Genomic DNA, 72,089 nt, shown 5'->3' with positions numbered 1-72,089 from the left:
GCATCTCACATTGAGTTTTTTTCGATTTTCCTCGCATGTCATGTAGAAAACTCGATTTTGAAGAGGGTTTCTTCTTTGTTTTTTTGCAAAAAAATTCATCTAGGCCTCTAAATTCAGCCTCTGATCTGGATTTTTCTGGAAAATAACCCCATAGCAGCTTTTGGGCTGTTGCTGCCAGCCATGGTGCACTCAGCACGCGCGCGGTGTGCTTGGGCGCGCGCATGGGCGTGTACATGGGGCTATCATGGCCCCTCGTCGGGCCGCCGCGACGTCAATTCTTCTTTTGGGCTTTTCTCCTTCGTCCAGACTCCGATTCAAGTGAATTTTTTTTTGAACTTAACTAATTTTTCGCTGTCTTTCCAACAATGTGCTCGGTTGTGCCCGGTTCTTCCTGGATAATTACCAGTTTACCCTTTTTGCCTTATGTGCTCGTTTTTCTTCGTCATGCCGTTTCTCCTTCGTCCGGACTCCGAATCATGCGATTCTTGAGTCTATCTTGATTAGTTTTTTGTTCTCCGTCCAGCGGTGTGCTCGGTGGCACCCGAATCTATAGTTTTTGAAAATGACTATTTTGCCCCTAGGGGCTTATTTGTCATATTTTCGATCTTTTGCTTCCGCATCAGTTCTTATTGAGTTGCACGACCTCATGGAAGGTCACTTCAACTTCTTAGAGTCTTATTTTCTGTTTTCGCTTCCGCATTCGGATTCGTTATCAGATCATCCTTATGGTTCATCACAGGACACACTGGCCTAAAAACCAGGGTCGTCACATTAATACACTCTTCAACATATGTGAATTTGAAAGTAATCGGAGATGTTTTGAAATATAGTAATTATTAATTAATTTGAGTAATTAATTTGCTCCAAGTGCACTATTCATTTATTTGAAATTCTGACTTGATATTCTTGATGTGCATGCCATATACTTTCACATATATTAAATCTAGAATATTTAATTAGGTTTTGAAACCTTTCATTTAATTAATTTCTTTGTTTGAGATTTAATCCTCATGATGATATACAACTTGGAATTAAAGTATGGCATGCTAGTAATTTAGGCCTTGGTATACTTGTTAACATATATTAAATTGGAATCATTTGAATGAGAATTGCAACTTTTATTTAATATTTATCTTTGGTGAAAGTTAAATTTACATAGATGTAACTTGCATGAAATAAACTTGTAATGTGATATTACAATAGGCCTTGGCATGTTCCCTAATATATCTTAATTTGAGAACATTTAGATGAGTTTAAAAATCTAGAGATTTTAATTAAATGAATTAATTAAAATCTATTTAATGGCTCCATTGGCCTAATTAAGTTTTTAACTTGATATTTGTAATAACTAGGACTTGTATACTAGCATATATTAAATTGGGACCATTTGACGTTGTTTTGGAATTTAGGGAATTGATTATTTAGATTTAATCAAATTCCATTTTTATGATTCTAATGGCCTAAATTAGTTTTTGAATTAAGATGTGTAATGATCAAGTTATATTGTATAATATGTGTTAATTATGGATTATTTGGTTGAAAATTAAAACCTAGGAAAATTAATTAGTTTGTTTAATTAATTTTCATTTCTTTTGTATTAAAGATTTAATCATGTATTTGACGTTGGTTGTATGTTTAAATCATGATTTTGGATTTGTATTAAATTCATGAGTATCTGTTTTCAATATTGAATGATATTGCCATAGCGTGTAACGAATTGCACACTGAAGATTCGATATTTTTCATACTATAGTAGTTGTAGACTTAGAGCATGCATTGTATGCGATTCCAAATTTGGTTGTGCATGGTAGATAGTTGATTATCTTATATATACATGCTGATATATACGTTGTTGCACAACTTGTTGATTTTGGAAACTTGAGGATGTCGTTGTTTAGCTACGGCTATGACATGGTTTTAGTACGGGGGATTGTCTCTCTACAGTCTAGTGTGCACATAGGGAGGATTACCATGGGCTAGTAACCTTAAAGTAACCAAGGTGTCGGCCTGATCCGACTGATGTCCAAGTATCCACCTTATTTGATTTCGCTTTTCATTTCAAGTTGATAACTAGATGATGTGGTAACTTGTTGTTTCTTTGTTGATTTCCCATTTTAAGTTCCAAGATGTTAACTTAGAGAAATCATGTTTTACACGTTGTATTAGAAGTTCCAATGTTGGTTAGATTGCATTGAAATTGTAATTTGTGTTTTGATTATTCAACATGGCCTAGGATGATTCCTTAGACTTATTTAGAACATAGACGTTAGGTGGCATGATCACTTTAGTTGTTTCAGTATTCTAGATTGCTAGTTGATACCTTTAAGAACCTATATCTTGTTGCTTTGTATAACGTGCTTCCATATTGTTAAAATTGCATGGATGATGTGATTTATGCTAGAAATGATCTAAGATAGCTTAGGATGCTCCCTGAGTCTCATCTTGACATAGACGTTAGGTGGCATGAGCCCTTTCAACATGTTTCACCTTAAGGTGATAAAATTGTAAAATGCTAGGTCAAAACATGCTCATCTCCTACGAGTAGCTTTATGTTACTCACCCATGTAGTGGGACATTTTTTAGGTACAGGAATCAATGTTGAGATTTTCATTATGCTTGGATGATTTGTGGACTTGAAAATTTCCATTCTTGTGAAGGTTGACTTGAAATACCATTTGTAACCATTTTGTCAAATGTGTATATTTGATTCCAAACTTGTATTATATGGTTAAGCACACTTTTTGGTATTCATTCTATGTATATGATACGTGGCCTAGGGCCAAACTTCATTTGTAATCCATGTATATTGAAAAATGTAGAATTTTGCCTTTAATGAGAAAAACATGAAAACTTGGGTTTCAATATGTCATTTTTGCACCGGTGTGTGCATTGTGTATGTAATTCATTCTTTAGCATTCATTTTCTATATGTGAGGTGTGACCAAGGGCTAAACACCATTTAGTTTTCATTTTTGCATCTTAGTCCACATATTGCATTTTTGGGCTAAAATAGTAGAAATCGAGCCTTTAAGGATTCATTTTCAAATTGGGTAGTACAAAGTGTGTTCCGGCACATCCACTAGGTCTCATTAATCATGTAAGAAGTGTGACCACGGGCCAAATGGTAATTTGAAATCATTTGTCAATTTTAAATTTCAAATTTTCCATTTCATGTGCATTTTCGCCATTTTGGCCTTTGGGGGGGTCAAATTTTGCATCGGTGGTATTTTTAAGCCGTGGACCATTGTAGCACATCCAATTAGGTAAGTTACGTCTGCATGCAAGATCGTTTCTGGGAAAAACCCTTTCCTTTGTGAATTGAGCCTCCTAGGGATTCATTTTGACATTTTATTGCATAATCTGGTTTATGGGCACTTTAGGGTTTTCCTTTGGGAAATAATTTCCGGTCTTTATATGGTCACTTAGAAAACATGATTTTAGGGGGGGTTTCTTTTTCGTATTTTTCCAGAAAATGTCTTCTTGGTGCCAGAAATCCATCGCAAAATTCAGCTTTATGTTTTTCATTTAGCAACTTTTTGGACCCTCATGATCAGATTTCATGGAGGGGCATTTTGTGTATTTTACAGTAAGTTTTTTTGAATTCTCATATGAATCAAGTAGAAAACTCGATTTGGGGAGGGGTATATTTTTCGTGTTTTTCTAGAAAAATTCATCTTCTAGCCCGTTCCCGCTCTCAGATCAGGACAATCACTGTAGCAACTTTTGCCCTCTTGTCCAGTTCTGATTTAGGGGCATTTCGGGAATTTATTTTGAAAAATAAATTCCAGTCTTGATATGATCACATAGAAAACATGATTTTAGGGGGAGTTTCTTCACAACATTTTTCTAGAAAATGTCATCTCGGACTCGAAAACCCCGCGTCAAATCTGATTTCCTGTGCGCATTTGCACTATTTGAAAAAGTCTGTTGTAAGGGCATTTTGGGGATTTTGCGTCAAAAATAAAATTTTCTTTTGAAATGGTCAGCTTGGAAAAATTATTTTAAGGGGGTTTCTTCTTCGTGTTTTTCCAGAAAACGTTGTTTAGTACCTCAAAACGGCACACGAACTTCAGAATTTTTGCCCAGGTTACTATTCACGGCCTCGGCGACGTTAAAACTTTGTTTTGACTTTTCTCTTCCGTCCGGACTCTGAATCATGCGATTTTTGAGTCCATCTGAATTAGTTTTCCAGCGGTGTGCTCGGTGGCATCCGAATCCATATTTTTGAAATGACCATTTTGCCCTTGAGGCTATTTTTGTCCGGTTTTCTTGTAATTCGCTTCCGCTACTTTCTTTTGAGTTCCGTGACTTCCCATGAAGTCACGGATGTGTTTTGGGAATGATATACATTCTAGGGACGTCATTTTCACGTAAAAAGACCATTTTGCCCCTGGGGGCTTATTCGTCATATTTTCGATCTGATGCTTCCGCATCAATTCTCATTGAGTTCCACGACCTCATGGAAGGTCACTTTGACTTCTTAGAGTCTTGTTTTCTGTTTTTGCTTCCTCATTCGGATCCGTTATCGGATCAATTTTCGGTTCATCACAGGACGCGCTGGCCTAAAAACTAGGATCGTCACAGGTAGTGTGCAAAAAAATGATGACTAAGAATAATATTAGACAAGTGATGAGGAAAAAGGAAAGAAAAATTACATATGTATGATGACTTAAATTGTCACTAAACTACCATAAATGGGGAGTTTAATGTTGACAATTTGGTACTTAAATTGAAAGGAAATGGATGTCAATTCACAGTCACTCCAAAATGTCTACCATTAAACCTGTCATAATTGTAGTCCCTCTCATTAAGCCATAAATATGAAGGCATATATATGCTTGGGGGCGCAGGCAGGGGCAGAGCCAGAATTTTATTTCAGAGGGGGCACAATGCACTTGTTGAAAAAAAAAAAAAAAAAAAAAAAGTAATAAATATGACAAATAGGAAGTATAATTTTTTTAAATCAAAAAGGCAAATAAGAAAAATAGTTGTAAAATAATATGCTAAATAAATACTGTAAAAAAAAATATAGCTACAAATATAAGAATCAAAATATTAATTAATAATATTTTAATTAAATACAATGACAAATGTCATTGATAAAAAGAAATGAGTTAAAAAAAATAGAAAAATACCTAATTATACATAAGTGAAAAAAGAAATTTTTTGAAAAAGGAAACAAAAATTAGAAAAGGAAAAATATATTGTATACTTGAAGAAGGATATATGTAACTTTTTTTTTTTTTTCCAAAAGGAAATTAGAAGAATTTGAAAATTTGAGGGGCGGCACTATTTAAAATTACCATATAAGTATATGTATATACCAAAAATATATATATCTATGTATAGTAGCTTGGAGCAAAGTGAGGGGGGGCACTTGCCCCCTCTGGGCCTTTATTGGCTCCGCCCCTGGGCGTAGGGTGAACATGATGAGTAGTTAAGCCATAAATATGAAGGCAGATATATGATCGGCCAAATTTAAACATTCACCTTTGCAGAAGAGTCTGCATGGTACTTAAATGATAAAAAATGTACCAATTGAACACTAAGAGCAAGAATGGACTGTTGGTTTAGGTGTTGCCAAATATTGACCCTTTGTCCTAGGTTCGACGCAGAGTATCATCGGCTGGCAAGTAGGGAAAGTGAAACCATTTAATATATCTCCTTTTTGTTTTTATTGTTTTTCTTCTTTTTTTTTTGTACAAAACATGAAAAGGTAGGACTAGGGATGGCAACGGGGGTGGGTTTAGGCGGGTGTACCCTCCCTCACCCCCGCAACCGATTAAAAACCCCGCCCCTCTCCCCGCCCAAAACCGCAAAAAACGGGAGAATTTTCCACCCCATCCCCGTAATTCTTTAACATTTTTATCCCCGCGAGTACCCGCCCCAACCCGTTTAAGACCACAATTTATTTATTATTAAAATATATTGCATTACTGTTTTTTCTTTTTTTCTTCAATTCTTCAGCATTGCAACTTTCCTTTCAATCAAATTAGTTTGTTACTTTAATAATGTTATATAGGGTACTTAATGTATAGTGCTAAATATATATACTATTGAAATAAAAGTAGTTAAGTAATTTGCCTATGGTTTTGTTTACTTGAAACCATCCCCGCCCATTTTTGTTGACTTTTTTTGGTAAATGAAATGTAAGGAAATAAGTTCATAGATATAAGTTCATAAACCAATATAACTCATATCAATTAAAAAAAAAATATGTCAGAAATTAATTTCTTCAAATTTACATATAAAAGTTATGAAATCATAATTTGAGTGTATATATTTAGGAAAAATTAACTAACAAGGCAACTACTTCATATGTATTGTAAACAACATCCCAATAAGTACGTAACAAAATAGAAGAAGTACGTAGATAAAATCTCAACTACTACAAACGTAAAATCAATTTAATTTGTACATTCAATCCCAAGAACTGGGGTAGTTGAATATTTATTCATGGATTGGCTTATAAACATAAATCGGTTCAACCAACAATCCCATGCACAGTGCCATGACTTGTTCTATAAATATATGTGGTGAGTAGTCTTCCAAGCACCTATGAACATCATGTCTTCCTCTAGGCTAAGCAGCAATGGTGCACTACCAAACCATAGACCAAGTAGACCTAACCCCAATTACCCCACTTTCACTCATTTCTCTGTTCGTTAAGCACCCACTGGTCCAGATCCTCCCCCTACACTGCAATACCTGATCATATGAATTGACAATGATGGGACTAACCTCACTCGACTTTGGAGGTTGGTGACAAGGGTGAAACGGTGCCCAAGGAGGCTTGAAGTGCTGTGGAACTCCAACTCTGATGACGACATAGTCGTCGAAGTTCTCAACTCTTCTGACGCCACAAATGATAATGGAACTTGAGGAACGAGGCAGGATTTCGCAGCACCCTTTCTGCCTGGTTGTGAAGGAATGTTTTAGAGGGGGGTGGGTGTCCTTTTGTATGTGCGGAAGTTAGGTGTGACGCTTTTTTTGGAAGGTTTGCAACCTGTGTTGCTGGGTTGGGTTTGGACCTTGTATGTCTGTTTCTATTATGGTGTTTTGTTTTATGTGTAAGAAATATGTGTGTATGATGTGTGATGTTTAATGAAATATGAAGCCATATATATTTCAAACTTGACGTAAAAATAGATATATATGCATAGGGGCAGTGTAATGCACAATGAAGGCAAATAAGCATATTCTGTCGTCGAAGAGGAAAAAGGAAAGAAATATGACACATACCATATGATAACTATGATAAGCAATATATATGATTCATAAACAATATATCTAAGTCGGTTATTTTTATTGTGTTTGTTAAATTAAAGGCAATAATATAAGTTTATTGTCCAACCTGTATAAGTTTCTGCGAAAATTATGTATTTCAAATATAGATTGAAATTATTATATTATATATAATTAAGACTATATATGTATGATATATGACACCAACAAGGCAACTATATAAATCTAGCTCAGACATATATATTGTGCATTATATCCCAATAAATATATACATTAATTAACATAATACGTAGTAAGTATCCCAACATAATCCAGGCCAAATCCCTTCAAGGTAACCAACATAAATTTGCAATATACATACATCCGTCTGAAAGGAAAACTTCAGACATATAGTAGTCTGTTTAATACATCATAATTCCCAACAACTCCAACAATATTTCACTTTTTTTTGGAAGCACCACTCCTTGGCGGTGGAATTTTAAAGTCATCATCTCCGGAGTCAGAAAAATCTGACAAATAGGAATCCGATTTTAGCTCCAGGTCAATCATAATTTGTTCATGTAACAACTCGGTCATTTGCCTTCCTTTCCTTTTTCCTGAAATTTTACGAATGAATTTTTTTCGTTTAATTTTCTTTTCTGAGCTCTATTTCGTGTCGCTTAGTATCATCTCGAGTGCTCGGAATTGGTTCCTGAGACTCTTTCATGTGAATTAACAACTTCCTTTGAGGACCGAGTCATTTTCTCATTTTCACTTTTCGGACACTATGCGTCTTTCGTCCTTTTCCCTGTTTCGTCTTTTTCCCTATTCTGTCTTTTCCCCATTTGTCACATTGTTGGCACAACCTCACTTCTCATGCTCAGAGTTGGTTTATGACTTCACGTGCCTTCATCTTGAGTGGTTTTCTCAAAATACATATCTTTACTTTTGCAAAAAAGTACTCTGGTTACTCTCGGTGTCCATAGGGGCATAGATGCACAATTCTTCAGAATCTTTTTCATTTCTTGAGATGTTTTTCATAAATATCTTTTCAAGATATTTTATTTCAGGGGTATCTAAGAAAATATCTTTTGGAAGATATTTTCATTCTGGGCAGTTTCGCAGTTAACCCTTTTTGTAGGGGCCATTGTGTAATTAACTAAAGTTATTGCAACAATGTCTCGTCTGGAGCCTGGATTCTCGTATGGGATTCATTTTCACATTTCGTCGAGTCATAGACTCTTAGAATTCCGTTCTGGTCGTTTTCTCCAGTTTCAGAGTTTCTGGACCCGGTTGCCGCCGAACTTGTTCGGGGCATAACTTTCTGCTCGAGACTCGATTTTTGACTCCATTTCTTCTGTTGTTCATATTTTATTATTTTGAATCTTTTTTGTTCATGGAGTTTCACCATTTGAGCGCGTTTACTCAAAATCCACTTTTCTGGACCCGACGGGACCCTTTCGGGGCACTTTTTGAGACTTACTATAAATAGAAAGTCTTAAAGTGAAAAATCACTTTTTCACACATCTTCTCCACCTCTTGGCCAGCAGCCATGGGAACTCCTTAGCTGCCACCCTTTCTCCTTCTCTTCCACTTGATTTCCTTGGTAGAAATCATTCGGCCTTTACATTTATTGTTCCCCTCAACGTGTTCTACCATTCCCCCTTATTAGAATTCATTTCTGGCCATTTCTTGAGTTTGGGTTTGAAGTCAAGATGTGATTTTCATTGCTATGATGCATGCTAGCTGTTTACTTTTATGTCTGGTTTTGACATTGTCTCGCAGGATCTGTTGTATCCCTTAGATGCATTCTTGTTTGACGAGTTTCTTCCTTGGATAGGAGAAATTCATTCTGTAAGGACCTATGTTGGGAACTTTTTTTGTTTGTCTTCTTGTCTATTTTGTCGATTGATGCGAGTAAAGCTCATATGAGCATTGAGGACTGCGATTCATTTCTTTTTCTTGTCTGGTGGAGTGAGACGTGGGCCAGGGAGGCACCGTTTCATTTCCTTTTCCTTCATGGCTTCTAGATCTAAGGCCTTAAGCGTATGGTGCCAGTGTCATTGTTGTCAGAGTTTTGGGATTAGCTACCCCAACTCTCGTAGATGCCTAGTTCCCGCAGAGCTTTTGGTAATAATCATTTCTGACATTGATGTCATTTGTATCAAAAAGTTCCCTTCTGGGGCACGTTATGAACTAGTGCCTTATACTGTTATGCTACCTTACTGATGAGTAAGTGTGGGCAGGTTCTGGTTGCTATTCGTACTGCCTTGTCACTCTCTTCTTTCACCGCGTTGGACGTTTCATTGTCTTGGGATTCTCTCAGTGGTTGACGTTGAGTTAACGTGCCGATTCGTATGAGGTGTTGCCTCAGTTCTTGGTTTCGCATTCCTTCAATTGATCTTTAGACTTCAGGATTTGTCCTCTAGTGCGTTGTGAGCTGTCCTTTGATTTGACCTTTTGTTCGGTCATTATTATGTTCTCTCTGGTATGTTCCTAATTTCGGGGATGAAATTCCTTTAAGGAGGGTTGGTTGTAACGACCCGGTCATTTGCCTTCCTTTATTTTTTCCTGAAATTTTACGAATGAATTTTTTTCGTTTAATTTTTTTTTTTTCTGAGCTCTGTTTCGTGTCGCTTTATGTCATCTCGAGTGCTTGGAATTGGTTTCTAAGACTCTTTCATGTGAATTGACAACTTCCTTTGAAGACTGAGTCATTTTCGCATTTTCACTTTTCGGACACTATGCGCCTTTCGTCCTTTTACCTGTTTCGTCTTTTTCCCTATTCTGTCTTTTCCCCATTTGTCACATTATTGGCACAACCTCACTTCTCATACTCGGAGTTGGTTTTTCACTTCACGTGCCTTCATCTTGAGTGGTTTTTTCGAAATACGTATCTTTACTTTTGCAAGAAAGTACTCTGGCTGCTCCCGGTGTCCATAGGGGCATGGATGCACAATTCTTCAGAATCTTTTTCATTTCTTGGGGTGTTTTTCATAAATATATTTTGAAGATATTTTATTTTAGGGGTATCTAAGAAAATAAAATTTAGAAGATATTTTCATTCTGGGGCAGTTTCGCAGTTAACCCTTTTTGTAGGGGCCATTGTGTAATTAACGAAAGTTATTGCAAAAATGTCTCGTCTGGAGCCTGGATCCTCATACGGGATTCATTTTTCGATGCTGTTTTTTCTGTTGTTCATATTTTCTTATTTTGAATCTTTTTTGTTCAAGGAGTTTTGCTGTTTGAGCACGTTTGCCCAAAATCCACTTTTACAGACCCGACGGGGCCCTTTCGGGGCATTTTTTGAGACTTACTATAATTAGAAAATCTTAAAGTGAAAAATTACTTTTTCACTCATCTTTTCCACCTCTTGGCCAACAGCCATGGGAGCTCTTTGGCTGCCACCCTTTCTCCTTCTCCTCCACTTGATTTCCTTGGTAGAAATCCTTCGGCCTTCACATTTATTGTTCCCGTCGACGTGTTCTACCATTCCCCCTTATTAGAATTCATTTTTGACCATTTCTTGAGTTTGGGTTTGAAGTCCAGATGTGATTTTCATGGGGCTTCCTTCGGATTCATGTAGATCGTGTTGTCCCTGACAAAACCCTTCGGTTTCGGCGAATTCGGAACACCTTTTTTTTTTTTCTTTTCAGTGGGGATTTGAGGTTTTCATCTCAAATTGAGGTAGGGGGTGTCATAATTTAAATTCTTGCTATATTACCTTCTTGTGATGCTTATACAACTTGATTACATGCTTGGATGTAAAATCTAGAGATTTTATTATTTATTTTTCTTATAAAGGATTTAATTTTCCCGGTTGTCTATAGCTTTGTTTAATCATGTGGCATGATAGAATATTACCCCTTGATATGTAGATTGACATATATTAAATCTAGATTATTTGGACAAGTAATGAAGATTTTATTTAATATTTATCTCGAATAAAATATTAAATCATGTGGCCTTATCTAGCTTTAAATCAACATATGATAGCACATTATAATAGGCCTTAGCATGCTCTTCAACATAGATTAATTTGAGAGTAATCGGAGAAGTTTTGAAATCTAGTAATATTTAATTAATTAGATTAATTAAATTGCTCTGAGTATATTATTCACTCCATTGGAATTCCGACTTGAAAATCTTGATGTGCATAGCATATAGTTTCACAAATATTAAATCTAGAATATTTGATTAGGTTTTGAAACCCTTCATTTATTATTTTTCTTGTATTAAAGTTTAATACTCAAGGCCGTAACTTGCATGAAATGTACTTGTATTGTGTTCTTAAATCAAGTTATGACATGTTGTATAACATATGTTAAATTGAGGTCATTTAGAGGACTTTCAAAATCTAGAGATTTTAATTAAATGAAATAATTAAAATCCATTTAATGGTTCTATGCACTTGATTAAGTTTCTAACCTTGTATTCATGATTTCTTTGATAAGTTCCTTCACGTGTATTACATTGAGCATAATCGGATAAGTTTTGAAACTTATATTTATTCATTTCCTTTGTATAGAACTTAACTCACATGGTTGTGTTGTGTATGAAATGAACTTGAAACTTGACATTGAACTTGGCCTTGACATGATCCTTGACATAATTTGTTCGTAAAACATTTGGACTTGCCATGTAACATTGATAATTTAATCCCTTAAGTAAATTAAATTTCCTTTTATGTCTCCCTCGAGTTAATCATGCCTTGATATCATGTATCTAGACTTCTTGTATCTTGGTTTCATTAATATACTTAATGAACATGCTCATTTGTTTCGGAATGGTTTATTCACACATGTGTTGTTTAGTATACAATTGAATCATGTATCTTATACTTATGGTATATTTGCTTCGATGGATTCCATGTGTTATTTATCTTGGTTGTGGTCTATATAAATGCACACATTGATTTCTTGACATTTCACATGCCAACATAGTTGAGAACTTAGGACATGGCTAGGACTCGGTTCTAGTATGAGGAAGTGTCCCTCTACACTATAATGCGCACTAGGGGAAAGGTACCCATGGGTTAGTAGCCCTAAAGTGATCTCAAGAGTACGGTTTTAATCCAGGCGATATCCAAGTTTCCCCATTGGTTGATTTCACTCTTTAAATTTTAAGTTGCTATTCCTTGAAGATTTAAACTTGTCGTGTATGTGAAATGCACCAATCTTGCCTCATTGCATTGATTTTATGCTTCATTCGTGATTTAACTCCTTAAATTTCAAGTGTTGTATTCCTTAAAGATTTAAGACTCTTTTCGTGTTGTATGGAAGATTCTATCCTTGTTTAAATGCATAGATATTATGCCTTGCTTTTGATATAACTCTTTTCGTGTTTCATGGAATGTTCCATCCTTGTTTAGTTGCATAGACACTATGCCTTGTCATTGATTTCTTGTATTACTTTTATCGTGTTAATTGGAATGCTTTAATCTTGTTAATTGCATAGATATTATGCCTTGTTCTTGATTTCATGTATCACTCCCAATCATGTTAATTGCATTTGATAATGTGATCATTGTATTCTAGCATCCTTCTTATCGTGTTCTTGGATTATCCCATCTCTGAATTGTTTTATATATGTATATATATCATGATTCTTGTTGCTTATACTCCATGGTAGCTTAGGATGATCCCTGAGTCTAATCTTTGACATAGACGTTAGGTGGCATGATCCCTTTTGAACTATATCATGTTAGTCCTAAAAATCTCTAAAGAAATCGATTCGATGCATGCTCATCCCCTACGAATAAACTTGTTAGTCTTGTTTATTCACCCCAAAGTTACTGGGTGTTTTGTAGGTAAAGAAGCTTTGTTGTGGGATACACAATACTCTTAGACATGCTAGAAGTCTTGAAGTATTTTTGATAACATTGAATATGCACATGTTAGCATATCATGTTTACTTTTGTTTATTTTGACAAAGCTTATATCTTTTGATTCCATGTATGTAATGTGTACCTAAGTACACTCTTTACAATATATTTGATATGTATGAGATGAGGCCGGAGACCATTGACATGCATATTGAATTCTATGTATGTTTTAACTTTATGAAATATTATGAAAATATTAAAAAATGCCAAGTCATTGTCTCACCATGGTTGCATCGGGTGTGGGAATTCCATTTTCATTCTTTCATAGGGTCTCATAAATCTTGTATGAAGTGTGGCCAAGGGCCAAATGGTCATTTGAAATCATTTGTCAATTTTGGTTTTCATGTTTTCCATTTCAAGTCCACTTTTGCCTTTTCGACCGTTGGGGGGTCGGATTTTGCATCGGTGGTATTTTTAAGTCGTGGACCATTGTAGCACATCTAATTAGGTAAGTTACGTTTGCGTGTAAGATCGTTTCTGGGAAAAATCCTTTCCCTTGTGAATTGAGCCTCCTAGGGATTCACTTTGACATTTTGTTGCATAATCTGGTTTAGGGGTACTTTGGGGTTTTCCTTCGGGAAATAATTTACGATCTTCATATGGTCGCTTAGAAAACGTGATTTTAGGGGGTGTTTCTTTTTCGTATTTTTCCAGAAAATATCGTCTTGGTGCCAGAAATCCCGTGCAAAGTTCACTTTTCTTCTATGCTTGTAGCAGCTTTTTAACCCTTTTGCCCCTTTCTGATCTAGGGGCATTCTGGCTATTCCACAGTGTAATTTTTTCATTTTTTTTCGCATGTTGAGTAGAAAACAAGATTTTAGGGGAGGTTTCTTCTTTGTGTTTTTGCAAAACAAATCGTTTTGATGCCGTAAACAACTAGCAGATCTGGGAACCTGGTGCGTTACAGGTTTTTCCGGAAAATGTTCTGATCTTAAGGGCATTTCGGGTATTTCACTTGGAGAATAAAATCTTCTCTTGACATGGTCATGTAGAAAACATGATTTTGGGGGGAGGGGGGGTTTTGTTCACAACTTTTCCAAAAAATGTAGTTTAAGCCCTCAAAACCACATTTGAAGTCCGAAAATCTGTGTAGACCCTGCACATGCTTGAAACCCAGAAAGTTGTTTTTTTTGAAACTTTGAGGCTTCATATCTTCTTCGTCTCAACTCCAAATCAAATGATTTTTGAGTCTAAGTTTATTAGTTTTTGCTTTTCTATCCAAAGGTATGCACGGTTGCATCCAATTCTATCTGAAAAGACTATTTTACCCCTTGTAAAGTACCCTTGCTGCACTGATTTTAAACTCAAAAGTTAGTTTTTTTGAAACTTTGACATTTCATATCTTCTTCATCCGGACTCCAAATGAAGTGATTCTTGAGTCTAGATTCATTAATTTTTCCTAGTCTATCTATTGATATGCTCAGTTGCATCCAGTTTTATCTAAAAGACCATTTTACCCCTTATCAATTACCCTTGCTGCACTGTTTTGAAACCCGAAAGTTGGTTTTTATGAAACTTTGGAGTTTCATATCTTCTTCATCCGGACTCTGAATCAGGTGACTCTTGAGTCTAAATTTGTTAATTTTTCTCTGTCTTTCCAGTGGTGTACTTGGTAGCACCCGATTTTATATTTTTAGAAATGACTATTTTGCCCTTGGGGGCTTATTTGTCATATTTTTGACCTTTTGCTTCCGCATCAGTTCTCATTGAGTTCCACGACCTCACGGAAGGTCACTTTGACTTCTTAGAGTCTTGTTTTTTATTTTCGCTTCCGCATATCCGATCCGTTATCGGGTCAATCTTCGATTCATCACAAGACACGCTGGCCTAAAAACCAGGGTCGTCACAGTTCAACCCCTCCATCCGGATCCTCGTATGTGTTCGTTGCCTTTATCAGTTCCTTCATCCTGTGCCATCTTACATTTAATTGACAGATCTCACGTATAAGTTGGACAATGACAGATTCCATATTTGCGGCATTCGACTCTTGCATTTCAAGATGCCTTGCTCTAGGAATGGTGACCCCGAGTCGTCTGCACTCTGCCACAATCACAGTCCTTGCACCCACCAACTCCTTTTACCTGATACGTTGTTGAGGTTGAACTGGTTGATTGACGTCTACTGCTTCGACTTGAGAGTTTAACGTGGACCTAAGCTCTTGCATGTGTCATCGATGAACTGCTTCAATGGCCTCTGCATGGCTATGGTAAGGATAATATTTGCCATTAGGAAACCCTTGCGTCTGTGTTATGGCTTTGGCCCGGTTCGTGTATATCCCTACTTTACGACCTACAAAAACAGCGTAATATCGACGTCCAGCCATTGATGTGGACAAACTTGGTGTATGGGTTTCGTTGGATTGGCCCTAGGGTACTATATATATAGCACCCACTTACAATGACAATATATATAGCAGTTGAGAAACCATTTACTTCTTTACCGCGTCCATTGATTAAGCCTGGATGACGTTGGGTTTATTGAACTATTATTTCCAAGATATACTTTAACTTATTTAGTACATATAGCAATATATATAACACTGAATTATGGATATGCCGAGTTTGGTAGGTTTGGAACTTTATGTTTAGGTGTGGGTCATTCAAAACTTATTCAACTCTTAATTCCTTTCAACTACATTTACTTCTTTAGTATATATCGCAATATATATTGTAACAGTTAATTATGGACATGCCCAGTTTTGTACGTTTCGATTGGTTCGTGGGTCATTCAGAATTTATTAAAGTCTTAATCCCTTGCAACTACTTTCACTTCTTTCATACACTTACAATAATAAATAGCAGTTAATATTGCATATGCACCTTTCAGTATTATGAAGTACTTTGACTTCTTTCTTTATTAGAATAATAAACGATATATATATAGCATTGTATAGAAAAAATATATATATATTATATGAAACGCTGTTTAAAAACCTATTTCAATAGGTGTCCTATTAATAAAGAACCACCGACTAGTTTGACTTCTTCAGAAGCCATGCAGTAGCAGTTAATTTTGTATATGCCGATTCATGAAGGTATGAAACGTTGTTTAAAAATGTATTTAAATAGAGATACATATTCATAACAACCTACCCACAATTAAAAAAAAAAAAAATTGTAAACTTTTTCTCTTATAGAGCAGTGATCCAATGGATAAAGAAACGCAATATTGGATTGAATATGTCATTCGCAGAGTTGATGCTTTATGCTGCAACCATTTGAAGGACAAGCATGAGTGGTTAGTTCTTATTTTTTAGTACCTATACATGATAGAATACGTATTTCAATAAAGGTTTGGATTGAAATTTACATATCATGTTGAAGGGAAATGGAACAACTTGCAAATGCACTGTTGACACTGACATGGGAAGGTTACGGTGTAGTTAGCATGTACTTGGAAGTGATGGGCCAGAATATGTAATCGGAGATAAATGTACATACATACAACATAGCTTTCAGTTTTATGATGCAAGGTTTATAAGAGGAGTGGTACGTGTCATGACATTCTATGATTCATATATTTATAAATCAAAGTTCTGTACAATAATATCGTGCGAACTTGAATTAAGACTATATCACAGGTGGATTGGATTGTGTTCAACAAACGTAAAGGCTTGGCATTCCTGCCTCGACATGGGTTTGAGTCGTTACATACCATGTGCATTGCATTACTCTTTTGTGATGATGATGACAAGGAGGCCGGAATTCAGTTATTAACTTTGTTATGGAGATAGGTGCATCTGCGAACAGCATTGAAGACAACCCGGAAAAAAATACTGACATTAATTCAGAAACAAGACTGTGGGAATGCTAGATTCTTTGAATATGTTCCTCAATGTTGTCCCCAATGGAACCACATTAACTGGCGATGCTAGATTTTGACGAGGATGTCATAAGTTGCCATCGTTGTTGGTGTGATTTAAATGTCATGTTGTTGCAAGGAAAACTTTCAACAAATTACATTGCAGGCTTATTTTAAATGTAATGTTATGTACGTACAGGTTGGGATTTTTTTTATGTAAACATTATACTTTTATATAATTAAGTATTGGGGTTTAATGTACGAATATTATGGGATTTAATCAAGGTAAATGTTGTGATAATATCTACGAATTATGTTGATAATTATTCCTTCGTATTTGTTTACTACATATTTTATTGGACAATATTAGAGTAAAATTTTTGAAATTCAAAATTTGAAAAACTTATCATTTTTGTACTTTGCTTGCCATTACTATTTATAGAGTCTTATAAATCATGACTTTCCATATTTACTTTATATAAATTACGGTTCTATTCTTCTCCTTTTTGGAGATGGACTCCTATGTTTCGTAAACCAGCAGGTGTTCTTTAAATTCCCATAACTAAAGTTCGTCAATGGCCACTTACACCAACAGTTGTGGAAATCTCACTCCGGCCATCTAATGTTCAGAACACAGTAAGGGATTCCCTCTCTTCATTTATGAAATATATTTCCTTAATTCAAAAAAATTTTACTTCCTCCATGATAAAATTGGATTATTGCAAGTATTTTTTGGAAGAAGGTTTGGTGAAGCCGTATTTAATGTGTTCATTTCCCTTTATTTAGCCTACATCTGCATCAGGCACAGGCCCAATCGACCTACCTGATATAAGGTATATGAATACACTTTATTGGTGTCAAGAGACGGCAGATGTCAAAATTACAGGAAAACAAAACGCTAACAAAGGAAAGTCATATTATGTATGTACAAAACCACAACATGAACGTTGTAGATTCTGGGAATAGTGCCATCCTATTTCTTTTACCAGATTTGGTTAATCTTCAACTTTATTGCAAGTGAACCACAACACTTACCATCCGACCAGTCCTTGGGAGATTGCATTAATTTGGTGGATGAAGTTGAGGAACTTAAAGCTGAAACTGGCAACCTTGCTTCAACTATGAGAATCATCCAAGCAAGTAATGCATTGGTTAAGCCGCTGGCAATGTCAACCCTAGTTATGACTATCTTATGTTTCATGTTAACTATATCTGTTTTACTTCGTACATAAGGTTTCAGTTGTAAGGTGTCATCCGTCTTTGTGGTTATGAACCAACTTTTGTCTTATGTTTGTTAAAACAGTACAAATTTCACATCTGCATGGTCTGGTGTTTGTGTAGTGATGATAATGTTCGGATTTACACTACCAAATGTTTGGATTCATGTTACGCAATTATTGCAATATTATTAGGAAAATATTAAGATTTTGTAACGACCCTAGATTTTCCAACCCAGTGTATACTGTGATGACCCAAACTGGATCTAAGATGCAGAAGTTAGAAACAAGACAATGGTCTCCCAAGGCACAAAACACCTCTAAGACCCTAAGATGACCTTCCATGAGGTCATGGAACTCAATAAGAACTGATGTGGAAGCAAAACAAAGACAAGTCCTTAGAGATGTACCTCATCCCTAAGACACAAGAATGGCCCTTCGAGGAGTTTCGAGGCTCAACGGTAGCAAAACAGAGACAAGGGTGTCAAAACACTACCGAAAGAAGGACCAAGGGTAAAAATGGTCATTTTACCCAAGGAGGAAGGAATTTAACTTTCAACAAGTCAAATTAGATTAAAAACATCTAAAACCATCCTTTGGTAACTTCACATGAAGTCCCAAGGCCAAAGGAAGAGAAATCCCAGATGAACCCTATCCCGGTTCGAACTAAAACTGACACCCTCTCACTAAAATGAGGATATCTTGAGATAGGAAAGGAATCTAAAGCTAAAAGTACTACCATTGGAAAGCCAACTTCGACACGGTTAGTTTAGACTCAAGAACGGACCAATTCGGAGTTAAAACGAAGAAGTTACATCAGTTTGAAGTTTGAAGTCCAAAACTAAAAACTCTGGAAGACTTGAACCGGTTCAGCATTCTTGAACCGGTTCAACATTGGCAGTATGCCCAAGCTGAACCAAAATTACACCTTGAACCGGTTCAACTATTCTTGAACCGGTTCAACTTGAACAGAATGCTAAAAATGTAGTCGAAACAGTGTTTTAGCAGAAAAATGAGTTTGGAGCATGATTTTCGAGGTCTTCATGACATTTTTTGAAAAAATGTCATGAAGAAACTCACCCTAAAATCACATTTTCTATGTGACAAAGTTGAGAATGGAATTTATTCCCCAAAGGAAATCCCTAAAATGCCCTTGAACAAGATTTTTCAAAGAAAAGTGTGAAATGAGTCCATAGGAAGCTCATTTCACCAAGGAAGGAGTTTTTCATGAAAACGATCATGCACACAAACGTAAATGATGATTTTGAGCACACAGGAATGGTCCACAGCTCCCGGAAATGGCCGAGTCAAAATCTGACCCCCCGACGGCCAAAAAGGCAAAAATGAACTTGAAATGGAAATTTTGAAATCCAAAATTATGAAATGGTCTCAAATGACCGTTTGGCCCTTGGCCACACTTCATACATGATTAATGAGACCCTATGAAAGAAGGAAAATGGAATTCCCACACCTGATGCAACCATGGCAAAACAATAACTTAGCATTTTTTAATTTTTTTATAAAATTTCATGAAGTCGAAAATTGCATGGGATACAAATTACATGTCATTGGCCTCCAACCTCATCTCATACATGTCAAATACAATACAAAGGGTGTACTTATGTACACATTACATAAATGGAATCAAATATACACATTTTGTCAAATAAAGCTACAAAAGGCATCTCATACTAACATTTGCATGAAATGGAAACTTAAAAGCTACAAGTCATCCACGGAATGATTGACAAGCATCACAAACCAAGTCTTCATACCTGAACAAATCCCCCAGTAACTTCGGGGTGAGTAAACAAGTTTACTTGTAGAGAATGAGCATGCATCGACTCGATTTCTTTAGAGATTTTTAGGACTAACATGATATAGTTCAAAAGAGATCATGCCACCTAACGTCTATGTTAAAGATTAGACTCAGGGATCATCCTAAGCTACCATGGAGCATAAGCGACAAGAATCATGATATAGATACATATATGCAACAAGTCAAGATTGGGATAATCTAAAAACATGATGAAAAGGATACTAGAACATAGATTAACATGAATTGTATTATCAATACAATTAAGCAAGGTTGGAGCATTCCAATTAACACGATAGGGTTAATACACGAAGTCAAGAACATGGTATAATATCTATGCTATTAGATAAAGTTGGAACCATTCACATAACACGAAAAGAGTTACACATGACTTCAAGGATAATGCATAATATTTACGCAATTAAACAAAGATGGGATTTTCCATAAAAAAACGAAAATGAAGATATATGGAGTCAGGAGCAAGGCATAATATCTATGCAATCAAACAAGAATGGAACAATCCATGAAACACGAAAAGAGTTATACATGAATCAAGAACAAGGCATAATATCTATGCAAGTAAACAAGATTAAAGAATTTCACATAGACGACAAGCTTAAATCTTTAAGGAATAGCAACTTGAAATTTAAAGAGTAAAATCAACCAATGTGGAAACTCGGATATCGCCCGGATTAAAACCGTACTCTTGAGATCACTTTAGGGCTACTAACCCATGGGTACTTTTCCCCTAGTGCGCACTATAGTGTAGAGGGACATTCCCCCGTACTGAACCAAGTCCTAGCCATGTCAACTCTTGATTGATATCCCAAGTCCCAAAATCAACAAGTTGTGCAAGTCAAGATTGTATCAAAATACAAGAAATGCATTAACCACATATCATGCACAACCAAGATTTTGGAACACACAAGTCATGCCCTAAGTTCTCAACTATAATGGCATGTGAATTGTCAAGAAATCACAGTGTGCATTTATATAGACCAAAACCAAGATAAATAGCACACGAAATCCATCGAAGCAAATATACTACAAGTATACAATACATGATTCAATTGTATACAAAACAACACATGTGTATATAAACCGTTCCAAGACAAATGAGCATGTTCATTAAGTATATTAATGAAACCAGGATATAAGAAGTCTAGATACATGATATCAAGGCGTGATTAACTCGAGGGAGACATAAAAGAAAATTTAATCTACTTAAGGGATTAAATTATCAAGATTTCAAGGTAAGTCAAAATGTTCTACGAACAAGTTATTTCAAGGGTCATGTCAAGGCCAAGTTCATTGTCAAGTTACAAGTCCATTACATATAAGATGCAACCATGTGAATTAAATTCCATACAAGGGAATTAATTAAATATAAGTTTCAACACTTATCCAGTTATACTCAATGTAATACACGTGAAGGAACTTATCAAGGAAATCATGAATACAAGGTTAGAAACTTAATCTAGCTTATGGAACCATTGAACGGATTTTAATTAATTCATTTAATTAAAGTCTCTAGATTTTAAAAGTCATCCAAATGACCACGAATTAAAGTATGTTATACAACATGTCAAGACTCATTTTAAAACCATGATACAAGTAAGTTCTAAGCAAGATACTACCTTGAGTATTAAACTTTAATACTAGAAATATAATAATTGAAAAGTTCTAAAACCTAATCAAATATTCTAGATTTAATATATGTGAAACTATATGGCATGTAAATCATGAATGTCAAGTCAGAATTCCAATGGGGTGAATAGTACACCCGAAATAAATTAATTAATCAAATAATTAATTATTCTCTAGATTTTAAAACATCACCGTTTACTCTCAAATTAATCTATGTTGAAAAGCATGCTAACGCCTAATATAATATGCTATCAAATGTTGATTTAAAGCTAGATAAGGCCACATGATTTAATATTTTATTCAAGATAAATATTAAATAAAATCTTCATTACTTGTCCAAATAATCTAGATTTAATATATGTCAATCTACATATCAAGGGGTAATATTTTATCATGCCACATGATTAAACAAAGTTATGGACAACCGGGAAAATTAAATCCTTCACAAGAAAAATAAATAATAAAATCTCTAGATTTTACATCCAAGTATGTAATCAAGTTGTATAAGCATCACAAGCATGTAATATACCAAGAATTTAAATTATAACACCACCTACCTCAATTTGAGATGAAAACCTCAAATCCCCACTGAAAAAAAAAAAAGTGTTCCAAATTCACCGAAACCGAAGGGTTTTGTCGGAGACAACATGATCTACATGAATCCGAAGGAAGCCCCATGAAAATCACATCTTGACTTCAAACCCAAACTCAAGAAATGGTCAGAAATGAATTCTAATAAGGGGGAATGGTAGAGCACGTCGAGGGGAATAATAAATGTAAAGACCGAAGAGTTTTTACTTAGGAAAACAAGTGGAGGAGAAGGAGAAAGAGTGGCAGCCAAGGAGCTCCCATGGCTGCCGGCAAAGAGAGTGGAGAAGATGAAGAAAATCTGAATTTTCTTTTTTAAGTCCCTTATTTATAGAAAAACCCTAAAAGTGCCCCGAATGGGCCCCGCTGGGTCTGGAAAAGTGGATTTTGAGTAAAAACGCTCAAATGGAAAAACTCCCTGAACAAAAAAGATTTAAAATAAGAAAATATGAACAACGAAAGAAATGGCGTCAAAAACTGAGTACCGAGTAGAAAGATATGCCCCAAACAAGTTCGGCGGCAACTTGGGTCAGAAACTCTAAAACTGGAGAAAAATGACCAGAACGGAATTCTAAGAGTACACGACTAGATGAAATGTGAAACTGAATCCTGTACAAGGATTCAAGCTCTAGACGAGATATTTTTCAATAACTTTCATTAATTGCACAATGGCCCCTCCAAAAAGGGTTAACTGCACTAATGCCCCAGAATGAAAATATCTTCCAAAAATATTTTCTTAGATACTCCTGAAATAAAATATTTTCAAAAGATATTTATGAAAAACACCCCAAGAAATGAAAAAGATTCTGAAGAATTGCACATCTATGCCCCTGTGGACACCGGGAGCAACTAGAGTACTTTCTTGCAAAAGTAAAGATACGTATTTCGAGGAAACCACTAAAGATGAAGGTACGTGAAGTCAAAAACTAACTCTAAGCATGAAAAGTGAGGTTTTGCCAAACAAGTGACAAACGGAGATAAGACAGATAGGGAAAAGGACGAAATAGCGCATAGTATCCAAAAAGTAAAAATGCAGAAATGACTCGGTCCTCAAAGGAAGTTGTCAACCCATGGAAAAAAGTCTCAGAAATCATTTCCAAGTACTCGAGATGACACTAAGCGATAAGAAACAGAGTTCAGAAAGGAAAATTAAATGAAAAAAATTCATTCGTAAAATTTCAAGAAAAAGGAAAGGGAGGTAAATGACCGGGTCGTTACAGATTTAAAGTAGAAAAATTATGTGATGTAATCTATGAATATGTTGGGATTTAATATATAAAAATGTTGAGATTTTAACAAGGAAAATTTTGGTCTTATACTAGGAAAACGTTGTGATTTTTACTACCAACAGTTTGGGTTACAAAGAATATAAGTATATTGGAAACTTACATACTCGAATATTAGGATTTCATGTACAAAAATTTGGGATTTAAAATAGTAATATGTAGGGATTTTAAGTACGAAAATATTGTGATTTAAATTTGGAAATTATTGATATTTAAAGCACCAAAATGTTGGGATTTAAGCAAAAAAATATTGCGATTTAAAATAGCAAAAGGTTAGGATTTGTTATATCAAAGTATTGGGATTTAAATTAACAAAATGTCGGGATTTAAAATAGCAAAATATTGGGATCTGCAGTACCAAATTGTTGGAATTTAAAGTAACAAAATATTGAGATTTACAATAGCAAAATGTTGGGATTTATAATAGTAAAATGTTGGGCTTTAAAGAAGCAAAATATGGGATTTAAAGTAGTAAAATGTTGGGATTTAAATTAGGAAAATGTTGGGATTTAACGCATCTCTAACAGTTTGTTCAATAACCATTTTTTGTAAAATATAAACCCACGTATGATTTGTCATTTATTTTCATCTCCAGCAAGTAAGTGAGTTATCTCCCAAGAAAATGTTGGGATTTAACGTATCTCTATTAAGATACACTGCCACATTTAACCAATGTGTAAGACGGTTGTTTATTTTACAGAACCCTTTAACATAGTCACAAACTACCATATTTTCTCTCACACTGTTAAACTAACAAATTCCAACTTTCCAGCAAATAAGTGAGTTATTTCCAAAACTTCACATAATTCACATATGCCAGTATAACTATACCCTCGCGTCGTGCATCTGTCCCATGTTAGTAGTCCACTATCTCATTTTTAGCTGTTACTATTTATAATTGTCCACGATGAAAAGTGAAACCAAATAATCCAATCGTTTACCATAATTCGCAAATGCATATTTCCAGAAATACATAATACATAATTGGCAAATGCATATTTACAACATTTAGCAAATAACAGAAATTTCAAATAATCCAATCCATTCATTACCTATGTTAACCTACCAAACTAGGAACCAGATACAGAGTTCCTTCATGCATAGAACCCAAAAAATATCGTATCCTTCTTTTGGAAATTATCTTTTCGAAACAGTAGCACAAATTAGAGGAACTGGACATGGATAAAGTCAAATACATCAACATTGCTTACTGAATTTTTTAACTGTTGCTTTTACTAATACATCATTCTATCCCGAATGTCTAAAACCCTCAATACTCCACTTTCTTCATTGTTTTAGGTACACATTGCCTTCCCAATTCCCTCTCTTTGCTGCTCCTATTTTTCCTCGCCAGTCTCCTTTCCCAACATGTATAAAACCCTTACTTTAGCCGTTGATCCTCCATTGGCAGTACCTGCAAAAACGTTTTATCCATTTACCTGTCAACCTTAACTTGTACAAATTAGGAACTAGTATCATAATTACACCAACCTAATTTGGATTGGGAAAAGAAAGTAAGGGGTAAGGTACTTCATACTTCACTGCCATTCCACAGGGACATCATTATAATCATACATAACATATGGAAGTGAACAAGTTTGAATCCCCCATTACAAAACCTGAGACAACAATTGCGATGTGATTTGGATCAATATTTTCCAAACATGCGGACATCATTATAATCATGTATCAATCATGTAACTAACAGGCATAGGCCCACCACCAATTTATGTAAAACAGATCATCTACTTCTATGCTTATTTTGCATAATGATTTTTCGCACCCCTTTCATGCGTCAAATAGTACGAATACGGAATATACTTACTACTACATATTTTCCTTTTTCACCATTTATCTGTTCAGTTCTCTAGTTGCTTATGCATCGTATGTAGTTCAATTTAATTGTCGTTAAAAAAAAAAAACTATTGGTGCATTTTTTTGTCAAATATTAAATCAGCAAATCGTAGCATAATTAGACCAACCCACTTTGGATTGTCGAAACAAACAAAGGGTAAAGTCACATACTATACTCTACCATCTACATACGAGTACTTCCATTATAGATGAAAGACAAAAAATTGCATTACTGACACTTTCACTTCTATCCCTACTGCTGATGGATTATGAATTACGTCAACAACATGGAAAATTAAGATTGAAGAATTGATAGAGATACACAAAGTACCTGCAAGTCTTACGCACTTCATCATGGTGAGGGTGATCAGACAACAGCATACAAATGTTGATGATATCCTTCCAATTCCGAAACTTTAATGATACAGAGTCTTTGAAATTGATTAATCACAGCCATAGGAATGTTGTAAATATTACACCAGTAGAGCAAAATAGTAGTGACAGTAGACCTGATTAATTTGACTTTTACCTGCATACACCACAACTTCACCATTTTTAAAGGTTTGGGACCCGCTGCAAAATCTTTGGAGATGTGAATAGCAATTTCATAGTAATCAAAACATGTAGTAGTATTATACAAAGCCTTAGTACAAGGCAGCTTGTCCAACCAACTCTCATTAAGATGCATTTTAAAATTTGTTCAATATTCGCGAGCTTGTACAAGTCATCTCGTTTTGCATTCCTGGGATCGTCGAGTAGATCTAAGATGAACTGCGAACGGAGGGGCTTAGGCTCTTCCTGTATCATATCAAAAGTATACAATAGTATGTTATGTAGTTTACATATTACGACGCATGGAATAAAGTTTGAATAAATAACCCAACTTACATAAAAGGTAGTTGATAATTCATTGCTATTCCATAACTCCATGTACCTCATCACGAATAATCCACAAGCATTTCTAACATCCAATGAATAAATTATATATATATTCAGTGACTTATAAAATACTAAAATATGAAACTTTTTATCACAATTTTCATTCAATAATTATATTTAAATTTAAACTATACGTACCCGTCATTTTAAACTGGTATTTTCTTTGCAACCTTTGTTTTGTATGATAGCCAATTTTCCCCTAATGCAATCTCAACGAACTCTTTCTGTCATACATAGCATGATCCCATTTACGATTCTATTCAATATGACGTTTCATAAAGCATGTGTTGATTACTAATGCCAGTAGAAGACATAGATTAAAAAAAATAAAATGCGTAAGCATAGAGTTGTACCACGTAGTCGGCATATATAGTGTATCTATATGGTCGGCCCAACGAACAGAGGTAATCAATTGACTTATTCAGCCGGTTGATGACGAGCAAAAACCAGTGACTCTCGACAAGTGCAGGAAAAAAATACTGTGTCACAGTGAATTAAGATGAAGTAAGGACATAAAAAGACAGCCTATACAACCAACTGAAATAAAATTAATGAGAAAAAATAAAACAAACCAAATCACACTTCTTTACCACGTCTACATTGATTTTCGTATACTTTCTGTAATTTTCCCACACTTTTTCTAAGGCTGTCCGCCGCTCCTCAACCTTTTTCAAATTCACCAACTATTTTGCCACAAGGAACTGCACGACTGTAGTTGGGAAGTAGTACTTTGTCGTACGGTCTCCTTGTTGTTTGTTCAAAACATTTGCCCAGAATAGTATGACCTAAAATAAGTAAACACTTATATTCACTAAGTATATTCCTAACAATAAATATTAATTACAAATAACATGCGATTATAATCACTCACGAAGTTAGACACCCAATTCGGGTCAAACAATTGAGCTATCTCCCTCCTTGAAAAGGCCCCACCATACATTTATACCAATATCTCCCTGCACAGATTAATTAAAAATAAAATATTCATTCCAATGCAACATTTTATTAATTAAAAATAAATGAAGATGGACATATCACGACACATATACAAGTGCAAAGGATTTTAACAAGTGTGTGTTGCAATTACTCTTTATCATGCTCACGCGATGCCGCATAACTCAACAATTTCTTCTGCTTCATGCCCAATTTAATCTTCTTACCTCCCTTATACACAAACGGAGAGAAGTAATATTTTGTTAACTTTTTTGTCCTCTTACTTCATCTCAGTTTTGCCAGGACTTCATCCTCTCCTATGTCCGTAACATTAATGGGATTTTGAGGCCTTACAACATTTATGTCTACGAAGCTACAACTGCTGTTGTACTTAAGTCCTGCTTCATACCCATGGCGACAACCGGATCACCCTCTTCCCTTTGTTGTTTATTCATTTTAGGGTTGGTGGTAGGAGTAAGGTGGCCTGCATCTCTCTCGAATACATCCCCATCAACTGATTCCCCCTCACCACCTATTTTCCTATCTTCCCTATACTTTTCATCTCTTGGCTCATCAGTAGACTGTTGTTCCTCACCTCTACAATCCTTTCTTGACTTCTTCTTCATTAAAGTATCTATTTCCTTAACCCATCTCTTCAACGTTTTTATATTTTTTGCATCTTTTCTTATTTCCTTTTCCATATCTTTAATGCAACGCTTCATACAAATGTAGTAATTGGTGAACACAAATTAAAATACAATTACGGGGTAGTCTATTCATACATAAATCATCATCTACAGCATTAAAATATTTATTTACCTCCAATGCAGCGTTGGACGAGCCTGGCCGAGATTGGGACAGACCACATGCAGTTGGGCCAACATTGACATTGCTTAGATCTACTGTGCCCCAAGCTGTGATCAACTGTTCTAAATTCAAATTACGCACAGTGTGAAACTGTTGTTCTACCTGATGGTAGAATGATAAAATAAAGATACACAAGCACTTAAATTTGCAACGTAGCTAACAAATACTACATTACCTGACCATTTCCAAACCCTCCCATCTGTTCCTCCCATTTCAATTGATCAAGTACGAGGCCATCATCCCAATAACCTTGGTTGTTTCTATCTCTATTAGGATAGCATAGGTACTTTACTTGACATCTCATCAAATAAAGCAGCTATTTTGTATGAAACAAAATGTAGCAGATTAGACATGATACATATTATATACAAAACAATTTAAATTCATAACTTTCAATTTGCAAATGGAGTTAAATTAAAAGTTGTATACCTGCAAGAAAAGCAAGCAACCAACATACTCTCTTTTTAGCTTGCCATCACCCAAACTACCAACCACATAGTCCACCACATACAGGCATCAGTTATAAGAACTTATTGCTTTGACATTGTCAATGGCCAATAATTCTTGTACATGCGCATGATAACGACCGTTTGGGGTTAGTACAGTCGTACATGTGAATAATACAAAGGCTCTTTTGAAGTCATCTCCAGCTTTACATTCTACAACCCTTTCCATCAATTCGCCTACAGACAACGACTCCCGATATCCACCCTCGTCTATCTAGTCCGCAGAAAACTGACGGGATGTAGGCACTGGCATTATACCAGCAGGTAAGCCTAAAATGTTTTGCACCTCAAATGCATTTATGGGCAATAACTGATTGCCCTTCAGTTTTATGCCACATTTGTCAGCGTCAAATTATTCTATCAAGTAGTTGAAGAGTAGAGTCGACAAATGGGAACACTTGAGGTCCAACAAAAATCCAAAACCAAGATCATCCACATCCTTCCTCTTCTCAGACTTCAGTTTCGTAACTATTTCTATGAATTTCAGAATGGAGCTTCTGTGGAAACCGGCCTTAATCTTGTATTTTGCCTTCTTCTATACATTGAAAAGCTAATAACATTATAATTCAATTCTCAAGTCTATGTTAAATGAAATAAATACAAATAATTCGATTTAACACATTACCTTTTTCCTTCTTTCAGTTGCAGTTTTACATCCGAACCTTCGAAACTCCATTTCAAGTCTACTTTTTTCCTCAAAATATGAGGCCTTCTCTTCATTGCTTATTATTTTCCATGCATGCGTAGCTTCAGTCTCTATTTCTCTTTTTAGAGGCATCTTGATTTTTTCCGTTAATCCATGATCTTCTCGGTATTTCCTCATATATGCTGCTTTGATCAACCATTAGTAAACCAAACATAAGGATTTAAATACATATATATCACCAGTTACTTTTTATGTTCTCCACTCTCAAATTCATATATCTTCCATTTACGGAAAACCAAAAATTTCAGATAACTTCCCAATTTGTTCCTACTTTTCCATGACTTTAGACTTCAAACCAAATTTTAATTGCAAAATTAACATTAATACATACATACTTGAATATAACGAACACTCTAGCAGGACGATGCGGCATAGTTTCTTTGGTCTTAGAAGATGCAATAGGCTTTTCCTCTGGCTCAAATTCTTCATCATCATCTTCATATTCCTCTTCATGTACCTCCTCTTCACATGGCATATAATCAGAATTGCTCTCAGACGACATTCTCGAACTCTCACCAACCTCACCACTCTTCGGGATACTTATCTTCTTTGGAACTGGTATAATATTCTTTTTCCCTTTCCCTTTGTTACGCGCTACAGTCTTCAACCTACCCATTTGAAAACCTAAATTCAATTCAAGCCACAATTAGATATGACAGACAGAGACTATTAATGTACATTGCATGCTACATAGCAACAATATGTTAACTGCCAAGTATATAACACAATGCATCAATATTTTGCAATTAAATTGCTGAAACATGTCCAACATAAGCATTTCCTTTCAATCCAAAAATGAAAAATACTAATATCACTATTACACAATCTGTCAGAGCATGAAGTTTCATCAAGCTACATGTGTACAAATAATAAGATTTTAGACAAGTGTTGTGTATTTGGAGGCTGATTCACTAATATGAAGACAATTATTGCGAAAGATATTAGCTAAAAATAAATAGTGGATTATTTGACAAAGCTGTATTTTCTTACTCCCTAAAACAAGCCACTTCAAAACTAATAGTCCTACTACACAGCAAAATATACAAAATGTATGATATAAACATAGTCTTTTTCTCTAGGAAGGTATATCACATAGGTAACATCAACAAATCAAGGCATACTGGCTTTTCTACCCAATTTGTCATCCAGAAAATATGCAAAAACGAAAATGTGTATGCAACATAAGTTAAGTGGACAAAAATTATATAACCATAAACCAAATTTATAGACACTAACGTTATAATCATATATATGTGATGTGATGACCCTGGTTTTTAGGCCAGCATGTCCTATGATGAACCGAAGATTGACCCGATAACGGATCCGATATGCAGAAGCGAAAACAGAAAACAAGACTCTAAGAAGTCAAAATAACCTTCCATGAGGTCGTGGAACTCAATGAGAACTGACGCGGAAGCAAAAGGCCAAAAATATTACAAATAAGCCCCTAGGGGCAAAATAGTCATTTCAAAAAAATGTGGACTAGGGTGCCACCGAGCACACCGCTGGAAGGGCAACGAAAAAATAATCAAGATGGACTCAAGAATCACTTGATTCGGAGTCCAGATGAAGAAACTATGAAACTCCAAAGTTTTATAAAATCAAACTTTTGGGTTTGAAATCAATGCCGCAAGGGTAATTTACATTGGTTGAAATGGTCCTTTCAAACCAAACTAGATGCAACAGAGCATACCGCTAGATAGATCAGGAAAAATTAATGAATCTAGACTCAAGAATCACTTTATTCAGATTCCGGACGAAGAAGATATGAAACGTCAAAGTTTCATAAAAACTAACTTTTGGGTTTAAAATCAGTGCGACAAGAGTACTTTACAAGGGCTGAAATGGTCTTTTCAAATATAATTTGATGCAACCGTGCATATTGTTATATAGACCAGCAAAAACTAATAAACTTAGACTCAAAAATCATTTGATTTGGAGTTCGGATGATGAAGATATGAAGCCTCAAAGTTTCAAAAAATTTGACTTTCTGGGTTTCAAGTATGAGCAGGGTCGGCACATATTTTCCGAATTCAAATGGGATTTTGAGGGCTTAAATGATATTTTTTGGCAAAAATTTGTGAACAAACCCCCCCCCCCTCCCCCCAAAAAAAAATCATGTTTTCTACATGAGCTTGTCAAGAGAAGATTTTATTTTACAAGTGAAATACCCGAAATGCCCCTTAGATCAGAACTTTTTCCGAAAAAACCTAGAACGACCAGATTTTCCAGATCTGCGAGTTGTTTTCGTCATCAAGATGATTTTTTTGTAAAAACAAGAAGAAGAAACCCCTCCTAAAATCATGTTTTCTACCCGACTCGCGAAAGAAAATGAAAAAAATGCACTGTGAAGTACCCAGAATGCCCCTAGATCAGAAAAGGGCAAGAGAATTAAAAAGCTGCTATATGCATAACAGAAAGCTGAACTTTACATGAGATTTCCGGCACCAAGGAGATATTTTCTGGAAAAACACGAAGAAGAAACCCCCCCTAAAATCACATTTTCTAAGTAACCATATCAAGAATAGAATTTATTTTCCGAAGGAAAACCCTAAAGTGCCCTAAAATCAGATTATGCAACAAAACTTCAAAATGAGTCCACAGGAAGTTCAAAACACAAACGATAAGGTTTTGCCAGGAAACGACCATGCACGCAAACGTAACTTACCTATTTGGACGTGCTACAATGGTTCACGACTTAAAAATACCACCGATACAAAATTCGACCCCCCAACGGGCAAAAAGGCAAAAATGGAATTTGGAATGAAAACTCGGAATCTAAAAATACAAAACGGGGTCAAATGACCGTTTGGCCATTGGCCACACTTTAAACATGATTTATAAGACCCTATGAAAGAATGAAAACGGAATTCCCACACCCGATGCAACCATGGTGAGACAATAACTTGGCGTTTTTCAATATTTTCATAATATTTCATGATGTTAAAAGTTACATAGGATACAAATTCGATATCATTGGCCTATGACCTCATCTCATATATGTCAAATATATTTTAAAGAGTGTACTTATGTACACATTACAAAAATAGAATCAAATTTACACATTTTGACATATAAAGCTATAAATGGCATTTCAAGCCAACATTTACATGAAATGAGAACTTTAAGTCTACAAATCATCCAAGCATGATGTGAATCCCAAATCTTGATCCCGGTACCTGAAAAATGTCCCCACTACGTGGGTGAGTAACATAAAGCTACTCGTAGGAGATAAGCATGCATCGACCTAGCATTTTACAATTATATCACTTTAAGGTGAAACATGTCAAAAGGGCTCATGCCACCTAACGTCTATATCAAAATGAGACTCAGGGAGCATCCTAAGCTACACATGCAATTTAAAGTGAACAATGACATACAAGTATACATGCTCAAGTATACTAAACAATGTTAAACACATTATACAACATACAAGCATACATTTCCAAGTATACTAAACCACATTAAGACAAGTCATGCAATGTCTAAGCATATTTACACAAGTATGCATTTTATATTAAAATCTCGTAAATCAAGTATACGAACACAAGTATACTAAGTTAAAAGAGATACGCTTAAAACAAGTATACACGGCACAAGCATACTAAATGAAATCTAAACTCACAGAGCAAGCATACAAGTTCAAGTACACTATATGAGATCTAAATGCACAAAACAAGTATACAGTTTCAAGTATACTGAGTAAGATTCAAATATCCAAAGCAAGCATTAATTCTCAAGCTACAAGTAATCCATGATTAACAACTTGAAATTGAATGCGAAATCAAAGTAGAAAGACTAGGACATGTGGTCATTAGACTAAGCAAGTGTTTCCGGGTAATTACGACCCACAAGGCACTACCTAGTGCGCACATGCATAAGTTATTCCGGGCAATTATGACCCACAAGGTACTACCTAGTGCGCACTTATGACTTAGAAGACTCTTGTCTCCGTACTAGAGCCAAACCCTAGCCATCACGTGAAATATGTCCTTACAAGCTTTACAAAATCAATAAGTCCAAAACTTTTACAAAAATCAATAAGTTAGACCAAACTTATACCAAATCCACTAATGCATAAAGCCATCTTCCATGCACAAATAAGGCTAAATCCACACAAACCATGTCCTAGAATTCAAGTCTAGATAGAATATGACATGTCAAGCCTCCAATATGCAATTTATAAACCAAAACAAGAATATTTTACAACAATTGAATCACATTACCACACCAAGCCACAAGTACTAAATAAGTCCCAATTTATTAACTAGCTTTCAAGGTAAACAATTGTAATATTCTAACAAGCTATGCACCCACACAAGATATATCTAAACAAGCTATGCAAGTCAATGATATTCTATATCATGCTAAGTTCAATTACCATTTCAAGATGCCTCAAGTACTAATTCTACATCAAATTTGTAATATGCTCACAAGGTGATTAAACGGACTACGTTTCAAGGGATTAATAACCTATTACCTCCGATATCAATTTAAGTGACCGACACTCTTAAAATAAAATTAATTAAGCTCATTAATTAAATTTTTTCTAGATTTTCAAACATATCCAAATGTCCTCAATTTAATAAATGTTAAAGAACTCACCAAGGCCTATTTTAATATCATATTACAAGTTGATTCCATGCTTGATACAACTAGGTGAATTAAACTTTCACAAAAGATAAATATTAAATAAAATTCGCAATTCTTATTCAAATAACCCCAATTTAATATATATCAACCACCATACCAAGGCCTAAATTTCTAGCATGTCACAATTTAATTCTAAGTTGCCTAATGAGAATTAAATCTTAAACAAAGAAAATAATTAAATTAAATTCTATAACTTGAACAAAGCATGCTCACAAGTTGTATATGCTTATATAACAATCAATACAACATTAATATAACCCTAAAACATCCCCTACCTCAATTTGAGATGAAAATCTCAAAAGCCATCAAAATGAAATGGCTCCGAATCCGACGATACTTCGGGGTTTTGTCGGGGACAACGCCGTGCACGATAAACTCCAAAGAGGACCCGTGAAAAACACAACTTGAAATCAAACCCAAACTCCAAAATTTGGCCAGAAATGGGTTCTAATAAGGGTGAAAGAAGCGCGTAGTCAACACGAACACAAAACGTAAAGGCACTTCAACTTTTTAACAAAGAAATGAAGTTCAAAAGCGGAGAGAGGAGATGGCAGCCTCCCTTGGGCTGCCATGGGAGTTCTGGTCATGCAAGATGAGTAGGGAAGATGAAAATCAAAATATCTCATCCCCCTTTTATAGGTAAATCCAAAAAATGCCCCGAACGAACCCCGTCGGGTCCGAAAAAGTGAAATTTGAGCAGGCGCGCTCAAATGGCAAAACTCTATGAACAAAAAAGATTCAAAATGAGAAGTAAGAATAATGGAAAAAACGGAGTCAAAAACTGAGTCCCGATCAGGAAGTTATGCCCCAAACAAGTTTGGCATAAACTGGGGCCAAAAACCCTGAAATTGGAAAACATCGACCAGAAGGGACTTCTAAGAGTTTACGACTCGACGAAAAGTGAAAATGAATCCCGTATGAGGATCCAGGCTCAAAACAAGATAATTTGCAACAACTTTCATTAATTGCACAATGGCCCCCACAAAAAGGGTTAATTGCAAAACTGCCCAGAATGAAAATATCTTCTAAAAGATATTTTCTTAGATACCCCTAAAATAAAATATCTTTAAAATATATTTACAAAAAACACCCCAAGAAAATAAATTAATTTCAAAGAATTATGCATCCATGCCCCTATGGACACCGGGAGCAACTAGAATACTTTCCTGCAAAAGTAAAGATACGTATTTCGTGGAAATCACTCACGATAAAGATACGTGAAGTCAAAAACCAACTCCGAGCACAAGAAGTGACGTTTTGCCAACAAAGTGACAAACGAGGAAATGACGAAATAAGAATAAGGACAAAAAAGTGAATAGTGTTAAAAAACGAAAATTGTGGAAATGACTCGGTCCTCAAAGGAAGTTGTCAATCCAAAGGAAAGAGTCTCCGAAACCATTTCCGAGCACTCGAGACGTCACTAAGCGACGAGAAACTGAACTCAGAAAAGAAATTTCAATGAAAAAAATTCATCCGTAAAATTCTAAGGAAAAAGGAAAGGAAGGAAATGACCGGGTCATTACATGTGACAAATTTTAAATTTAAACAAGATCATCACTAAGGAAGACCAAAGAAAATTATGCTCAAAACTCAACTGCAGTAAAGATAAGCAATTTAATTACTAAAAAAATTACGAAATCAAATACATTTACGATTTACAATGTCGTATGTATGTTATTGCACACATGTGAATGCAAACATCATGCACCTCATCTACTATGCTCAACACATTAGGCAGCATTATTAAACTAAAAATGGCTAATTCACATGCACCCAACTACAGAACTTCAGACTTTTGGAACATTTGCTTACTATGGATGAAAATAGGACTCCAAATCAATAATAAATAACTTCTGCACTTTGTGGATTTTTAGGGCAATCGGTTATGGGGTCTCTTTAATCACAGAAAAGGAATGAGGAAGAAAAGGCCAGACAGAGGCTTCGGTTTTCTTAAATCAAAGAAAGTGCAAGAAAGGTTAGGGTTTTCTTCAATGTAGCGATGGTTCTCTTCACAGACCCAAGCCTCATATGCAAAATAAAGGTTAGGGTTTTCTTCAAAGGAAAATGTTAGGTCACAATTTACAAATATTTTGGGATTTATATTACGAAAATGTTAGGATGTACATTAGGAAAATGTTGTGACTCAATTTACAAAAATATTGGAATGCAGATAAGGAAGAATTTGGGATGCAACTTAGGAAAACGTTGCGATACAAGCCCAATGACCAAACATTATTGTAACACTCTGAAACACTCTTTTTGCGCCACTCATGTACTCTATAAATCCTCTCATTTTTTATCCTCACAAACAAACACTCATACCCCTAATAACTACACAATAAAAAAGCCATTAATTCAAATTCACCAATAATTTTCTATTTCTGAGTTTCTTACCAAAAATGTGTCTATATATTATTACTAATTTTATTTGTTTCTTATGAAAATAAGACGATTCCCTTCAAAATCAAATCTGAGAATTATGATTCATACCTGCTCAGGTTTAGCAACCAAATGTTGGGTTCATTCACAGAACAATCGCTGCTTCCGGATTCTATTTGGAAAGAGAGGTTAGGGTTTCTTACCAAAAATGTGTCTATATATTCTTACTAATTATATTTGTTTCTGCCATTTAGTTCTTATGAAAATAAGACGATTCCTTTAAAAATCAAATCTGAAAATTATTATTCGTACCTGCTTAGGTTTAGCAACCAAAATTTGGGTTCATTCACAGAATAATCGCTGTTTTCAGCTTCTATTTAGAAAGAGATGTTAGGGTCTTCTTCAATGTAGCGATAGTTTTCTTCGTAGACCCAAGCGTTAGATGCACAAGAGAGGTTACGATTTTCTTCAACTAAAAAAAAGGCAACATAGGACCTTCTTCCTTCTTTCTTCTTCGCAGACCCACGCATACCTTCTTTAAACAACAAAGCACCTTCTTCCCATGCAGAACTTCTTCCTTCTTTCTTCTTCGCAAACCCACTTCCTTCTTTCTCTTCTTTGCATTCTTTATAAATTCTGCAAAGTAAGGGCTAGGGACTAAATGGACAATTCCATATAATAAGTAAGGGCTAAATGGATAATATGACGTATAAATATAACCTATACCGTATTATTACACAAATATACAATATTATTACACACATTTTATACAACTTTAATAGTTTGCAGTTACTTTTTTTTAACCCACTTTTTTAAGTGACGTGGCCATTTCTCATCCACTCATTCCAAATTGGAGGAAATTGTGCACTGTACAATTAGAGCTAATTTTCACCCCTCTATAAAGCCCTTGAATTTGAACTCCAAAAGAGTGCTTTAATGGAGGACGAAAATGGGTTTAAAGAAAGAGAAATGAGTAAAAGAAGAAGAAGAAAAGTAGCAGCTAAAGATGGCTGCCGAATGGGTCAGTTAAAACATTGTAGAAATTCTGCCACATGGTTGTATATGGGTCACACAAAGGTTTGGTCAAAGGTTTGACCAAGGAAATGACTATAATGGCCCTTCAATGCCACTAATTCACAACAATACTATTTCTATATCAGATACCAATTCCGCCCTTGCACAATTGATAAATAATAATTAAAATAATTAATAAATACCGAAAAATAAATTTCAAGACCCAAAAATCAAGTTGTGGGACCCACATAGGTCTCTCGGGCCGAAAAATAAAAAAATGCTGAAAAATGGAATATTTGTGAAACATTACAACCTACCCTCCTTAAAAAATTTCGTCCTCGAAATCTACCCTCCTTAAAAGGAAAAGGTGTCGTGTCTCCCACATCCATATAGTCTTCCATGGAAACTCTAACCAGTGACATAACACAATCTGTGAAATCCATAGATTCACACAAAATAGTTAAAGAAACCACTCACCTTAAGGTCGCTAGTGACCCCAAATGCTAACAAGGATGTAGATACAAAATCTCTCATTAAAGCTTGCTCACAAGCTTGAATTGCAACTCCAGAGATACTCACAACACCGTTCCCGACGTACATCATCATCATTAGTTATGCCATAGCTGCACAACCAACTACCGGTTCCACAACTGAACAACATGATATACCTATCAAAATATAAGAAAGAACTACTAGTACACTTACATACACGATCCACAATGCCCATTCCACATGAAACTCATTCCCAAACAAAACATCACCGTCCCATTCACATAAAAAAAACCATTGACCTTTGACCTGACATCATGTTAAGGAAAGAATTGACTAAGAGAAATGGTTGGCCAGGTTATTCCCATCGTCGATCCGACCTCAATACCAACGTCATTCTTGTCCTCAGGTCCAATCCTTAAGCATACACACATCAATCTCTTTGTCTAACTCTAGACATACGCTTCATGACACACGGTCTAACCATCCTTAATGCACGAGCTAAATCACAGCTACTAGATACCATTACTAACTTCAAGACCCTAAGAAAATGTACACACCAGTAAACAAGTCACGTCCCACGTCGCATCGGTCATGACCTCTTAGAACGAATCCTTTGAAACCCAAGACTTCACCTCCTGCCGTGGAGGTAAGTTAAATGATCTAGGTCAAACCCTCACTCAGATTCCTTAACAAAGAGAGAACTTTAAAAAGTTCTTTCGCCCGCAGACACACACAACTCCTATGTGGAGATGCAAAACTCATAGATAATAAAGTCCTTGCCAGAACTAAAATAAGAAGAAGGAAGATCAAGTCCCTCTATCGCAACAGAACCGAACACGCACCTATCGATACCTTGCATACGCTATGCCAAGAAAGAGGAACTAAACAGAGACGAAATAACTTGATCTGTAACTCGTACACCTAACACTCACACATAATAGAGAACAATGCCCCTTCTTAAAACACCAGGGCTAGACAACGACTCTTAAGACACCGCGTCCCATCCTGCCCAAAAAAGAACCTTATAAGCAAAATCTATGCCTTTCATTCATAAAAATAACTAGGTAACGTTGACCACTACATCCATAACCGTTAAAGTAATATCGCTAGAACCTTTCTATCATTAATTTATCATTAAAACCATTACATGAGAGCTCAACCGTTCATAAGTTTCACATCATTAGCTAATAAAACTGTCTAGAATACTCATATAGTCTTACAAATACATCACTGCTTTAATACATAACGGTCATAACTGGTACATCATTACAACTTGAAACTCATACAAAATATTTCGAACTATATCCTGCCCCAAGGGCTCACATTAAGCATCATCGGCATCACCCAGTCCGGAACCACACTATGAGATATCTCTACTATCCTGGCACAAATGAACCCGACACTGCACAAAGTGCACAGGCACCTGTCCAAACTCACAAGTAGCGCCCATTACTAGAACAACAGTGTGTAGGCATCTCCTGTCACACCCAAACTCACTGGTATCCCCCGTTACAAAATTAATAGGTATCCCTCGTTACAGAACTCACAGGTATCCCCCATTACAATAGTTACAGGTATCCCTCATTACTGCACCATACTCACAGGTATCCCCTGTTATGACACGACACGACTCACAGGTAGCCCCCATTATAACACGACATGACGTACTAGCAACAACATAACAAGACGCACATATGACAATGCAACATAACTCCCAAATAACTATGCAACATAACTGACAGATAACCATGCAACACTTCACATAGACGACCATACAACACGACTCATAGACGACCATGCGACACGATTCACAGGTGTCCCCTGTTACAACACAGCACAACTCACAGGTAGCCCCCGTTACAACACGACACGACTCACAGGTAGCCCCCATTACAAAACTCACAGGTATCCCTCGTTACACAGTCACAGGCAACCCCTATTACATCACAGGTCGCCCTCGTTACATCGCAGTCAATCACAGCAATGTCTCATCTCCTCTATGGACAATCCCTCTTCATGTGGCCCGGCTAACCACACCGAAAATAAACTCCAGAACTAGGTCTATCAAAAGGACACTCCGCCTTGCGATGTCCCAGCTGTCTATAATGGTAACACACTGCACTCATCCTAGAGGACCCTAAAGAAGCACAAACAATAGGTGTAGCACCTGCCGTTCGTTGCTCTTGAGAAAACAATGAAGCACCTCTGTGCCTCTTCCTGTCCTGGCTCCCGGAAGAAGTATCCATATTCATACCTTGTTCTTCAGAACCCACAATACCACTCCTTTCTTACCAGTCTTTGGCATCTGCTTCTGCTATCAATGCTCTCGTAACTGCTTCAGAATAATTCTTTAATCCCAAAAGTGTCACCCCCGGTCTAATAAAATAATTTAGACCGTACACAAACCGCCATGTCTTCTCTTCTTCATTCCCTAGCACATCTGTAGTGAAACATTAAATAAAAGTGAACTTGTTCTCATACTCTGTCACTGACATTTCACCTTGTTCAAGCCTGTGAAACTGCGTCCTCAATTCCCGTCTCTTAGTCTGCGGAAAATACTTATCAAAGAAAAGACTCTTGAATGTATCCCAACTCATACTGTCAATGTCATGCGCGCTAGTCATGGTCTTCCACTATCCTGTCGCATCACTAACAAAATTATACGTGGCTAAGGTGATCTTTAACCGATCATCGGGCACAACTATTGCTCTAAAATGCTTTTCAACTTCATCTAACCAATCGTCTGCCACCAACAGGTCTGAACCTCCCTCAAATGCTACTGTCATTAGTTTGTTAAACTGAAGCAGGTACCTAAGATTCCACTTCATCTCTGTCTCTTGTGGCTGAATAGTCGGTCGTGGTACCACTTGAGGAGTTATGGTACTCGCTAAATTCTGAAAGGCTGAGGCTATAGCCCTTACTAATAAAACATCATCCTCCAGTATTTGTGGATTATCATCCACCACTTTATCTTGGCCTTGCCCTATTGAAACCCTGTCTGGCTGGGATGGACCTTCACCTGCTCACTCCCCAACTTCATTCAAATCCATCTCTCCACATCGTCCTCAAATGCAATTCTACAAAAGCAAATATATGATCAAAACAAGAAAACATGAAATAACTTAATCTACGAGCTATGGTGCTCACATTATCCGTTCGATAAGAATGAAACATTTATAAATGTAAGAATGATCAAGTCTATCACATACGTAGGTTAGAACCCACCATAACCCAACACACAACACTACCACGAACACTCAAACCCATCAACAACGAAATAAACAAGTCATTCTGTGACGACCCTGGATTTTACAACCCTAGTGTCTCGTGTGATGACTCGAAACGGATCCAAAAATGCAAAAGCTAAAATAAACATGGCCTCTAGAGATGTACATCATCCCTAAGACACAAAAATGGCTTCCCGAGGAGTCCCATAACTCAACGGAAGCAAGAAGGAAGCAAGGGTTTCAAAACCCTTCAAGAAATGGACCAAGGATAAATTGGTCATTTTACCCAGAAATGGGTGCCACCATGAACACCATTGGAAAGAAAATAAAAAATTAATAAACTTAGACTCAAGAATCACTTGATTCGGAGTCCGGACGAAGGAGAAACGACAAGAAAAAAAAAATGAGCACTTAAGGCTAAAAGGGTAAACTGGTAATTATCCAGGAATACCCGGGTGCAACCGAGCACACCGTTGGATAAACGACAAAAAATTAATAAAATAAGACTCAAAAATTGCTTAATTCGGAATCCGGATGAAGAAGATATGTCTAACAGAAGAAAAATGGGCAAAAAGGTCAAAATGAGCCAACCCAAGAACATCTAATCGGTTACAAGGCTTTCCTAACCGGTTAGAAGGCAAAAAAAAAAAAAAAAATGACCACTACACTTCCAAAGCTCTCATAACTGGTAACGAGAATCCACTACTCACACATTTGTACTAAAAGTCAGCAAAAAGCTGACAGCAGGGGTTTTTCGGGAAAAAATGGGTTTTTGAGGGCCGAGATGATAGTGCGGAAGAAAACAATAAAATCTCACTGTAAAATGCCCAAATCGCCCCTCCATGAAATCAGGTTATATGGGTTAAAAAGCTGCTAAAATGCAAAACTAAAAGCTGAACTTCGCGAGGGATTTCTGGTACCAAGACGACATTTTCTAGAAAAATATGAAGAAAAAACCCCCCCTAAAATCACATTTTCTAAGTAACCATGTAAAGACTGGAATTTATTTCTAGAAGGAAAATCACCAAGGATGAGGTTTTTCTTGTAAACGATCATACACGTAAACGTAACTTACCTATTAGGACGTGCCACAATGGTCCATGGCTTAAAAATATCGCCGATGCAAAATATGATCCCCAACGGCCAAAAAGGCCAAAATGCACATGAAATGGTAAATTTGAAAACCAAAATTGACAAATGATTTCAAATTACCGTTTAGCTTTTGGTCACCCTTCAAACATGATTAATGAGACCCTATGAAAGAATAAAAATGGAATTCCCACACCCGATGCAACCATGGTGAGACAATGACTTGGCATTTTTTTAATATTTTCATAATATTTTATGAAGTTAAAAGTTACATAGAATACAATATACATGTCATTGGCCTTTGGCCTCATCTCATACATGTGAAATACATTACAAAAGGTGTACTTACGTACATATTACATATATAGAATCAAATATACAAATTTTGACATATAAGCTACAAATAGCATTTCATGCTAACATTTGCATCAATCATGAACAAGAATATACTTAACGAACTTCAATTCATCGAAACGATCCAGGAATATTGTGCATCCCAAGCCAAGGCATCCATACCTGACAAATCACCCGATAACTTTAGGGTGAGTAAACAAGTTACTCATAGGGAATGAGCATGCATAGACTCAACCTTTTACAGATTTTTACATTAACATGAAACGATTCAAAAGGATCATGCAACCTAACGTTTATGTTAAAGTGGGACTAAGGGATCATCTCAATTTACTCATGCAATTGAAATGAAGTACGGAATACAAGTATACATGCTCAAGTATACTAAACAATGTTAAAACATGTTGTACGACATATAATCATACATTTCCAAGTATACTAAACTATATTAAAATGAGTTATGCAATGTCTAAGCATATTTACACAAGTATACATTTAATATGGAAATCTCATGAATTAAGTGCACGACCATAAGTATACTAAGCAAAGAGGATTGCGCATGAGACAAGTATACACGGCACAAGCATACTAAATGAATTTTAAACTTATGGAACAAGTATACAAGTTCAAGTATACTAAATAGGATTTAGTTGCCCAAAGTAAATATCAATTCTCAAGTTATAAGTAATCCATGATTAACAACTTGAAATTAAATGCAAAAACAAGTAGTGGAAAGACTAGGACATGCGGTCGCTAAACCAAACAAGTATTTTCGAGTAATTACGACCCACAAGGTACCATCTAGTGGGCACTTATGATTTAGAAGATTCTTGTCTCCGTACTAGAGCCAAACCCTAGCCATCACATAAATTTTGTCCTCACAAGCTTTCCAAAATCAATAAGTTTAAAACTTAAACAAAATCAAATGTAAGTTACCACATTCCATGCACAAGTAAGGTTGAATCCACACAAACCATGTCCTAGAATTCAAATCTAAATAGCATATGACATGTTAAGTCTTCAATATGCAATTATATACAAAACAAGAATATTTTACAACAATTGAGTAACATTACCATCCCAAGCCACGAGTACTAAATAAGCTTTAATATAGTAACAAGCTCTCAAGGTAAACAATTGTAATATTTTAGACAAGCTATATACCTACACAAGATATATTTAAACAAGGTTTGTAAATCAATGATATCCTATATCATATTAAGTCCAACTACCATTTTTGTAACGACCCAGGTTTTATTCAACCCGGTGCGTCAATGGTGACCCAAAAGTTGACGTAGTAACGGATCCAGATGCGCGAGCAAGAAACAAGAAAATGGTCTCCCAAGGCACAACACGCCTCTAAAACCCTAAGATGACCTTCCATGAGGTCACAGAACTCAAGGAAACAAAGTGTGAATGCAAAAGATCGAAAAAATAACAATTAAGCCCCTAGGGGCAAAGTAGTTATTTCTGAAAGTATGGATTCAGGTTCCACCAAGTACACCACTAGAAATACAAAGAAAAACTAATCAAGATGGACTTAAGAATTGCATGATTCAAAGTCCGATCGAAGAAGAAACGATAAGATGAAGAAAAATGAGCAAAACCCGTTAATCAAGGGTAAAATGGTCAATTTACAAATAAGAAGGGAGATTTGACTCTAAGCAAGTCAAATGAGGTCCACACAACCTAAACTAATCATTTCACAACATTTTAAGAGGTTCTAAGAACTTTGGACAAGAATCCCACAAGAAGCCTTTTCCTGGTTCGAACCAATTCCTGACACTGTCTCACTAAAACATGAATAACTCCCACTATGATTTTAATCTGAGAATTACATTGGTACCATTGGAAATTTGACTGAAAATCCATGAATTTAGGCTCAAGAATCAACCCATTTGGATTAAAAATGATGGAGATATGGCCGTTTGAAGTCGGAACAACAGTGCTGAAACAGAACTGAAGAAGTTGGTGAATGGAAACTATTTAGGTCGACCAAAATGGCTATTTTGGTCAACCAAAATGACCAAAAAAACTCAAAAACTCCTAAAAGTGAAGAAAAATCATTTAGGTCGACCAAAATGATGAATCGGTCGACCGAAATGGACCTAAACAGGGTAAAAACTACTGGAAAATGACTTTTTACTGTGCAAATGAAACCCAAAAGGTTTCTGTCGACCGAAGTAATATTTTGGTCGGCCAAAATGGCTCGAGAAAGTGCAAAAATTCCTGTTATGCACTAGAATGAAGAGAAGTCCCTAAGCTTTATTTGAATCCCCCATTGTATGATCAATTTACATTATATGCTAATGTGTGATGGTGTGAACATACACGCAAGTGAAATATGACATTTTAAATATGCTACAATGGCCTACGGCCTCATTACATTCCATTTACAAAATTTTATATGCCAAACCTCTAAGGTTGAAAAAAAAAAAAAAATGCATTTCGAAGGCAAAACTTGAAGTTTAAATACCTACACTTGAACATTAAAGTTTGTGACCCTTGGCCTCATATCATATATATCAAAAACATCACAAAAGATGTACATATGTACACATTACATATTTAGAACAAAATTTCAAGTTTTGTCATGTAAGCTACAAAATGACATTTCATGCTAACATTTGCATGAAATGGAAACTTAAAGCTATAAGTCATCCAAAGAGTGATGAGCATCTTGAACCAAGCCTTCGTACCTGAAACAAATCCTCCAGTAACTTCGAGGTGAGTAAACAAGTTTACTCGTAGAGAATGAGCATGTATCGACTCAATTTCTTTCAGATTTTTTAAATCAACATGAAGTAATTCAAAAGGGTTCGTGCCACCTAATGTCTATGTCAAAGGTGAGACTCAGGGAGTATCCTAAGCTACCTTAGAATATAAATCAACAAGGATCATGATATAAATACATATATGAAACGAATCAAGATTGGGATAATCACATCTTGATAAGAAGGATGCATGAATATAGATCAACATGGATTGCATTATCAATACAATTAAGCCAGATTGGAACACTCCAATTAACAAGACAAGGAATATACATGAAATCAAGGGTAATGCATAATATCTATGCAATGAAATAAGGTTGAGGTATTCCATGTAACACGAAAAGGTTCTTAAGTCTTCGAGGAATAGATACTTGAAACCTAAGGAGTGAAGTCAAGATAAAGCATAAAATCTATGCAATTAAACAAGATTGGTGTATTCCACATAACACGACAAGAAGTATACTTGGATATATGTTAACAAGAATTACATTATCAATGCAATTAATATGATTGGAATATACTAGTTAAGTTGACAAGAAGTATACTTGGAATCATGAATAAGGCATAATATCTATGCAAATAACAAGATTGGAGCATTTCACATAACACGACAAGTTTTAAATCTTCAAGGAATAACAACTTGAAATTTAAAGAGTGAAATCAACTAATGTGGAAACTCGGATATCGCCCAGATTAAAACGGTACTCTTGGGATCACTTTAGGGCTAATAACCCATGGGTACCTTCCCTAGTGCGCACTGTAGTTGTAGAGGGACAATCCCCCGAACTAGAACCAAGTCCTAGCCATGTCAATTCTTGATTGATATCCCAAGTCTCAAAATGAACAAGTTGTGCAAGTCAATATTGTATCAAGATACAAGTAATACATTTAACCACATTCCATACACAACCAAATTTTGGAACATACAACTCATGCCCTAAGTTAATCAACTATCATGGCATGTGAAATGTCAAGAAATCATGGTATGCATCTACAAAGTATAAGGCATATGAAATCCATTGATTTAAATATACCACAAATATAAGATTAATGATTTAATTATTTACTAAACAATACATGGATAATTAAATCATTCCACGACAATTGTGCAAGTTCATTAAGTACATTAACGAAACCAAGATATAAGGGGTCATGATGCTTGATAAAAAGGCAAAAGCCCATGAAATACAAGTTCGGTTCATAAGTTTGACAAGAGTTCAATATCAAAGCATGATTAACTCGATGGAAGCATAAAATGGAATTTAATCCACTTAAGGGATTAAATTATCAAGGTTACAAGGCAAGTCCAAATGTTTTACGAACAAGATATGTCAAGGATCATGTCAAAGACAAGTTCAATAACAAGTTACAAGTTCATTTAATACAAGACACAACCATATGAATTAAGTTCCATACAAATGAAATAATTAAATATAAGTTTCAAAACTTATCCGATTATTCTCAATTTGATACATGTGAATGAACTTTTCAAGGAAAGCATGAATACAAGTTAGAAACTTGATCAAGTGCATAGAACCATTGAATGGATTTTAATTAATTCCTTTAATTAAAATCTCTAGATTTTGAAACTCATCTAAATACTCTCAAATTAAAGTATGTTATTAAACATGTCAAGACTTAATTTAATAGCATGATACAAGTGATTTCTATGCAAGATACGGCCATGAGTATTAAACTTTAATACAAGAAAAATATAAATGAAAGGTTTCAAAACCTAATCAAATATTCTAGATTTAATATATGTGAGACTATTTGCCATGTACATCAAGAATATTAAGTCAGAAATCCAATGAGATGAATAGTGCACTTGGAGCAAATTAATTAATCAATTTAATTAATTATCTCTAGATTTTAAAACACTTCCAATTACTCTCAAATTCACCTATGTTAAAGAGCATGTTAGGGCCTAATACAATATGCTAACACATATTGATTCCAAGCTAGTTAAGGCCATATGAATTGAATATTTACTCAAGATAAATATTAAATAAAATCCTCAATACTTGTTCAAATACCCTCAATTTAATATATGTCGATGACCATATTAAGGGGTAGTATAATTCCATGCCATATGTTTAAACCAAGCTACAAATAACCGTGAAAATCAAATCCCTCACAAGAAAAATAAATAATAAAATCTCTAGATTTTATATCAAAGGAAGTAAACAAGTTGTATAAGTATCAATAACATGCAATACATCAAGAAAAATAAACTATAACACCCCCTACCTCCATTTGAGATGAAATCTCAAATCCTCACCGAAAGAAAATGCTCCAAATCCGACGATACTCCTAGGTTGTGTCGGGGACAACGAGAGAAACATTAAACACCAAGGAGGTACCATGAAAATCCAAACTTGAACTTGAGACCTAAACTTAAAAATGGTCAGAAATGGGTTCTAATAAGGGGGAAAGATGAGCGTCGTCAAGGCGAGCATTAAGCGTTAAGGCCGAAGACTTTTCACCAAGGGGAAGTGGTTCAAAGGAGGAGAGAGAAGGTGGCAGCACCATAGCCTTCCATGGCTGCCAGCCAAGAGAGGAAGAAGAAGAGAAAAATCTAATTTTTCTTCTTAAGTTGCCCTATTTATAGAAAAACCCTAAAAGTGCCCTAAAAGGGCCCCGCCGGGTCCGGAAAAGTGAAATTTCAGCAAACGCGCTCAAACGGTGAAACTCTATGAACAAAAAAGATTCAAAATAAGAAAATATGAACAAAGGAAGAAACGGCATCAAAAACTGAGTCCTGAGCAGAGAGATATGCCCCGAACAAGTTCAGCAGCAATCGGGGCCAGAAACCCTGAAACTGGATAAAAACGATCAGGAGGAAATTCTAAGAGTTCATGACTTGACGAAAAGTAAAAATGAATCCCGTACGAGGATCCAGGCTTGAAATAAGGTATTTTGCAATAACTTTCGTTAATTGCACAACGACCCCTACAAAAATGGTTAACTGCAAAATAGCCCCAGAATGAAAATATCTTTCAAAAGATATTTTCTTAGATACCCCTAAAATAAAATATCTTCAAAAGATATTTATGGAAAACACCCCAAGAAAAGGAAAAGATTGTAAAGAACTGTGCATCCATGCCTAGGAGCAATCAGAGTACTTTTCAACGAAAGTAAAGATACGTATTTTGTGGAAACCACTTAGAATGAAGATACATGAAGTCAAAAATCAACTCCGAGCATGAGAAGTGACGCTATGCCTACATAGTGACAAACGGAGAAAAGATGAAATAGGAAAAAAGACGAAATAGGGAAAAGAACGAAATGTGACTAGTGTCGAAAAACGAAAACTGCGAAAATGACTCGGTCCTAAAAGGAAGTTGTCAATCCGAACAAAAGAGTCTCAGAAACCATTTCCTAGCACTCGAGATGACACTATAAGATGAGAAACTGAACTCAGAAAAGAAAATTAAACAGAAAAAATTTATCCGTAAAATTTCAGAAAAAGGAAAAGAAGGTAAATAACCGGGTTAATACAATTTTAAGAGGCCATAAGTACAAATTTTACATCTAGTTAGTAACATTCTCAAAAGGTAATTAATTGCACTACATTTCAAGTGATTATCAACCTAACATGAAAAGTCTCTAAATTTCAAATCAATCCCAAATAGACTCAAATTAATATATGTTAAACAACATAGCATGGTCATTACACATGTCAAATCAAAAGTGCAAAATGAGTAAGATACCATCATGTAGAATTTAATTAATTTAAATTAATTAAATCTCTAAATCCCAATAGTTATTCAAATGATCCCAAATTAATATATAAAAAGAACTAAGTCATGGCCATGCCATATATCAAGTCAAAATTAGAATACAAGCAAGGTACGATTAGGTAGAATTTAAATCAAATTAAATTTACTATATCTTTAAATTTGAAAACTCATTTAAATCGTCCCAAATTAGTATATAAATAAAAATCAAGTCATGGCCATGCCATATACCAAGTCTAAAGTGAGTTACATACAAGTTATAATTAATCATTAATTTCTCAAATTAACATAAGACATGCATACAACTTATATTTCATTACAAAAGCAAGTAAAACCCTTAGATAATAAACTATAACACCCCATACCTCACTAGAGAAGTGTCTCTCTAGAATTCAAGGCAAATCAACACAAAATGGCAAACCCTTCAAGGGTTATGTTGAGGAGGATGAGGGGAACAAAAAGTATTCTAAGCTTTATAGTCTAAGGTGGATGGAAGGGCCTCAAACATCAAAGTCAATGCCTAAGAATCAAGCTTCTCTAATGGTGGCTAGGTTTTGTGGTGAGGAAGATAATGAAATCAAGTGTGATAAAATGTGAGTGGAGGAAATACAAATCCTCACTATGTGGTCTTACACCAAAGTCAACATACAAAAGAATGGTCAATTACACAAAAACTCTTCATTAATGTAAAAATCCCAAAGTGGCCCAAAAATATTTGCATAAAGGACCCTCCTCTAATATCTTTCAAACTTAATTGCAAAATAGTCCTTTTTGAAAATATATTCCAAATTAAATTGCAAAATGGTCCCTAAGATGAAAAATAATTACTTTATTTAATTACACTAAAACCCCAAAAATCAAAAATATTTCTAAGAAACCATGCATTCATGCCCTTTTACGAAAAAGTAAGCAACTAGGTTACTTTTCTACAAAAATAAAAATACACATGGCATGGAATTTAAATATCCTGGATGCATGCAAAACTGGAATCAAATCCGAACACGAAAAGTGAGGTTGTGCTAATAAAGTGACAAACGAGAAAAAGACGAAAAGTGAATAGTGTCAAAAAAGTAAAAATGTGGAAATGACTCGGTCCTTAAAGGAAGTTGTCAATTCAAGGGAAAAAGTTTCAGAAACCATTTTTAAGCACTCGAGATGACACTAAATGATGAGAAACTGAACTCAGAAAAGAAATTTCAACGAAAAAAAATTTATCCGTAAAATCTGAGGAAAAAGGAAAGGAAGAAAATGACCAGGTCATTACAACCTACCCTCCTTAAAAAGATTTCATCCCCAAAATTAGGAAAATTCCCAGAAGAACCGAAGAAGGACCATACACAAGGTCACACCAAGGAATAGATTATAAAGTACCCAAGGACAACTCCAAAGGTCTCAAGATCAACGAAAAGACACGAAACCAAGAACCGTGAGACACCTCTCCAACGAATTGACATACTAACCCAATGTCAACCACCCAAAGGAGATCAAAGCAACTACTCATCGAAATAAGGAACACAACCGGAAGCAACATGGCGGTATGAACAGTGACTATGTAACAACCCTGGATTTTTCAACCTAGTGTCCCCTATGATGACCTGAACCAGATCCCGAAATGTGGAAGTAGAAGGAGAAAAATGGCCTCAAAAGATGTACATCATCCTTAAGGCACTAAGATGACTCCCCATGAAGCCATGAAACTCAAAGAAAACAAGTGCGGAAGCAACGGTTCACAAACGGATAAGAATGAACGAAGGAGCAAAATGGTCATTTTTGAAATGAAATGGACACTATCGAGCACACCATTGGAAAGACAATGAAAAATGAATAAAGTTAGACTCAAGAATCACCTAATTACGAGTCTGGACGGAAAAGATATGAATTTAAAACAAAGTGGCCTTCGCCGTTTAAAAGTTACCACAAACCTATCTCGCTAAAAATGGAATAACTCTCACTCTAAATGGATTTCTGATGAGTGGTTGGTACCATTGGAAAGCTAACTTAGAGCTCTTAAACTTAGAATCAAGAATGACATGATTTGGATTAAAATTGAATGAGATATGACCTTTGGAAGTCGATGTAAGAAAACTATCCAAGGAAAAGATGCAGAATAGGGTTCCAAGGACGATAGGTCGACCGACGGCAAGGATCAGCCGGCCGAACCTCAACCTTTGGTTGGCCGAACCTCAATAATCAGCCGGCCAAAACATGGTTTTAAGGTACTGGAATGGTTCGAGGCTTGTCAGCCGACCGATGATGTTTCATTAGCTGACCGACACATCTACTGCTGCAATGAAAAGCTGCTGCAATGTGTGTGTGTGCTGCTTGGTATGTTTCTAAGACTTTCTAAGCTTTTTACATAATCTAGACATGTTTCAAAACATTTTCTAGGCCCGTTCGAACATCTAAAACATACCGAAACGAAAAGAAACTCAAAAGACACCTCTATAGATGAATTTTTTTATAAAAAAATTCATAAAATTGCCCAAAAATAGGTCAAAAGTTGAAACTTAAGAGTTTTGTGCAATGTGGACATGCACACGAACGTAAAAAGACATTTAAGATGCATTCCAATGGTCCGCGGCCTCAAAATGTCGAAAATGCAAAATATGACCTCTCAACGGCCAAGAATGCCTAAAAATGCTATAAATGGAATTACAATGCAAGACCTAGAATGAAATGGTGTTTGACCCTTGGCCACACCTCATACATGATCATAGAAACCCTATGAAAAAAAAAAAATGGAATTGCCACGCCCGATGCAAAAGTTATGAGGCGAAGACCTATGAATTTTCAATATTTTCATAACAAACTTTAAAAGTAAAAGTGCATAGAATACAAGTTACATGTCATTGGCCTCCGGCCTCATCATATACATGTTGAATATAATGAAAAGGAGTGTACTTATGTACACTTTACATATTAGAATCAAAGAATGCAAGTTGCATACATTAGGCTATAAAATGATAGTTCATGCTAACATTTGCATGAAATGGAAACTGAAAAGCTGGAAGACATCCCAATGAACGGCAAGCATCACTAACCAAGTCTTCATACCTGATCAAATCCCCCAATAACTTCAGGGTGAGTAAACAAGTTTACTCGTAGAGAATGAGAATGCATCGACTCGATTTCTTTAGAGATTTTTAGGACTAACATGATATAGTTCAAAATGGATCATGCCACCTAACATCTATGTCAAAGGTTAGACTCAAGGAGCATCCTAAGCTACCATAGAGTATAAGCAATAAGAATCATGACATACATACATATATGAAATAAATCAAGGTTGGGATAATCCAAGAACACGATAAGAAAGATACTTGAACATAGATTAATATGAATTGCATTATCAATACAATTAAGCAATGTTTGGGATAATTCCATACAACACGACAAATGGATACTAGAACATAGATTAACATAAATTGTATTATCAATACAATTAACATGATTGGAGCATTCCAATTAACACGATAGGATTAATACACGAAATCAAGAACATGGCATAATATCTACGCATTTTAGCAAGGTTGGAACATTCCAATTAATAAGACAAGAAAAGTACATCGAATCAAGGATGATACATATTATCTATGCAATAAAATATGATTGGAACATTTCAATTAACAAGGTAAGAGGTACACGTGAAACCAAGACAAGGCATAACATCTATGCAATTTAATAAGGATGGGACATTCTATATAACACGAAAAGAGTCTTAAATCTTCAAGGAATACAACACTTGAAATTTAAGGAGTAAAGTCACGAATGAAGCATAAAATCTATGCAAGAAACATGATTGGAGCATTTCACATACACGACAGGTTTAAATCTTCAAGGAATAGCAACTTGAAATTTAAAGAGTGAAATCAACCAATGTGGAAACTTGGGTATCGCCCGGATTAAAACCGTTCTCATGGGATCACTTTAGGGCTACTAACCCATGGGTACCTTCCCCTACTGTGTACTATAGAAAACTAGAATCTTGGGATCACTTTAGGGCTACTAACCCATGGGTACCATCCCCAAGTACGCACTATAGTGTAAAGGGACATTCCCCCGTGTTGGCCTAAGGATTTTATCTAAAGGTCAATCTTATGTTTTGATGATTACAAACCATTAATGTTGTTTAAGTACTAATATTTTCATTGAGCGATATACAGTTGATCAATATTCAATCCTCAATGTTGAGCTAGAAGATTCATTCCAAGCATTCCAAATACTCAAGCAATGGATTCAAGGAAGCCTCAAGGTATAATAAATTAAAGAAAAACTCAAACTTCAAAGATTATTCAAGCCCTTCAGCAAATCTTCATCAAGCCTGAACGATCATGGTCAAGAAATGAAGAAAAGGGTAGATAGGATGGTGAGTACTTAAGGTTTAATGTTAAAGTTCAGTTGAATATATTTTGAAGCTCAAAATTACAATTCATGCATATTATTCTCATTTCATTTTTCAAAGAACATAAAATTAGCTCATTAGGTTTTTGAACACATTCACACATGAGCCTTACATCATACTGGAATTCATTTTTAGTCTTCTACTGAAAGTAGATAAGGCTCTACAAAATTAAAGAAGGCTCTATTTCAAATAGAGAAGGCTCTACAAAATTAAAGAAGGCTCCACAAAAATAGAGACGGCTCTCAACTTTCCTGTAAGCTATTTTTCAACGAAAAATGAAGTTTCCATCCAAAGAGCAGGCTCCTAAAATGGAGAGCCAGCTCTCAAGGCTAGGGAGCCACCTCTTCTTGTTTACAAGAGCCGGCAGTTTTGATCTACACCGGAAAAATTTTCATTTATTGTTTCCCAACCACTTACAACAGCTATATTGACCATTGTTTATCTATAAATACAGAGGTTCGTCTGCATCATAAATAACACCATTACAAAGAGCATTCTACCATTCTTGAAAAGCATTAAAGAAACATTCGTTGAGCTTTCATTTTCTCTACTTTCATTTCCTCTCTTCATTTCATTCCACTGTAGTAATTCTGAGCTTCATATATATATTCATCTTTACAATAATCGTGAGTAGAACTGTGTACTTCTATCTTTAAGAGATTTATTGTACAATTCATTTCTATTCCAAGTTATTATAAAATGGTTGGTGTGACCCAAAAGAAAGCCTAGGAGAAAGGTGTTCTCTTAGCAAGGAAAAGAAGCAAGGTCTTGCTTTAATTGAAAGTTTGCTCTCCACCATTAAAGAGAAGCTCTAGTGAATTTGGGAAGTCTCAAGGGGCACCTTGAGCTGAGGAGTAGGAGTTTCTGAACCTCACTAAATCGCCGAGTCATAGTTTACAATCTCTCATCTCTATCTCTCTTATACTTGTGCCATTTACTACTTGAATATTTCAATTTCTCTGTGCTTAACAGTTTGTTAGATTTAATATTTTATAAATTGCAAAAATTGGCCCTTGACTCTATTCACCCCCCCCCCCCCCTCCCCTCTAGAGTCAATTAGTGACTAACAATTGGTATCAGAGCCTAATCTCTAGAAAAAGATTTAACCATCTTAGAGAATGACCATAGCCAATACAAATTTTCATCAAGAAGGTCAATCTAATAATAGACCTCCTTGGTTTGACGGAAATGACTACAACTATTGGAAGATCAAAATGAGAGCATTCCTAAGAGGCGTAGATATTGATATTTGGAAAGCCACAGAAAAAGGAGACCATGTTCCAACCAAAATAGTAAATGGTGAAACTGTTCCAACACCTGATGTTGAATGACCCTCAATGACCGTACACTTGTACAATGTAATGTCAAGGCTATTACTAATCTCTATTGTGCCTTAAGCAAAGACGAATTCAATAGAATTTCAGATTGCGAAACGGCCAAAGAAATTTGGGATAAACTTGAAGTTACCTATGTAAGGACTAGTCATGTTAAGGAATCCAAAATGAATATGTTTGTCCATAAATATGAACTTTTCACCATGAACAACAGAGAAACTATTAGTGAAATGTATTCTCATTTTACTAACATTGTGAATCCTTTGAAGGCTCTTGGAAGATCATATACATCATCCGACAATGTGAGAAAAATTCTTAGGTCTTTGCCTAAAAATTGGGAAGCCAAGAAGACTGCCATCCAAGAGGCTAAAGATCTCAATACACTCCCCATAGATGAACTCATTGGCTCATTAATAGCCTATGAGTTAGAGATGAATGATAGAGATGAAAAAAGAAGCTTAAAAGAGTGATATAGCTCTTCAAGCTACTACCAAAGAAGTCACAATTGATAAAGCTCCTAATGATGAAGAAGAAGAAGAAGTTGCTCTTATTACTATGACCGTGAGAAGAGTCCTTCAAATGAAAAAGTTCCAAAAGAGTAACAACTTCAAAAGAAATGGTTTATCAAGTGAGCAAGGAAAAAGAGAAGCACCTACATGTTTTCATTGTGGAAAATCGGGGCATTTCAAATCCGATTTCTATGCCTACAAAAATGAAAAGGAAAGGAAAAAGAAAGGCAAAGCCATGCGAGCTACATGGGAAGATAATGATTCAAATGGATCCAAAAATGACGATGAACTCAATGAATTGGTCAATCTTTGTCTCATGGCCGATGAAGATGAGGTAAATTCTAATCATGACTCATTTGATTTAGAAACTTCATATGATGAATTAGTTGATGCACATAACTATTTGCTAGATGCTTTTAAAGAATTAGATGATGAATTAGGCAAAATGGTTCAAAAGTGTGCTAGCCTTAGAAGAGAAAAGCTTATCACCTCTCAAAACCTTGAAAAATCTCAACTTGAAAATGAAACCTTGAAAAAGGAAAAAGAATTAGCTAAAGAAGCAGCCTCAATTGAGTTAATTTCTGAAAATGAATCATTGAAAGTCATTATTGAGGATCAAGTTGAAACCTTAGCCAAATTCACAAAAGGTAGAGAGAATTTAGGCATCATTCTTGGAAAGCAACAAAATGCTTATGCTAAGGATGGGCTTGGATTTGATCCTCACAACAAAGATTCTTGTTTATTGAAAAGGAGAAAACCCTTGAACAATTACTTTGTTAAAAATTCCTTCTTTAGTCCAACATGCAATTATTGTAAAAAGGTAGGACATAAGATCAATCATTGTCCTATTAGGCCATGTAGGACAAAAGAAGTTTGGGTTGTTAAAGGAACTTATGTGCTTCTTCCTAACTCTCATGGACCCAAAAGAATGTGGGTACCAAAAGAAGATTACTCAAATTCATTTTGTAGGTTTGCGTGAAGTCTTCATATTCATGCAAGGACAAATAGTTCCTTGATAGTGGATGCTCAAGACATATGACGAGAGATTAATCAAAATTTTGCTCCATCAAACCTCACAAAGGGGAAAATGTTACATTCGGTGACAATTCAAAAGGCAAGGTCATTGGCATTGGAACTATTAGTATCTCCTCTTCCTTATCTATTGATAACGTTTTACTTGTTAAAGGCTTAAAACACAACTTATTTAGTATTAGCCAACTATGTGATAAAGGATATGATGTTTTGTTTAAATCGGATAAATGCATTGTCAAAAAGGATAATAATGAAGTTTTTCATGCTATAAGAAATGGTAATGTGTACACTTTGCTTTTGTGTAAATTACATGATCAAGATGTCAAGTGCCTTGTATCCTCAAATGAAAATAATTGGTTGTGGCATAGAAGGTTAGGTCATGCTAGTATGGATTTGATTTCAAAATTATCTATAAATGAATTAGTCAAAGGCCTCCCAAAGACTAATTTTTCTAAAGATAAAACTTGTAGCGCATGCCAAATAGGCAAGCAAATCAAGACATCATTTAAAAGGAAAAAGGACATAACAACTACAAGGCCACTTGAATTAATTCATATGGACTTATTCGGTCCGGAGAGAATTACTAGTCTTGGTGGAAAACTCTATGCATTTGTCATTGTTGATGATTACTCTAGATTCTCTTGGGTGTTTTTCCTTACACACAAAAATGAGGCTCATGCAATCTTTGCTAAATTTTGTAAGAGAGTCGAGAACGAGAAAGAGTGTAAGATTAAGTCCATTAGAAGTGATAGAGGAAGAGAGTTCAATAACCAAGATGTAGAAAGATTTTGTGATGAAAATGGATACAATCATAATCTTTCGGCTCCTAAAACTCCTCAGCAAAATGGAGTTGTTGAAAGGAAAAATAGGTCTCTCCAAGAAATGGCTAGGACTATGTTAAATGAACATAAATCTCCTAGAACTCTATGGGCCGCAGCCATTAGTAACTTATGCTATGTCATAAATAGAGTCATCATTAGAAAACCTCTTAAAAAGGCTCCTTATGAACTTTGGAACAAAAGGAAGCTAAATATTGGATACTTTAAAGTTTTTGGATGTAAATGCTTTGTGTTGAATGACAAAGATAGTCTAGGAAAATTTGAACCTAAATCGGATGAAGGTATTTTTCTAGGATATTCGTCTCGTAGCAAAGCATTTAGAGTGTTCAACAAAAGAACACTAGTGGTTGTGGAATCTATACACGTTGTATTTGATGAATCACTATTACCCCCTCTTAGGTGCTCATTGGATGATAATGAAGATGTGATTGAGATTGAAAAGAACATTGAAAATTTTGATTTAAATGGTTCGTCTATTGAAGATCACTCCAAAGATGTTCCAAAAGATAGTCACTCTCATGAAGATACTCTTCCTAAGGCTTGGAAGCAAGTGTCTAATCATCCAATAAATCAAATTATTGGCGATCCATCTAAAGGAGTAAGCACTAGATCTCAAATAAGTAATGTTTACAACTATGTAGCTTTTGTTTCCCAACTTGAACCAAAGAATATTCTTGAAGCCGAAAATAATGAATCTTGGCTCTTGGCCATGCAAGAAGAACTTAATCAATTTGAAAGAAATGAAATTTGGTATTTGGTTCTAAGACCTAAAGATAAAACTGTCATTGGCACAAAGTGGGTGTTTAGAAATTAAAAGGATGAATCAGGAACAATTGTGACAAATAAGGCAAGGCTTGTTGCTTAAGGTTATAATCAAGAAGAAGGAATTGATTATGAGGAAACCTTTGCCCCCGTAGCTCGACTTGAAGCTATAAGAATACTTCTTGCATTTGCATCTCATAAAAACTTTAAGTTATATTAAATAGATGTAAAAAGTGCTTTCTTAAATGGCTTCATTGAAGAAGAAGTGTATGTTGAACAACCACTTAGCTTTGAAAGCTATAATTGTCCAAACCATGTTTTCAAATTGACAAAAGCATTGTATGGTTTGAAACAAGCTCCAAGAGCTTGGTATGAAAGACTAAGTGGTTTTTTACTTGCTAATGGGTTCATTCGAGGAAAAATTAACAATACTCTTTTCACTAAAACCATTGATTGCAACTTGTTGGTCATTCAAATTTACATTGATGATATTATCTTTGGATCAACCAATAGTGTATTATGTGAAAAGTTTGCCTCTAGTATGCAAAATGAATTTGAAATGAGCATGATGGGTGAACTAACCTTTTTCTTAGGGTTGCAAATCAAACAAACACTTGATGGTATTTTTGTTTGCCAATCTTAGTATGTTAAGGATTTGCTAAAGAAATTTGGCTTGGAGGAAGTCAAACATGCCAATACTCCAATGAGCTCATCTTTGAAAATTGACAAAGATGAAAAGGGCATTAATATGGATATTAAAAAATATAGAGGTATGATTGGTAGTATCTTATATTTAACCGCAAATAGACCGGACATCATGTTTAGTGTATGCTTATGTGCTCGTTTTCAATCTTGCCCTAAAGAATCTCATCTATGCGCCGTTAAACGCATCTTTCGCTATTTAAGTTATACTACATTCTTAGGTCTTTGGTATCCTAGACATACATCATTTGAACTTGTTGGTTACTCGGATGCTGACTTTAGAGATTGTAAAGTTGATAGAAAAAGCACTAGCGGGACTTGTCACTTCATTGGACAATCACTGGTATCTTGGTCTTATAAGAAACAAAACTCTATAGCTCTATTAACGGTGGAAGCCGAGTATATTGCAGCCGTAAGTTGTTGCGCTCGAACGTTTTACATTAAACAACAACTTAAGGACTTTGGACTTCATTTTAATTATGTTCCTATAATATGTGATAATACAAGTGCAATTTGTATTTCAAAAAATTTGATTCAGCATTCTAGGACAAAGTATATAGAAATTAGGTACCACTATCTTAGGGATCATGTCTCTAAGGGCGACATTGAACTTATGTTTGTCAATACAGAAAAACAATTAGCCGATATTTTTACAAAACCACTCCAAAAAGATAGATTTTGTTTGCTTAGAAGGGAAATTGGAAGATGCCTAGAAGAAGAAATATAGCAGTAAAGCAAAACAGCAGTAGAGCCAGCTCCATTTAGAAAAAGAGTCGTCTCTTTAAAGAAAAAGAGCCGTCTCTACACAAGGCAGAGCAGTCTCCACAGATGATATCAAATTGCTTGCTCTCGGGATCTCCTCTGCAGACAATTGAGCCTGCTCAACAAAAAGGAAGAGCCGGCTCCTAAAATACCTTAAACAACCAACTCTCAGCATCTCTCAAAAGCCTAAAAGAGCCGTCTCTAAAAATTACCTCAGCTGTCTCCAAAAATAATCTTGAGCCGTCTCCAAAAAAAAAAAATTTTGAGCCGTCTCCAAAAATATAAAGAGCCGGCTCTAAGTAAATTTCAAGAGCCAGCTCCAAGACAATTAAAGAGCCGGCTCCTATTTTTGGCCAAATTCAAACTCTCGGCATCCCCATGCATCATGTAAGAGCAGGCTCCAAAATTCCTAAGAGCCGGCTCCAAGATCCTTTACAGAGCCGGCTCCAAATTTTCTATGAGCCGGCTCTCACATATGTTGTCTACATATGTGGTCTCGGTATTTCCTCTCTGTAAGTGCTTAAGATTCCATTAATTCAGAAATTTTTCAGAGAGCATCTCGGCAAGAGGCATCTTTTCATCCTTCTTGGGCTTTTTCACAAGTAAGTATCCCTCATCAAATCAACTCTAAATTTACTGAGTTCACGCCCTTTAACTGAATCTTCAGTCTTTAATTTCTATATTCATTCCGTCTAATATATCATTCATTCACTAAATTTACCCAAACATCTAATCTCTATCTCCCTATTACGAATGATAAGTTCAACCCTTAAGGTAAGAATTATTAACTTATCCTCTTTTATTCATGCCTTTTGATGTTCCCAGTCAATATTATTTGAGCATAATTATCTTTTTGCCTCTTTATCCAACTCATCTTTGTCAAACCCTCAAAACCCTAGAAATGTCATGTAGTAATTTGAACACATTTTGGGTTTGCTCTGTGAATCTCTGCATTAAATTGTCAGTTTACTATGAATGTATTTCTAGAATTGATTTTATCATCTCAAAATCCTAGTCTATTGCTCAAAAATAATATTGGGAGTTTTTCAAGCATAAATTTCTCCTTACACTCAATATTCTGACTGAATGTGCAATTTTAACTGGGCCTTTTCATTAGTTCAATTTGTTTTATTAATTCTTATATTAATGTTCTGTCTAAACTAATTTGAGACTTGAAATTATTTCTAGAAATATCCACGGCTTCATCCTCACGTAGAAAGAATCCTTCTCGTGGACAAAAACGGTCTACTCAACATAATGATGAATCAGGCCCTAGTGAACCAAACCCTCCTCCACTTCAAATCTCTGCCACCATGCTATATAAAAACCCCACATACAAAAGCATATATGACAAATTCTTTCAGCATAGAAAAGTAGCCACAGCAATGGTGTTGTCTGACACAATTTGCAATGATCTTCATCTCAACACCTATAGATTGTTTGATGCAATTGGCCTTGGATCATTTGTTGGGATGAATGAAGGATACTATCCAAAATTAGTAAAGTTATTCTACACTCATCTTGAAGAAATGCCTGGAGAAGAAAAGCTTAACTGCTATGTGGCTGGAATATATATTCACCTTGATATAAACAGCATTGCTCAAATCCTTCACCTTCCCCCTGTGAATGGAATTCAATTCTATTCTAATTTCAACTGGTTTAAAGGACAAGGTTTTGACAAACTCACGGCTATTCGGCAAATGAGTTATGATTCCAATGTAACTAATACCAAAGAGGTCAACACCAAGCAATTAACTATGGAAGTCCGGTTGATTCACAAGATCATCATGTACTCTATTCTCCCTAAATTCGGCAGTCGATCCAAAGTTTCCCACATGGACGTCTTTCTTATCTAGTGTGTCTTAAATGGCAAGCACTTTGATCTTGCATACATAATATTTCATCACCTTCTTACATGCAAAAGAAAGAAAAAGGTCTCTCTATATTATGCCATGGTTCTCACTCACATATTTATGGCTAAGAAGGTTCCGCTTGATAGTCGTGAAGCAGTCAAACAAGGGCCAAGGCACATTCTCACTGCCTCAAATCTTGCATTAATAGGGCTAAAAAGGGATTCTAATGGAGTGTGGTTTTATCTTAGGCAACGAAGGTTCGAAGAGGCTAGAGCTAGAGGAGAAGAGGTTGAGGATGTTGATGATGGGGATGAAGACAAACATGAAAGTGATGATGATAATGAAAATGAGGAAGTTCTAGTTGAAAATCGTACCAATCATGCCCTCTTGTTGGAAATTCTCAAAGGCACTCGTCAAAACCAAGCCACTCTTGAAAAACAACAAACTCAACTTAATGAAATGTACATGGCAATCGCTCATCTTAATGAGGATTTTGCAGAATTTCAAAACCAATATGGACCTTCCTCTCCTTAAAATAGTATCCATCCGTTTCAAACCTATTTTTGTGCCTTATTTACCTTATATGCTTTTGAGAAGCATTTTTTTTTTTTAGCTGTGTTTTACCAACTATGTTTTCTTTTCTTTTTTCTTTTCTTTTTTTTTTACCAACTATGTTTATGTATTGAATTCTGCTATGTTATAAAATGAAATATTTGCTCTTCATTTGCCCTTTAATTCATTTTTTCTCTGTTATTTCATGCGATGGCAAGTAACTTTTTTATTCCCCCCGCCTTTTTGAGATGACAAAGGGGGAGAAAGATGTGTTCTTATGCTTATGTGTCTATTCTATTGCTTTTTAATTATATATTTTGAGAGATGCATATTGATAGGGGGAGACTTCTAAAAATAATTGTTGTAAGATTAAGAATGATGTGATATTCAAAATATGCTTATTGATAGGGGGAGCATTCTTTCAAAATGCAACTCCACCTTGACAATAAACACATCAATGTTTTGTCATCATCAAAAAGGGGGAGATTGTTGGCCTAAGGATTTTATCTAAAGGTCAATCTTATGTTTTGATGATTACAAACCATTAATGATGTTTAAGTACTAATATTTTCATTGAGTGATATACAGTTGATCAATATTCAGTCCTCAATGTTGAGCTAGAAGATTCATTCCAAGCATTCCAAATACTCAAGGAATGGATTCAAGGAAGCCTCAAGCTGCAAGAAATTAAAGAAAAACTCAGACTTCAAAGATTATTCAAGCCCTTCAGCAAATCTTCATCAAGCCTAAACGATCATGGTCAAGAAATGAAGAAAAGGGTATATAGGATGGTGAGTGCTTAAGATTTAATGTTAAAGTTCAGTTGAATATATTTTGAAGCTCAAAATTACAATTCATGCATATTATTCTCATTTCATTTTTCAAAGAACATAAAATTAGCTCATTAGGTTTTTGAACACATTCACACATGAGCCTCACATCATACTGGAATTCATTTTTAGTCTCCCACTGAAAATAAAGAAGGCTCTACAAAATTAGAGAAGGCTATACAAAATTAGAGAAGGCTCGATTTCAAATAGAGAAGGCTCTACAAAATTAGAGAAGGCTCTATTTCAAATACAAAAGGCTCCACAAAAATAAAGACGGCTCTCAACTTTCCTGTAAACTATTTTTCAACGAAAAATGAAGTTTCCATCCAAAGAGCAAGCTCCCAAAATGGAGAGCCGGCTCTCAAGGTTAGGGAGCTGCCTCCTCTTGTTTACAAGAGCTGGCTCCTTCTAGGGTTTTGATCTACAACGGAAACTTTTTCATTTATTGTTTCCCAACCACCTGCAATAGCTATATTGACCATTGTTTATCTATAAATACAGAGGTTGGTCTGTATCACAAATAACACCATTACAAAGAGCATTCTACCATTCTTGAAAAGCATTAAAGAAGCATTCGTTGAGCTTTCATTTTCTCTGCTTTCATTTCTTCTCTTCATTTCATTCCACTATAGTAATTCTGAGCTTCATATATATATTCATCTTTACTATAGTCGTGAGTAGAACTGTGTACTTCTATCTTTGAGAGATTTATTGTACAATTCATTTCTATTCCAAGTTATTGTAAAAGGGTTGGTATGACCCAAAAGAAAACCTAGGAGAAGGGTGTTCTCTTAGCAAGGAAGAGAAGCAAGGTCTTGCTTCAATTGAAGGTTTGCTCTCCACCATTAAGGAGAAGCTCTATTGAATTTGGGAAATCTCAAGGGGGACCTTGAGTGGAAGAGTAGGAGTTTCTGAACCTTGCTAAATCGCCGAGTCATAGTTTGCAATCTCTCATCTCTATCTCTCTTATACTTGTGCCATTTACTGCATGAATATTTCAATTTCTCTATGCTTAACAGTTTGTTAGATTTAATATTTTATAAATTGTAAAATTTGGCCCTTGACTCTATTCACCCCCCCCCCCCCCTTTAGAGTCAATTAGTGATTAACACCCCGTACTAGAACCAAGTCCTAGCCATGTCAATTCTTGAATGATATCATCAAGTTTCCAAAATCAATATATTATGCAAGTCAAGATAGCATTAAGACATAAGTAATGCATTGAACACATTTCATGCACAACTAAGATTTTAGAAACACCCAAGTCATGCCCTAAGTTCTCAACTATCATGGCATGTGAAATGTCAAGAAATCATAGTATGCATCTACATGGACTACAAACTAGGATATATGTCACATAGAATCCATCGATTAATGATTTAATTATTTACTAAGCAATACATGGATAATTAAATCATTCCAAGACAATTGTGCTAGTTCATTAACTACCTTAATGAGATCAAGATACAAGAAGTCTAGATACATGATATCAGGGCGTGATTAACTTGAGGAATGCATAAAAGGGAATTTAATCCACTTAAGAGATTAAATTTTCAAGACTACAAGGCAAGTCCATATATTCTACGAACAAGGCATGTCAAGGATCATATCAAAACAAGTTCAATATCAAGTTTCAAGTTCATTTCATACGCGACACGACTATGTGAGTTAAGTTCCAAACAAGGGAAATAAATAAATATAAGTTCAAAACTTATCCGATTATGCTCAACGTAATACACATGAAGGAACTTATCAAGAAAATCATGAATACAAGGTTAGAAACTTAATCAAGTACATAGAACCATTGAATGGATTTTAATTATTTCATTTGATTAAAATCTCTAGATTTTAAAACTCGTCCAAATGATCTCAAATTAATGTATGTTATTAAACATATCAAGACTTGACTTAAGAACATGATACAAGTACATTCTATGCAAGTTACGGCCATGTGTATTAAACTTTAATACTAGAAAAATAATAAATGAAAGGCTTCAAAACCTAATCAAATATTCTAGATTTAATATATGCGAAACTACATAGCATGCACATCAAGAATATCAAGTCGGAAACCCGATGGGATGAATAGTGCACTTGGAGCAAATTAATTAATCTAATTAATTAAATATTACTAGATTTCAAAACACTTTCGATTACTCTCAAATTAATCTATGTTGAAGAGCATACTAGGGCCTAATATAATATGCTAACACATATTGATTTTAAGCTAGTGAAGGTCACATGATTTAATATTTTATTCAAGATAAATATTAAATAAAATCTTCATTAGTTGTCCAAATGATCTAGATTTAATATATGTCAATCAACATATCAAGGGGTAATATTCTATCATGCCACATGTTTAAACAAAGCTATGGATAACCGGGAAAATTAAATCCTTCACAAGAAAAATAAATAATAAAATCTCTAGATTTTATATTCAAGCATGTAATCAAGTTGTATAAGCATCCATAGCATGCTATATAACAAGAAAATGAAATTATAACACCCCCTACCTCAAATTGAGATGAAAATCTTAAATCCCCACCGACAAAAAAGTGTTCCGAATCCGCCGAAACTCCTAGGTTTTGTCGGGGACAACACGATCTACATGAATCCGAAGGAAGCCCCATGAAAATCACAACTTGACTTCAAACCCAAACTCAAGAAATGGTCAGAAATGAATTCTAGTAAGGGGGAAAGGTAGAGCACGTCGAGGGGAACAATAAACGTGAAGGCCGAAGACTTTTCACTTAGGAAAAGTAGATCAAAGGAGGAGTAAGAAGATGGCAGCTCCATAGGCATCCATGGCTGCTTCAGGTCATGCAAGGAGAGTGGGGAAGATGAAAAATGAAATATCTCATCCCCCTTTTATAGAAATCTCAAAAAGTGCCCCGAAAGGGCCTCGCCAGGTCCGGAAAAGTGAATTTTGAGCAAAAGCACTCAAACGGAAAAACTCCGTGAACAAAAAAGATTCAAAATGAGAATATATGAATAACGAAAGAAACAGTGTCGAAAACTAAGTCCTGAGCAGAGAGTCGGCGGCAACCGGGTCCAGAAACTCTGAAACTGGAGAAAAATGACCAGAAGGAAATCCCAAGAGTCCATGACTCAATGAAATGTGAAAATGAATCCCGTACGAGGATCCAGGCTCCAGACGAGACATTTTGCAATAACTTATGTTAATTGCACAATGACCCCTACAAAAAGGGCTAACTGCGAAACTGCCCCAGAATGAACATATCCTCCAAAAGATATTTTCTTAGATACCCCTAAAATAAAATATCTTCAAAAGATATTTACGAAAAACACCCCAAGAAAAGGAAAAGATTCTGAAGATTTGTGCATCTATGCCCCTATAGACACCGGGAGCAACCAGAGTACTTTCTTGCAAAAGTAAAGATACGTATTTCGAGAAAACCACTGAAGATGAAGGCACGTGAAGTCAAAAACTAACTCCGAGCATGAAAAGTGAGGTTGTGCCAAAAACTGACAAATGGGGATAAGACAGAATAGGGAAAAGGACGAAATAGCGAATAGTGTCCAAAAAGTGAAAATACGAAAATGACTCGGTCCTCAAACGAAGTTGTCAATCCACGGAACAGAGTCTCAAAAATCATTTCTAAGCACTCGAGATGACACTAAGCGACGAGAAACAGAGCTCAGAAAGGAAAATTAAACAGAAAAAAATTATTTGTAAAATTTTAAGAAAAAGGAAAGGAAGGCAAATGACCGGGTCGTTACAGACTAGAACCTGCCCACAACGTACTCAAGGTGCAGTAGCATCAACAACATCAAGTGCCTGCCCACACTTACATTACTAGCTAGGTAATGCAAGGTAACGTTAACGGCAATTAGCACTCGCCCACACACAACCTGTACGGTAGCATGACAGTATAAAGCCCTAATTCGTTACCTACCACCAACAAGCTTACCCGTGAAACCTATCGATACAAATGACGTCAATGTCAAAATGATCATTACCAAAAGTACTACGAAAACCATGCATTCTATGAAAGTTGCGATATGGTTCAAAATGTCTGGCCGGACCATTCTGGCTAATCCAAAAATTCTGACAACAATGTCATAGGCACCGCTACGCTTAAGGCCTTAAATCCTTACTACTGGAATATCTGATAACCCATAGTCTCAAAACACCATTATCAACCACACCATTCACGAATTCAAAACCTAACAAGTCTATACCCTCAAGCAAATGGATTGGACTTTACAAAATCAAACAACATCACCATCGCCCTAATCACAATGACTCCCAATGAGACAATGAACCCAAAATCCTCCATGTCATCCTAAAGGTGACTTACTACAAGGCTATGCCTAGGAATCAAGACATCAGATTAAGCTCACATACACAATCCCGATAACTACGGTCATACAACCCCCAGCACAATATGGAATGATAAAAAGGAATGAACTAATAAGGCAATTAGTCATGAAACATAAATATACATATGCAAGTATACATTCACAAGTATACTAAGCAGTACTAAATCTAGGTCATACAAGTATACAGGCTTAAGTATACTAAACCAAATGAACTAAAATATAAAACGCACAAGCATACTAAGTATAAGTATACAAAACATAAACGAAAATCAACGCACCAAACAACTAAACACATAGTGTACAAGGGCAATCAAATATGCTACCTATCACATAGAGGTCAAGCATCAAAGACATGCTACACATCACCTATGATGCTAGCATGACAAGCAGATAAAGTGAATGAAAAACATATCATCTATATCATCACATAACTACCAAATAGTTACATCCCTTAACATGTTTATAAGGCATGCTCAGAACAACAAAGCATATAAACATGTACGAAGGACTATACAAATAATAATCCCACAAAAATAAAAGCAAAAAGGGCTGAAATGCCTCTCAAAAGGACAAACTCACTGAAAGTGAAGCCCAAAAACCCGGATGGTCCCAATCTCTCACTGTAAGGAAATGAATCATCTCCCAGAATGAACACTAAGGTCCCTGAAACAAATAGTCTATAAGTTTTTCCCAAGACTGGCTCAAACCTAAGGTGGAGTCTTAACGCCACACAAGACAAAACCATCACTCTAAGAAAAAAAGGCACAAAAACCTTGTCGTTGAGGCCCACAAAGATAAAACTCCCAATCCCCAAGGAAAGACTCGAGTCAATCTAACTCACCGTCCTATGACGCTAGAAACAAGACCCCAATGACGTCATTACATCAAGGTCACTACGAAACCCCAAGTGACGATACCAACACCCCAGACATTCCCCGACCACGTCGTGAAGCCATGAAGGAAAAAAGAAATGAAACGGTACCTCCCTGGCCCACGTCTTATTCCACCAAACAATGACTGCGATTCTACGCTCACATGAGCCCTACTCGCATCAACCATCAAACTATGGTCTCAAAACACTCAAACCAACAAAACAGACAAGAAGATTCCCCGACACGAGGCTCTCACGAAATGAATTTCTCCTACCCAATGAGGAACTCAACAAAACAAGAATGCATCCCAAGGAACACGGGGGACTCCAAGAGACAATGCCCTAGCATCAATCTCCACCAACCAAGTTGGAATAACCCACAATACCTAAACAAGACATAAGAGTAAACAGCTACCAAGCAACACAACAGCATAGTACATACTTAAACAAGTAGTAAAGAAGCACATAAGGTATGTCGATGTATGCATCATACAATCATGCTAAGAATAACAAGTGCATACAATACACTAAAACAAATAAGCATATCCTATATGCTAAGCAGACAAGCGTAAATCAACATGCTAAAACAGACAAGCATATATAATGTACTAAAGCCGACAAGCATATACAGTATGCTAAGGAAGACAAGCACATACAAAATGCTAAGACCTACAAGTATATACAATGTCGCAGACAGACTAGCACATATAATATACTAAAGTAAACAATCATATATATCATGTTGAGACAGTTAGAGTAAACTTCTAAACATATGCCCACATAAGCAAGTAAACATGTGATCACATTCTACATGTTATCAAGAAGCAAATAAAAACATAGATCATGGCAACACAAGCATGATATGCACCCAAAACCCGTCATCCTAAGGTTTTCGAACCTAGGAGCTCTGATACGACCTATGATGACCCTGGAATTTACAACCCTAGTGTGTCATGTGATGACCCAAAACGGATCCAAAAATACAAAAGCTAAAAGAAACACGGCCTCTAGAGATGTACATCATCCCTAAGACACAAAAATGGCTTCCCGAGGAGTCCCATGACTCAACGGAAACAAGGAGTAAGCAAGGGTTTCAAAACCCTACAAGAAATGGACCAAGGGTAAAATGGTAATAGAATGAAAAGTTAATAAACTTAGACTCAAAAATCACTTGATTCGGAGTCCGGACGAAAGAGAAACGGTAAGACGAAAAAAATGAGTACTTAAGACTAAAAGGGTAAATTAATAATTATCCAGGAATATTCGGGTACAACCGAGCACACTTTTGGATAGACAATAAAAAATTAATAAACTTAGACTCAAAAATTGCTTGATTCGGAGTCCGGATGAAGTAGATATGGCTAACGGAAGAAAAAGGGGCCAAAAGGTCAAAATGAGCCAACCCAAGAACATTTAACCGGTTGCAAGGCTTTCCTAACCGGGTAGAAGGCAAAAAAAAAAAAAATGACCACTACACTGCCCAAGCTCTCGTAACCGGTTACAAGAATCCACTACTCGCACACTTGTACTAAAAGTCAGCAAAAAGCTGACAGCAGGGGTTTTTCGGAAAAAAAAAATGGGTTTTTGAGGACCGAGATGACATTTTTTGGAAAAACACAAAGAAGAACACCCCCCCCCCCCCCCCTCCCCCCACCCCCAAAAAAAAAAATTTGAGTTTTCTACTCGACAACGTGGAAGAAAACAAAAAAAAAAAAACTAGCTGTAAAATGCCCAAAATGCCCCTCCATGAAATCAGGTTATGAAGGTTAAAAAGTTGTTAAAATGCAAAACTGAAAGCTGAACTTCGCGATGGATTTCTGATACCAAGATGGCATTTTCTGGAAAAACACGAAGAAGAAACCCACCCTAAAATCACGTTTTCTAAGTAACCATATAAAGAACGGAATTTATTTCAAGACGAAAAATCCTAAAATACCCTTAAAACCGATTATGCAATAAAAATGCGAAATGAGTCCATAAGAGACTCAAATCACCAAGGATGAGGTTTTTCTTGAAAATGATCATACATGCAAATATAACTTACCTATTAGGACATGCTACAATGGTCCATGGCTTAAAAATATCACCGATGCAAAATACGATTCCCAACGGCCAAAAAGGCAAAAATGCACATGAAATGGTAAATTTGAAAACCAAAATAGACAAATGATTTCAAATTACCATTTGGCCCATGGTCACACTTCAAACATGATTAATAAGACCCTATGAAAGAATAAAAATGGAATTTCCACACCCGATGTAACCATGGTAAGACAATAAATTGGCATTTTTTAATATTTTCATAATATTTCATGAAGTTAAAAGTTACATAGAATACAATATACATGTCATTGGCCTCCGGCCTCATCTTATACATGTCGAATTCATTACAAAAGGTGTACTTACGTACACATTACATATATAGAACCAAATATACAAGTTCTGACATATGAGCTACAAATAGCATTTCATGCAAACATTTGCATAAATCATGAACTCTTAAAGAACTTCAATTCATCGAAACGATCCAGGAATATTATGCATCCAAAACCAAGGCATCCGTACCTGGCCTCCGGCCTCATCTTATACATGTTGAATACATTACAAAAGGTGTACTTACGTACACATTACATATATGGAATCAAATATACAAGTTTTGACATATAAGCTACAAATAGCATTTCATGCTTTCATTTGCATGAATCATGAACAAGAATACACTTGAAGAACTTCAATTCATCGAAACAATCCAGGAATATTGTGCATCCCAAACCAAGGCATCCGTACATGACAAAGCACCCGATAACTTTGGGGTGAGTAAACAAGTTACCCGTAGGGAATGAACATGCATAAACTCAACTTTTTACAGATTTTTACATTAACATGAAACGATTCAAAAGGATCATGCCACCTAACGTCTATGTTAAAGTAGGACTAAGGGATCGTCTCAATTTACTCATGCAATTGAAATGAAGTACGGAATACAAGTATACTAAACAATGTTAAAACATGTTATACGACATACAAGCATACATTTCCAAGTATACTAAACTATATTAAGACAAGTCATGCAATGCGTAAGCATAGTTACACAAGTATACATTTAATATGAAAATCTCATGAATCAAGTACATGACCACAAGTATACTAAGCAAATAGGATTGTGCATGAGACAAGTATACACGGCACAAGCATACTAAATGAAATTTAAACTCATGAACAAGTATACAAGTTCAAGTACACTAAATAGGATTTAGTTGCCCAAAGCAAACATCAATTCTCAGGCTACAAGTAATCCATGATTAACAAGTTGAAATTAAATGCAAAAATAAGTTGTGGAAAGACTAGGACATGCGGTCGCTAGACCAAGCAAGTATTTTCGGATAATTACGACCCACAAGGTAGCACCTAGTGCGCACTTATGACTTAGAAGACTGTTGTCTCCGTACTAGAGCCAAACCCTAGCCATCACATAAATTATGTTCTCACAAGCTTTCCAAAATCAATAAATTTAAAACTTATACAAAATCAAATGCAAGTTACCACATTCCATGCACAAGTAAGGTGAATCCACACAAACCATATCCTAGAATTCAAGTCTAAATAGCATATGACATGTCAAGTCTTCAATATGCAATTGTATACAAAACAAGAATATTTTACAACAATTGAGCCACATTACCATCCCAAGCCACGAGTACTAAATAAGCTTTAATTTAGTAACAAGCTCTCAAGGTAAATAATTGTAATATTCTAGACAAGCTATATACCTACACAAGATATATTTAAACAAGCTTACAAGTCAATGATATCCTATATCATGTTAAGTCCAATTACCATTTTAAGAGGCCATAAGTACTAATTTTACATCTAGTTAGTAACATTCTCACAAGGTAATTAATTGCACTACATTTCAAGGGATTTTCAACCTAACATGAAAAGTCTCTAAATTTCAAATCAATCCCAAATAGACTCAAATTATTATATGTTAAACAACATAGCATGGTCATTACATATATCAAATCAAAAGTGCAAAATGACCAAGATACCATCATGTAGAATTTAATTAATTTAAATTAATTAAATCTCTAAATCCCAAAAGTTATTCAAATGATCCTAAATTAATATATAACAAGGACTAAGTCATGGCCATGCCATATATTAAGTCTAAAATAGAATACAAGCAAGGTACGATTAGGTAGAATTTAAATCAAATTAAATTCATTATATCCCTAGATTTGAAAACTCATTTAAATCGTCCCAAATTAATATATAACAAAGATCAAGTCATGGCCATGTCATATACCA

Source organism: Cornus florida, unplaced genomic scaffold, assembly GCF_030987335.1.
Source record: "Cornus florida cultivar Cherokee Brave unplaced genomic scaffold, ASM3098733v1 CherokeeBrave_3.0.0_Hap2_Chr01, whole genome shotgun sequence".
Classification (NCBI taxonomy): Eukaryota; Viridiplantae; Streptophyta; class Magnoliopsida; order Cornales; family Cornaceae; genus Cornus; species Cornus florida.
This window is presented reverse-complemented; position numbering follows the sequence as displayed.